Below are 62,010 nucleotides of genomic sequence, written 5' to 3' on the forward strand. Positions count from 1 at the left end.
AAGAATGTACAAATGGAAACATCAATAATTAATTTAGAAATCAGCACCACTAAGAAGCATCTCCTGTACAATCGGTTAGTTTTTTGGTATAGCCCCAGCTCCTGCTGCTATGGTAGATAGCCGAGGAACAAGTCCTACAGGGGCAAGCTGAAAAACAATGCTACACGCACAGTCTTGCCATCGCTGGAACTAATGATGAACATCTTTCAAACCTGAAAGAGGTGGTCTCGCAGAGGACCAATTGATGCATGCAGGCAGGTCCAGTCATCGTTAAAAATGTTACAAAGTTTGTTTATTGAGATCGCACAAAGGTTGAACAACAAACAAATCAGCCTCTATATACATACAACCAACACAAGGCAGTTTGAACGGATGGAGGTGGAATGGGGATGGGGAACCCCGCCCCTTTCTGCAGAGAATAATGTTAACGTAGAAGAAGTGTGTTCATCTATAATTACTATTGGCAGTAGCAGCAGTAGTGAGTTGCCCATAATACACCTATTTACACACTTTTCTTCTCCAAAATGCGATTTGTCTCTGTCCCAGAATATAAAAATTAGCTTACATTTTGCACAACATTACAGTGATTGCCGATCAGGCAGCATTACTCAAGATTTTGCTTACAAGGACAGACAGTGAGACAGGGAGAGAGGGAGAAATCATCATCTTTATTTCCTGATACATTACGATTAACATTTAGCAATTTTTCTGATACTTTTGACCAAATCGACACTTCACACTACGATTCATCATTCCGTTTCCAGACAAATTCTGCATTATGCTAACATGGTTCAAACGAAAAATACTCTCCATGAAAAGAAAACATAGGCTACATGTTGTTTTACTCATGATAAATAAAGAAGTAATAACGAGACGAATTACAGTTTTAAAAATCATCTAACTGCTTGGCAGAGTTTGAGCTGAAAAAAAAATTAACATCATCGTGCAATTTCTATTTCAGTGAAAGACTGGAATCACCTAATCCCCTAACACCCATAGCCTGAAGTCAAGAGTGTTCAAACTTCCGAATATGGGATCATACCCATTTTAGCTACAGCTCTGAATTTTTTTATTTTCATTTTTTTTTTCGGGAGAACGACATAAAATTAAACGTCTCTTCAAAACGATGATTACAGAATAGCCCAGGAGATGTCTTCATTTCAGTTTCATTAGTCTGTCATTTTAACGTGCACGCACGTGGAATTTCAGCTGCACGGACATTGCTCTTCTTTGACTGTGTTTGCCTCTCATTGGGACACACGTAAATGTTCCTTCTTCACTTTTGACAGAGCTTTGTTGAAAGCTCGCATGTTGGTCATCAGCACGTTTCGCACCATCTCCCATGCGCAAGAGCTCCAACCCTGTGAAAAGATGTTGTTTCTGGCTCAGCATCTGATTCTGATTTTTTTTTTTTTTTTTCAGAGTTAATGAATTGTTTTTGTGACTTAACTAGAGAAACGTCCGTTGAGATTGCAGGAACATATTTCGATGCCTTACCTCTCGAGTAAGGAAATCCTGCAGTACTTGGAAATAGTTTTCCACCTCCTTTCTGATCTTCAAGTTGTCCTCTGACATCCAAACCTAGTGCGAAGCATCGCGTTTGTATTTCATTTTGGAATAACTGTATTGTCATGACAGTTAAAGAAACTGACCAGCGCTCGTAACAAAGAGGGAAACAAACTTACACAGTTCTCGTAGAGTTTGCTTTGAGTGTGTATGTGGTTCTGAAGGTCTTCTTGCTCCTTTTCTCCCCATACGGTACGATTAAGATTCCTCAGAAGCTTATTGGCAAGTTTGAATGACAGTCCCAACACCAAGACTCTGTCCTTTTCCTGCTGATGTAAAAATGTCGAAAGAACTTAAGCATAGAAGCATGTATGTTACAGGTGTACTGTCACGTGGCTATCGCTATATTACTTCATCTCTCAATTTACCTGTCGACCGACTTGAAGGGGTGCTTTGCGTCCCATCCTCATTGCCTCACCAATGCACGACTGCATACTTCTGCCATCCTAGCACATAAATAAATGTACATGACGAATATCACAGCGAATATATATATATCTACACACACACACACATACATATATATATACACACACACACACACACACACACACACACACATATATATATATATATATATATATCTGATCGAAAAAAGAGCAGCGTATTCCTTCTGTGTACTTAGGATGAATATGATGAACTGTTTGAACTTCACCCACGTCCGAAAAATTATTTACAAGTTCGACAACGCCTTACCAGTCTCTGAAGACACCTTAGTGTTATCCGACTTGACCGTATTTGCTGCTCCGTCTTGCTCGTGCATATCGCAAGCACAGCTGGAAAAGCAAGAAGACACAGAAGATGAAACGCTCTAATCATTGCTTGTCTCTGCACGACAGTCCAACATCTAACTTATTGATCTACTTGAATGGACTACATTACCAAGGAGCATCTCTTATATAACGTTAGAACACAAAAGTTATGACTAAACTGTACATTTACCCAGTGGCACTAACATTGGGAAATCCGAACTGACAAAGTGAAACATTTTTGAATAATCCACGTTCCCTCCGGGTCTGGTGAAAAAACAAACAGGGTGACGCAATTTGTTGTGGATTGCCTTGGGCATGGATGTCAGGCAAACGTTTCTGTTTGGATTCATCTGCATCCAGTATTTGCACGAGCGACATATACAGTGTCGTAAATCCCAACGTCGTGAATTAATCTTCATGTCAACAGCAACCATTGCTTCCTTTTAGCATTTGTGGTTTGCAATATCACCAGTTGGGTGAGGGGTTGGACAGGGGTGTTGTACAAACGCACTGGATGTTACTGTTCTCGATTCATTTCAGTCGTTACATATCATTAGACTATTGTTCTCTACATTGCTACTTATTTCGCTAAGAGATGAGAACTGTATTTGTCTGAAAGCAGCAAGCAATGTCTACTTTACAGAGCTCAAAATATGAAGATTCTTTTAAATCACTGGCACATTCCCAATAAACAAAGTCATATAATCAAGGCTTAGGGCGGAGCTTTCAAGAAAGAGCTTTGCACAAGTGAAAGTCGAAAGTGGACCTGCTCGACTGCTTTCGGGATTATGAAGTAATGGATGATGTATGGTGGCATTTCCGCATTTAATTGTTTGTTTGAGTACCTCGATGTGTTCTTGGATTTTGCCAGAATCGGAGGTCTCTCCGGCGGTTAATTCATGCGGGTACAGAGGTCTGTTTTATTGTTGCGAACGATCGGTGCAATTTGCGTAAACGACCGTTGCAAAAACTGACAAAGTCGTGCGGGTTGTAATTTGTTCCTTTATAATTGTTTGAGCTTCCACCTAGAGCAGTCTATGCTTAGCAAGCTGACTGACTATATTTTACACCTGAATGTCTTGAGACTGCTTAATTTATGGCCGTTTTACCGTGGTAAATAGCATAATATAGGTTTTGTCAGAAATTGTCTATAGCTGAGAATTTGCTGTTTGCTTAGCGCATTGGCTATCTGCTGTGCAGTCACACTGCCTTTACCGAGACACATTGCAAGGTGAAACTTGCTTGATTTAAAAAAAAAATTCAAAAAGATTTTAAAAAATCATTCAAGTAAATTCGGGTTAACTCACAGCAGTGGTAATACATACTTACTTATGAATCTGTATCCTTCAATCCCCTCAAGGGCCCGCACCGGCTGTGAAAACTGCGAGGCATAAAAGGCATATCCTCTGGCAGTACATAAAAGGCATATCCTCTGGCAATATATAAAAGGCAATATATAATAGTCGTATTCTTCTGTTAGATCTGCTTGGTGCGTCTCCGGAAAAACGGCCCAGACACAATGCTTTGAAAACATTTCATTTCCATGTGACATTTGAATAAATATACGCATATCGGGTTTTAAGAAACCATTAATGTTAAATTTTAAAATTAAATTTAAATTTAATTAAATTGTAAACTCCTATCCGACAAAACGGACCGCAGACGACGAACTCGAAAATGAAATACGGGGTGGAGCCTGACGTTTGACAGGCCGGGCTATTTTTCTCTCCCTCTCAGAGAGTGACGTATTGCGCAGCACTGATGGAATTCCATTTCTATTTTCTGCTGCTTCAGCGACTACCATCTTTATTTCATCACCAACGAGGAAATATCGATAGACTAGCGGAAGTGAAAAGAACAATGCAATCAGGATGAGTTTAAACCGAAACACTTATGTCATGGTCTCTCCTTTAAATTACGGTTTAAATCACAATACTGTTTAAATTATAGTATTGGTTTGTGAGTAAATGGCAAACACACCGAGAGACCCAAGCTTTATATGTTTCTGTGTTCAGCAAATGAATAATGTGTGCCTGTGTGTGTGTGTGTGTGTGTAATATACCAGTTAAAAACTACTGAGAGTCTTCATCTACCAGTTAAGCGATTTTATTGAACAGCACAGATGCGTTTTCTTGTTACCATTCTAACAGTAGGCAATAATATTTGAATCACAGGCTATACATATTTTATCAGTGAACCTCATAAACAACTAATAAATTGTGATCCTACTGATAGGCAGGAGAACGAACATGCACTAATTTGACAAGGAAACAAACAAACAAACAAATAATCAAACAAATAAATACATAAATAAATATTTGAAGTATAGTTACAAAACTCAATAAATACATGTATCCCTAAAGGGTTTGAAATCTCCCGACCAACATCAATGTCATTATATATTAGACCTACAATTTTTCTGGTAATTACCCCCGAATCTAGTTAGGTCCTCAGTTTTTTTTTGTTAGTGAGATTTTTTTTATTTGTGCCAGCACAATTTGTAAACACGAATTGCAATCACTGAATTAATTTCGAGGCTCGTGTCTCGTTGTGGCGGCAGCCAAGTCCTTCAGCCGTTGCAGATGTTTTAGAACCACTGCAGTGACGTCATTCCAAGCGTTTGCACCGTAATCCTGAAATTTGAGAAGCACATGATGTGTCTATGATCCCCTCATCTTATGAAATGCTTTAAATCAAACACAAATGAGACTACATTGGAAAGTAATAGCACTTTGGTTTTGGGTTCTCTGTCATATAAACGAGCAACGTCCCAATATCTTTAGGCTACCTTGTTTTTCAAATGGCCTTTCAGGCTATGGAAGTGGCGCTTCATCTTCCTTGCTGGTCCTTTATAATTTAGTGAGGCGCTGGACTTGGACACCTGAAAAGTGAGAAATAAGTCTTTTTTTAAAAATACGGTGGACCGCTTTCATAAAAATAACTTTGTTTATGGAAATTTATCATCTGCATCCATTTAATTAATTGAGCCTCTTACACATTGCCGGAGTTCCGAAATCTGACGATCAGTGTCCAGTAGGAATATAATCAACTTCTTCTGGTCACACTCTGCTGTTTCGTATTTGCGACGGTACAGTTCCTTGACTTCAGTCAAAGATTCCAAAATAAATAGTATTTGATCCTCTGTCTGGAAATAAAACATTTTCATATTATAAAACATTGAAAAAATATATGGAGAATGTTGTCTACGTATTTTAAATGTGTATTTTACTTCATACTCACCCTTAATGCCATGACATCATCATAGACTTTGTTTGGGAAATCGCCGCACACACTGTTAGTAATTTTGTCTCTAGGACATGCAGCATCCTTAAACTAAAAAAAACAAAAAACAGACATCGGTTATTGGACTGTACAATGAATAACACCTTGAAAGATCTCTGAAAAATCTGACATCCCACTGGCCCATGAAATTCGTGCAAAAATATGGGCGAGATTGACCTTACTTCGATTGAAAGTAAAGTTAACTTACCGCTTGCTGTAGTACTGTGATTGAGATGTTGCTGACAAATTGAAAATTGCTCTGAAAAGCCTTGCTCTGTGTTTGCATCCACGGGCATACGCTGGCGTTACTGTATGCAAGGGTCACGCAAATGCACAGCCATACTGTAAGGATGCCCATTCTTGTTCCTGTTAGTTTCTGCAAAGCGTATTTCAGCGGTTTGACGGACGATTATCGCTCTTGGGTTTCTATAATAAAAGAGCTGTGGTGATGTATCTTTCACACCAAAAGGTTCGATTGGATCTGTGCATCCACCACTCAGCTTCAAACATTTATAAAGCGATTTGAATTCGAAAAATGAAGGGGAAGGTATTCCCCGCTTTCACATCCCACGCCTTGTTTTCGAGCACCTGAGATTCCAAGGAATGACCTTGTAATGAAGCTCTTTTCATTTCCATGAAGGGTATTTCCTACTGCCTTTTCTATTATTTCTCACGTTGTCAACTTTATATCATAGCCAGGACTTTAGTGGTACTATATTGTGTACCCGAACGGATATTATAGATTGTAGCCTGCAGTATTTGTAATTGAGTGAATAAGACAATAACTCCGCTCATTCTGTCTGTCTCCAAATGACATATACAATCAGATTTTTGTTTATTGTTTTCATTTGTAATGTGGATTTATTAATCAATATTATTTCGGTTGACCATCTCTGAATTACATACTACTATAAGAATATTCTGTCCGTCGTCTCTTTTCCCCCTTTTATTATAAATCGTTGAGTGAATCGAGAACCGCTATATGGACTTCGACGAATAAACAAATGTAAAGAATGTCTGTGTGGGCATTTGTGCACGACATGTCGCCAAAAAGATCTGTTGTCCACATCTTGAAATCGAGAAATTTCAAACATGAAGTCGTATATATTAACATAGACCAAATCTGTGGGTGTGTAGCATTTTAACAAGACTAATTTGTCACAAGAAACACAAAACAGACTTTTCTGAATATTAATATGCTTTTATGTATATTTCTCAACGCTGTATTGTAAAAAAAAAAAAAAAAAAACGCGCTTGGGCTCCCTGGTAATCCTAATTCCTCAGAGTTGATGAGAGGACGGTAAATGACCTTTTCTTTTGTATGATCTCACTCGACCACAAATTGTCACATGTAAACCAGTTGCCTCTTTCGCTTTCTTGTGGCTCTATTTTTCCTGACTTGAGCAGGCTAATCACAATATTTACCCGGGAAATAATTTTGTTACATATAGCATACCTTGCAATTAGTGAAAAAAAATGGTGGTAGGGTACTTATTTTTATATTCCTGCTATCCAGTTCCCTGTGTTGATGTTCTGTGGAAGCCTACCCACAGGAACTCCCCGAGTGAGACAGCAATCTGCACGTTTTTAACCAGTACGTTGTCATGTGTAAAGTAACGGCATTTGCTCAAATGCTTATGTCTGTGGCCATCATGAGCCCGCATCTTGATGTGACGTTGGATTTGGCTGGAATCCAATCCCCCCGGCTGTTCAGTTATGAGAGAAGAGAAGTCTGTTTCATTATTAAAAGCTATCGATGCATTTTGAGTAGACGACCATTACACAAATGAAATTTTAATAACCTGCAAAACCTAAAGGTTTAGGAAACAGAACAACAAATCTTGGTAATCGGAAATGCTTACCCCCTCACCCCCACTTACCCACTTATGCTCAAAGCTTGGAGTCGGTCCTTCTTAGACCAGTTCATAGTTAACGAGCCCTTTGAAACGAGCCCCGAACAACTGTGGGCCCAACAATCTAGAGGGCCCCCTGCTGATCTCGACTATTTTTTTTAAGGAACAAAACACATGGATAAAATGTCCATTCTAAACAATTCTGTCACAAAATATAATATAATGAGTAAAGACTTCGTTACGTCTGGTTGTGCCCCTCTGACAGACTATTTTTGCCGTCCCAGTCTCTGAGGGAGCTACCGACGGTGCATTTATTTGACTATTCCGATGAACAGTGCCAAAGCGGAGAGGGGTTTTAGCCGTCTGAAACTCACCAAAAGTTATTTGCGGACAAGTATGGATGAGTTGAGGCCGTCAAATTTAGGACCGCTGTGCATCAAGAAAGACCTTGAAATCGACAAGGACAATGTAGTTGCCAGATTTGCCAGAGAGAAGGAGAGGAAGATGAAGCTTTAAATAAACTGGCGTTTGTTATAGTTTAGTAATGCATTATTTGGACTGAAAGGCCCTTTAGAGGATAAGGGACCGTGATGCATTTTCTTTGCACCTGTTTGGTAAGTAACCCATGTTAATATAATATTGTTTTTTGCTTGTTCTAAAGGCACACAATAATAGCAGTTTGATTGTTTAGGTTGGATAAAGCCTAACAGGATGTAGCTGTCAATGTTTTTTTTTTTTTTTTAGTTCTTTCTTTTAAATATTGGTAGCAGTAACACTGCAATGACATGTGTTTGGGGCTATGTCTATGCAAATAGGCAGTCTTTGCTAACTGATGGGCCTGTATGAGACAATGCCTATTTCCTTTTTTGATGTTGTTGTTGTTGTGAACATTTGGCTTGACTCTGAATTGAATCTTTTGTTGTAAATGGAGGGTATTAAACTCACAACACTGACAGCATTTGTGTTTACTGTGTGGGTTATTATGTGTGTCTCTGATTTGAAAGATTGCTGAACACAAATATAGACATTGTTTTAGTTTGTAGCTCCTGGTATGCGGACGTTATATGGTTGTTAAATATGTAGCTGGTATTACACGTCAATTCATGTTATAAGTTGCATTTACTGCCACTAAAATTTTCTTATACAAAAAGATATTAATATAATGGGGCCCCTGAGCATTTCTTGCACCCCCCCCCCTCCCTAAGACAAAATCTGTCTCACCATATTTCGCAGCCGTGATAAAATCTCCTTGCTTATGAATCTCTATCAATCAGTCCCCTAAACTGGACTACACCGACTTTGAAAGCTGCAAAACGTAAGTAAAAGGTATATGGAGCCTGACAATTGACAGGCCGGACTGTATTACTTTCTTTTAGTAATTCAATTCCCACTTTCTTTTGATTGTGCATTTTTCGTTGTAATTTCATCATCACCAACAAGTCAATAGTATCGATTTGATCTGTTTGGTCCTGTAACGCTGCCAGGATGCTACTTTAATGCTTTTTCCAACAAGGGAATAAATGTGTGTGCTTTTGTGTATGGAGGCTATAATATGCATAGCTTGTATTACCAGTTAAGAACTCCCAACAGAATCTTCAAATCTCAAGCAAACGATTTTATTGATCAGGTCATTTTAATAGTCCTGTGATGTGTTTTCTTATAGCCACGTCAACAGTAAGCAGTAATCTTTGAATAACAAGCCACAAACAAACAAACAAATAAATAAACAGACAAATAAATATTCCTTTAGGGGTTCAATCTCTCTCGAATATCATAGTCATCATAATATGGAAATATATCTGCTAATTACTGCTAAATCTCCGGTCCGTCCTTCAGATTTTTTTTTTTCCAGTAAGATTCTTCTTCACATATGCGGACACACTGCGGAGACAAGGCGCTTATAATCTATATAAAGGCTTAATTGTGGGGCTCATTTTTCATTGTGGCGGCAGCCAAGTCCTTCAGTCGTTGCAGATGTTTCACCACTACTGCAGTTACGTCACTCCAAGCGCTCGCATCGTATTCCTGAAATTTGAGATGCACCCGATGTAACTGTGATGTATCTTCATCTCATACCATGTTATAACATCTTTTAAATCAACTTACAAATGAGGCTGCACTACAAATAACTGAAGTTCTCTTGGTCCAGGTTTTAATGTCAAAAAACAGTTATGTAAGATATTTAGGCTACCTTGTTTTTCAAATGGCCTTTCAAGCCGTGGAAGTGGCGTTTCATCTTCCTTGCTGGTCCTTTATAAGTTACTGAGGCGCTGGACTTGGACACCTGAAATGTGAGAAATAACCCTGTATTATAAATACGGTGCACCGCTTTTATAAAAATGCACTGAAGCTATTTAAGAAAATGTATTAGCTGCATTCATTTCATTAGTCGACTCTCTTACGCATTGCCGGAGTTCCGAAATCTGACGATCAGTGTCCAGTAGGAATATAACCAACTTCTTCTGGTCGCATTCTGCTGTGTCGTATTTGCGACGGTACAGTTCCTTGACCTCAGTCAAAGACTCCAGAATAAATAATGTTTGATCCTTTGTCTAGAAAGAGATGATACTGACATTACAAAATGTTATTAAACGTGCAAAATTAAATATTTGTGTGTATTTTGTTTTATACTCACCGTTAACTTCATAACGTCATCGTAGACATCGTTGGGGAAATCACCACACACATTAGAATTATTTTCCCGGGGGCAGGCAGTGCCATTAAACTAAAGAAAGATTTAAGTTACAAACTTGCGGTGGAATAACACCTTGACACATCTCCAAAGACATGACATGCATGCAAAAATCACAAGCTAGATTGACTTTTGCGTGAGAATAAAGTTCACCTACCGCTTGCTGGAGAACCGCGATGGAAATGTTGCTCACAAACTGAAAGTTGCTCTGAAAAGCCTTGCTTTGCGCTTGCATCCACGGGCATACGCTGGCGTAAGTGCATCCAAGCGTCAGGACAATACACAGCCAAGTTGTACGAATGCTCATTCTTGCTCCTCTTAGCGTCTGCGCAGCGTAGTTCAGGTGTGCAATGGACAGCTATTGCTCTTTAGTATTACAGCAAGGACAAATCTCGAACACTTGCTCAGTGTGACTTGTACCGGTGTTATTTTCTCACCAAAAGGTTCGATTTGATCTGTCCATAAATTGCTCCGCTTCAAGCATTTATAGCGACTACATTTCAAAAAACGAAATAGTTAAGGACTTCCCCGCTTTCGATTTCGCCGTGTGCCTCCTAAGCTTCCAAGGTATTAGGCTTCACGTTGTGAAGGAACGCTCTACGTTCCCATAAAAGCAATGTTATTTCACCAGTAAAACCACAAAGTTAACATTACACCGTTAACCACTGTTGTGTTAATTTATTAAGTAAAATGAAATCATAATGTTATTTGTTTTATCTGGAAATGTTATATAAAATCAGGTTTTGTTGGTTGTTTTCACCTGCAATCTTGAAATGGCTTTTCCATTATTTCAAGGCCTCACTGCCGCTCATCAGTTCGCTAATACTTCTATCTTGCATCTTTTTTCCCTTTATATCATTGCCGCATTGCCGTTTATGAAGAGCAGTTAGCCTGTCCTGGCAGAGGCACATAGACGATTACTAAATGCATATCAAACGTATCAGCAAGTAGCCTGCGTGTGTGTGTGTGTCTTTAGAAGTGTAGCACAAAAGTCTTAAATAAAAACTACCCAGATGTTTGCAGGCATATATATATCTATATATTTATATATATTTATATATATATATATATATATATATATATATATATATAAGAATTAATGAAATTATAGTGCCATTAAACTCGAGTGTGTCTACAGACTAGCATGCTTGCACGAGCTCGTTTTCGGTAGCAAGATATTTTTGAAACATGGTATTGTGGTACCTTGCCATTGATTACATTTATGGATGAGTAGCAATTTAACTGGACTTTTCTATCATAGAGAACATAAAATACACTTTTATGAACATAAAAATGCTTTCGAAGTGGATGATCCTTTTGACCTTTGGTAACCACAGAGTCAGCCGCATGTCAGTAGACTCATCTTAATTCCTCGGAGCTATGACCTTTTCTTTCGTCAGATCTCTCTCGACCACGTTACCGCATTTTATTTCACCTCAGCCGAATGACTCTTTCCCTTTTTTTTGTTCCATCCAGTCCAACTTGTGCAGGCTAATCACAATATTTATTTGATAGCCTGTTTACACTTACAATCAACATTACATCATTTGAACAGTGGTCGTAGTGGCCGTATTCGGAGTACTATCCTTTTACTTGTGTTTTTACTGAAATGTACAACCAAATTGTAGACTAGTTCCTTTTTTCTCCTGAGGGATGGATGGCGCTTTGTTTCAGTACAATATTAACGTGCAATTTAACATTGCTCCTACTATTTAATTGATTAAAAAAAAGAATTCATTTAAAGGGAAATTCTTCTAGCCTTGAACGTGTAAGTGTATTTTGACATTCACTGTGAAAAAAATGTTGGGAGGCATGCCAAAAAAAGAGAAGATAAAAAAAAACATTGGCAGCAAGCGTGTCAACCAAAAATCATAAAATTACAGTGAAATGCCACAGATTAAAGGAACACGCCAAAATCATAAAATGACAGTAGCCTAATTAACCGTAAGAGAGCGAGTAACCTTCAGATAGCGAGTTCATTAACAGAGACTGTCTGTTTTCTCAATATAACAGACTATTTTAAATGTAATGAAATGCTTAAAAACATCTAAAATAGCTACAGGTTAGAGACGTGTATTGAGGCATTTTGTAATTTCATGATTTTTGGTTGACACCATTGCTACCCCGATTTGTTTTGTTTTGTTTTGTTTTGTTTTGTTTTGTTTTGTTTTGGGGTTTTTTTGTATATATTACGCTGATCCCTATTCAGCCGCATTATTAAAGAGGTGGCTTACAAACACACGGAGAGAGCGAGAGAGAGAGAGCGAGGGAGAGGGGGGCGGCGAGAGGTTCCAATACCATGGTTTTAAAGGAGTATCATCTTTATTGTCTGGCATTTTACAGTACTGTTGTCCATTACACGATCAGCTCAGATAACAACACATTGTGCGTTAGGATAACATGTCCCACAAAACATAGAACACACAGCCCACAGAATAAAGACCTAACAATTGGTAAAATGATGGGGGAAACATCGGAATGGGCTCGGGACAGTTTAGGGCTCAGTTTGACGGAAACCAGTAGTGCTTTTACTGCATCTATCTCATAATAGGACACATTTAGCACATTTGGCTCTTCAGAGATTTGAAGAAACACCGCATGTTTGTCGACAACACGTTTCGCACTGTCTCCCATGCGCAAGAACTCCAATCCTGTGAAAAGATGTCGATGTTTATTGTTCAATATGTAGTGTTACAGTACTGTGACTCAATTTGGCCGTTAAGACAAGAGCAACAGATGGAGAAGACTAACCTCTCGCGTAAGAAAATCCTGTAGTGCTTGAAAATAAGTTTCCACCTCCTCTCTGATTTCTGAGTTGACCTTTGACATCGAGACCTAGTGTGAACATAAAGTTTCACGTCTGTATTTCATTTCAAAAGAGCTGCATTGTCATCTCATCTAGGTATCTAAACTAATGCTCTTTCGCACTTTAAAAACTCTTGCAACTTACGCAGCTCTCGTAGAGTATGCTTTGAGTGCGTATGTGGTTCTGAAGGTCTTCTTGCTCCTTTTCTCCCCATACGGTACGATTAAGATTCCTCAGGAGTTTATTGGCAAGTTGGAATGACAGTCCCAACACCAAGACTCTGTCCTTTTCCTGCTGATGTAAAAATGTCGAAAGAACTTAAGCACAGAAGCATGTATGTTACAGGTAACCTACACCGTCGCGGGCTGCTGCTATGTTAATTCCTCTCTCAATTTACCTGTCGACCGACTTGAAGAGGTGCTTTGCGTCCCATCCTCTCTGCCTCACCGATACACGACTGCATACTTCTGCCGTTCTGGCACATGAATAAATGTACATTAAAAAGAATATGGTGTGTCAATCAACGTGTCGGAACCGTATTACTGCGGTAATGAAAAAATGACATGTTTGAATTTCGTATTTGTCTGAAAAATGATTGACAGGTTTTACAACGACTTACCAGATTATTGAGGCATTTGAGTGTTACCAAGGTTGACTGTGTTTGCTTATGCTTGTTTGTGCATATTGCAAATACAGCTGGAAAAGAAATAAAACACAGAAGAAGAAACCCTCTTGTCATTGCGCGTCTCTGTGTAGAAGTTCAGCATCTGACTTACTGATTCTCTTTAACGGGTTACATTGCCGGGACGAATCTCTTATATACCGTAAGGACAACATACCTAACCAGACGGTACATTTAACCGATGACAATATACTCGGGAAATCCGAACTGACAGAGTGAAAGATTCTCCAAGTCTGATGAGAAAAACAAAATGTGACGTAATCTGTTGTTTAGTGCCCTGGGCACGGATGCCACACGAAGGTTTCTGTTTGGATTGTTTCCCATCTTTGCATGAGCGAGAGACAGGCCTAATATGTGATCAATTCTACTGCCGTCATTAAATCTGCAGGTCAGCAATGGACATTGCTTCCTTTCAGCTTTTTTTTTCTCTTGGATTTGGAGTTTGCAGTATCGCCACTTGGGAAAGGGCTGTAGAGAGGTGTTGTACAAAGTTAGACAAATATTGTCTAACTGAGATTTACAGCTGATGTTTTGCTGAGCGCAAAACGCTTTGACTCTCTATTGGGAAACCTATATGAGCTTCTGAAAGACACACAGAAGAAAATAACTGCCTTAAAATCGTGCACGTACTTTCAGGTTTACTGACCACATTCCGCAACAGGAATGAAGTCACCTTGCTTGTGAATCTGTATCCTTCGATACACTTAAATGGACCGCGCCGATTGTGGAAAACTGCAAAATATAAGTAAATGGTACAGCCACATATCCTTTTAGCAGTCATACTTCTCTGTCAAATCTCCCATGAGCCTCCCTCGAAAAAACTGTCGAAACACAATGTTTGGAAAACGTTTCAATTCTATGCGATCCTCCGTAAGTGTATGAATATCGGACTGAAAAATATTTAATTCTTCTCTCAAACTCCAGCGGACACAACGGGGATTTTCGCTATCAGACGTCCGACCTGAAAATGAAATATGTGGGGTGGAGCCTGACGTTTGACAGGTCGGGCTTTTTTACTTTCATTTCAAAGAGTGACGTTTCACACAGCCCTGATGTAATTCCTCTTCCATTCTCTTTGCCTCTACCTTCTTGATTTCATCATCAGCAACAAGGAAATGTGGTTAGACTAAGCAGAACAGTATGAAGAGAATGATGCACTTACGATGAATGTCAACAAAGTATTACACAGCCACCTCTTTAAGAAGCAGAATCCAGAAACCCACCGAACCAGTCTGGGCCCCCCAAAGCCACAAAATATGAATCTACTTTTTTTTTTTTTCTTAAATCGATTTTGTTCGTTAGACCATATGAAGTTACTCTAATGGTGTTTCATTTAGGCTACTAGCACGCAGGGGAAACAGACAGGTTCAGTTATATTACGGTCTTTGGCAGTCAGCTGTACATAGACATAAATTGTTTGACTTTTTTGTCAGTTTAAAAGACATTGACCATAACCGAGCTGTATATGTTTCGACGGTTCAACAAGTAAATAGAATGTGTGTGTGTGTGTGTGTGTGTGTGTGTGTGTGTGTGTGTGTGTGTGTGTATGTGTGTGTGTGTGGTTGTGTGTGTGTGTACGGAGAGTATTTTATGGATCTTTAATAGCAGTTAAGAACTACCAGCCCAAGAACTACCAGCAGAGATATCATCTACCAGACAAGAGATTTCATTGATCAGCACAGTTTGATTTGAATACAGATGTGTTTTTATTACCATTTTTAACAGCAAATAATATGTAAATTACACATATCACACATATTATAGCTGATATACTACACTGAACTGATAAATTGCAATCCCAGTGGTACGCAGTAGAATGAATATGCAAGAAGTTAGGAAGCTATATATGAATGAAGTCAGTCTTTCAGGATTTGTTTTTTTTTTCTGGTAACATTCTTCTCCACTTGTATCGGCACACTGAGGAAACACGGTTTGCAGTCTACAGAAATATAAAATATACTGCAAACTGTATATAAAGAATTAACTGTGGGACTAGTTTTCAGTTTGTGACGGCCGCCAAGTCCTTCAGTCATAAAGCACCACTGCAATGACGTCATTCGAAGCGCACGCACTGTATTGCTGAAATTATAGACGCCGTGATGCATCTATGATGTATATTCGTCTTGTAACATCTTATTACATGCTTTAAATCCAGCACAGATGACACTGTACAACGAAAAATTTAACTGGAGCTCCTCTGGGTTGGATTTTAGATGATACAGAGGTTTGGAAAAATGACGCCAAATCATGGCCTTTCAGGCTATTGAAGTGGTGATTCATTCTCTTTGTTGGTCCTTTACAAATCATTGAGGCGCTGGACTTTGACACCTGAAACGTGTGTCTTTCTTATTCCTTAAACATAGTCCGTCTCTCTCATAAATGAAAGTGTATGATCTACATTCTTTATGAAAGTGTATGATCTACATTCATTTAACTGATTAAGCCTCTTACACATTGTCGGAGTTCCGAAATCCTCACTTTCACAACCCACACTTTGTTTTCGAATGGGCTGTGCACTACTTCACATTCCAAGGAATGACCTCGTAATGGATCTCCATACGTTTCCATGAAGGGTATTTCCTACTGCGTTTTCTATTGTTTCGCAAGTTGTCAGTTTAGGTAGGACTTAATTAGTAGCCTATTATATAATTTACCCGAACTGATATACTATAGATTGTAGCCTGGCAGGGTATTTGTTATTAAGTTAATACGGTTATAATACTGCTTTTTCCGCCTGTGTGTGTGTGTTCAGAAGTGTAGACTACGCTATAATGCACAATAGTCCTAAATACAATTCTACCTGGCGGTTTCTTAACATAATTATGTACAAAAATATGATGAAATTCCATTGACCCAAACCATAGTGTATCTGCAGACCAACAGGAGAAAGCGAATTTAAAACGAAGTGTTTTATGTATTTCCATCTGTCAGCTCTATCGTATACACCATTATAACGAAACTACACGATCGTTAACTTATCGTTTTTTAACTTTCTAAATGCAGTGTGTCTTATATAAAAAAAAGCACATTTTTTGTCTGAGTCAGCAGTCTGTCCCGTAATCCCAATTCCTCGGAGCTGAACAGAGGACGGTCAATGACGTTTTCCTTTGCAAGATCTCTCTCGACCACAAATTGTTGCATGTAAACCAGTTACCTCTTTCGTTCTCTTGAAGCTCTATTTTTTTCTGAGTTGAGCAGGCTAATCACGAAATTTACCTGACAATCTCTTCACTTGTAAAATCGACAGAAAACAATTTGAACATGGGTGGGGTTTAGGTGGATAAGGGGTAGGGGACAGTCCTCATCTGTTTTTGCACTGGATAATGTCAGCGAAAAAGAGGCTTGTTCATCTTTAAGTATTCTTAGCAATGACAGTAGCATTAGTGTGTATCCTATTACAGACCCATTTATTTATTTATCTATTTATTTATTCAGTTATTGCTGCTCCAGAAAATAAAAAAAATGTTGATATGGCAAACAACATTAAAGTAACCCCTCATCAGTCACTGTGGTTCATTATTTTACTTGTAAGAGAGGGAGAGAGAGAGAGAGAGAGAGAGAGAGAGAGAAAGTGAGTGTAATATCAGCGTGCAAGGGTATCATCATATTTGCTTTCTGATATATTTTGATTTACATTTAGTCATTTGGTAGACAATTTTGTCCAAAGCGACACCTTATAGTTATACTCTCTATTCCATATTCAAATTGTAACACATTCTACATTAGGCTAACATGACTGATAAGACGTTGCTATTCATATGAAGACAAAACATACAGAATGAAGGAGTAACAGGTGAAATTACAGTTTTTAAATTTATCTTACTGCTTGGAAGAGATTAGAAATTAAAAATTAAAAAATTAAAAATTAAAGATAGTCCTGTCGTGTCTGTTTCAGTGGAAGACCATAGTCAGCTTATCCTAATGGAAGTGGAAGACCATAGTCAGCTTATTCTAATGATCTACAGCCTGACGTTGAGAAAAGCACTTATATTTAATTTTTTTTTGTCTCTTACCCATTTACACTACAACTTCTCCTTTTTCATTTACGCTACAACTTCTCCTTTTCTGGACAACTCACTCATTCACTCACTCTCACAGCTACTTATCCTAATTAGGGTCACGGGGGTGCTGGGGCCAGTCCATCACAGGGCAGACACACAGACAAACACACCTAGGGTCAATTTAGTGTCTCCTAGGGGCAATTTGGTGTCTCCAATTCACCTGGCCTGCATAACTTTGGACTGTGAGAGGAAACCCATGCAGACACGGGAGGAGAACATGCAAACTCCACACAGAAAGGACCCTGGTGGGAATTGAACCTGAGACCTACTTGCTGTGAGGCGACAGCGCTTCCCATTGTGCCACCGTAAGATTATGACGAGTGGCTTTGTCATCCTGACCTAGAGAGGGTTTTCACTGAAGTAAGACGAAGTGTTGATTCCTGTGCAAAAGAAAGGCTGTTCGTTGCCACTGGTACGGATATGCAAACTGCAAGAAGTGAAGGAGTAAGCCTTATGTACCCAAGATGGCTGACCTACCTCTATCTTGGCTCTGGCTGTTTAAGCCTCTTATTCCACTGGTATTGATTGCTTCAGGCCCACGCATAATCAGAGTTGGCAGAAAACATGAATAGGTGGAAGTTTTATTTCAGCCTATGAGAATTAGGGCACTATATGTGGATCTGTTATCTAACATTGATAGCAACTCATTTTCTCATTTTGTGACATTCTCAAGTTGTGAGCGGAGGTCCTTGGGGTATACTTAACTCCAAACCACTTGGGTACACCTCATCTGACATTACCAACACTGACCCAGTTACACCTAACATGTCACTCATGGTTCAGCTTGACCTATCCTTACCACACGTGGAGCACCCAAGATCAAAGTTGCTGAGTAGACGTACGTGACAATATTCGCGGTTCCTTACCTGGATTTCAAGCTCGACCGGAAATGGCAAGGCGAGACCGGCAATCTGCAGACTGGAGCCCCTGTGATAATTACTGACTCACAGCTGTCCCATGCTTTGCAGCCCATGGAGAGCCTCATGTTGCCTCTGGAGCTGATAGCAAGACCAGGACTGCAGAGGTCAGGGTAAGAGATCAGACCCACACTTGTCCTGTAAACATAAATTATTCACCTTCTGGCCCTCCTGGACTGATCGGTCGGTTTGCTTACTACATCAGGGACAGATAAGCTTCACCCTTTTTATTCAGAGATCTCTCCTGTGGCCTTAGTTTCAAATATCCTGCGTAAATGTTGGGCCGTCTGTAGAAAAGCCCCTGCAGTCTCACACATTTACAAATGGCTGTAATTTTCTGTCTGTTAACACAGGTTTTGTCTTTCTGTCATTGTATTGTGTGGAGTGTCTGCCAGTAATGGGATTCTGGTCTTCCACTGATGGCAAATGCTGCCTGGCTTCAGAGTGGGCCGAGATTCAGAAGCAAGCGGATGAAACTATGGCAGCAAACATTACTTAAGTCTTCCCTCATTTAGATGTAAGTTGTGATGTTTAGTCTGTCATTTTCTTATAGTTGGAGTGTGTGAATATTGTCTGTAAGTACTTTCTTGAATCCACAATGTTTACTGGTGCTTGACATGTTTTGTATTCCCATGCAGAAGAGCTCCAACACTGTGAAAACATTAATGTTCCTGATTCAGCATTGAATGTCTTTGTGACTCAACCTCAGGATAGTCCATCAAGACTAGTGTGTAACATATAGTAAGGTCAGAGAATTTCTAAATAGGAGAGAACTACCTGTTTTACAGGGGACACTCGCAAGACAGTCCTGAATGAATAGGGACCTATGGAGCAGTGCCCTGAAAAATGTAACTTTCATGGGGTAAAAAAAAAAATTTCTTGCAATTTCCGTTATGGTTTCGATATAAGGGGTCAAGATAATAGATATAGTTCCATTTTTAGATTTTTTACAGTTTTTCAATGGTAGTGAAATACTTTTCTGTAAATGTTTGTGACGTCATGCACCATGAGCCTTTTTACGGCATTCGCCATTTTGACATTTTATGGTACTCGCCACCATGAGTAGTTAGCATACTATTACATTAGCCAGATCTACATTTAGCTATCAGACACGAAGATCTACATGGTCCTCCTTTAGATTTTCATTCGACTTCATTTCAAAAAGTTCCAAAGACTACGGGTGCCACCAAGGGAGGATGTCCTGTCGCAAACAGTCATAAATCCTTAACCAACCAATCAGCATACATTAGCAGAATGTTAGCTTTTTATGGGCAAAATCACCTTCCCTGTAAGAAAAACAAAAGGCCATTAGTATTTTTTCATTTCAATTCTGATACATAATCGATACTACATTTGCAAAAACTAAATTGAATTTGGGCTTTTTAGTCTAGAAGCAGGTGTGAATAATTATTTTAGCTGTTTAGCTCCATTCACTCTCATTCATTGAGGATTCTCTCACAAGTGCCCTCTAGGTGAATTGCATCCAGTTAAGGTACAATGGCATAAATGGGAAGTGGACAGGCTCTATGTAGATGGGCTCTGGTAAGGTCTTACCTCTCATTTAAGGAAAACCTGTAGTATTAAGAAATAGGTTTCTACCACCTCTCTGACTTTGAGTTGTCCTCTCATGTCCAGACCTCTTATGCATATGAAGTATCGTGTTTGTATTCCCTTAGGTTTGCACTTGGGAGTGTATTTGCAAAGCTGATTGGCTGTCCCAATGCCAAGTCTCTGCTCTGTTCCTGCTGACATAAACATTTTAAGAGAACTTAAGCATAGCACCATGTATGTTCCAGGCATCGTCACATGGTTGTAGCTTTAATATTCCATCTTTCAGTTTACCTTTTGATTCATTTGAAGGGGTTACGCCACATCTTCACTGCCTCACCAACACACTTAGAACTTTGTCTTTCTGAAAAATTGTTTACAAGATTAACAATGACCGGTGTTAACCAGCTTGATTGTATTTGCTGTGTCTTATTAGTGCTAATCGCAAACAGAGCTTGAAAAGCAAGAAGACACAGCGGATGAAACTCTCTAATCGTTGCCTGTCTTTGTGTATTAGTCAAATTTCTGATTTAGCTGATATTCTAAAATGAACTACTTTGCTAGGGCGTACAATCATAAAGACACAAAAGTCCTAACCATACTGTACATTTACATAGATTACCCTATACATGGTACATCCAGAGGGGCAAAGTCAAAGATTGTTTTATTAGTTCCATTGCTGTCTGGGTTTGGCAGGAAAAACAGATAGTGACGTAATCTGTTGTGGATTGCCTAGGGCGTGGATGTCAGGTACAGGTTTCTGTTTGTGTCATTTTTGTATGAGCAATCTTTAAAATGTGTAAAAACTGAGTGTGTATGTATTAAGTAAGTCTTCGGGTCAACAGTAGCCAGTTCTTACTTTTAGCATCGTCTCTTTGATTTATAATGTGTAATATCACCAATTACGGAAAGGGCTAGAGAGAGCTAATGTATAAACATGTTTGGTATTTTCACCAGTTTGTTGATGCACTGAATTCAATTCATTTGTGACATGTCATTAGACTATTGTTCTTTACACTGTTAATTATTCATTTATTTACTGTTTGTTTGTTTGTTTGTTTATGTTACTACGAGGTCTGAGAACTCTTGAGAATAACATTCATAATGCCAGTGCACAGAATACTGTAATACTTCAACATGTCCCTAGAGGGCAGCATAACATAGCCTCTCACTGAACCCTCAACGGCATCTGAATGTCTTCAGTACATGAATTTATAATTCTGCTTTGGACGATAGGGTCATAACACAGTCTAATCACGGGCTTCTTAATCATTCCTTGAAAAGAAGAACTGGACATTGCATGGAATTGCATCAGGATACTGTATACACAAATTATGTGACAGAGTGTTACGCATATTAGAAAATATGTAGTAGATGAGCATTATATAATAGTATAGTATTTATGGATTTTATTTAATTTCCTGTGTGTGTGTGTGTGGGCGGGTGGGAAGGTGGATAGATGAGCTTGTCCAGTATGATGCAGTTTTTAATGTTGTTAATTTTTCTACCTTCATCGCTCTCTGCTTTGTAGAGTGTCTTTATTGCATTCCCTTTTTTTTGGTCTTCTTACAGATATTTATCAAAGGACATGCTTTTAGTGCTGGGAGAATTATTTAATGACTACTGAAGTCTTGTGATGATGAATGATGGCATCACCATGTACTGTGTTTAATACAACTTGTAAAAACACTCATACACACACACACACACACACACACACACACATGCGTACACACACTCAGTTTCCACACGCATGTGCACCTGAACTTTACTTTACTTTAACTTGAACCCTAGATACTTTTGAATGTCACTGACATTAGGCTTTAATGAAATGCATGCGGTAACTACATGATGCAGATTAATATACTATTGTTTTTTAAGAGATTTACACACAACTGTTATAGCACTTACACGTTCAGCACACCTCCCTAGTGGATAAGCAAAGCAAAAGAGAAATTACAGACGTACTCACCTCCCACCTACCAGTTTCTCCCACCATACCTCCCCCCCACCCCGCCTTCACTGTCCTCCACTGGGGAATGAGGATGTACAATCCCTCCACAGGAAATGAGATAGTTTGAGGAGGGGAAGCACTGTGTGCTTTCCCCTTGTTTGACAGGAAAGAGAAGAGGAGGAGGAAAGGGGGGGGGCCTGTCCATGCCATGGTAAAGAGGGAGCGATGTAAAGAGAGAGAAGGAAAGACAGAGAAACTAGACATTTCCATGTACCTGCTGTTAACTATCCTGTACCGTTTCAAAACATGTATTGGGCCACAATTCCCAAAGTTTGATAGTTATACAAGTTGGATGTTACCTGTTGCCAGTCTATTGTTCCATCTCTGACAGGGGAGAGAGAGAGTACAATAGACTGATTTTTCTTTTTCTTTGACACATGCGTCCTGTCTTGATACTTCTTTTTTCTAAGGACGTCAGCATTTTATTTTATTTCAGTGATTTAAAATATCCTTTTTATCAACATTAACGAACTGATGCTAAAACCAGTTTTCAAAATGAGAGGTCCACAAGAAAACAGTTAAGAAAGAGAAGCTGCTGACAAGGTCAAGGTGACATGATAGGCCTTGCCGTGACCTCCCTGTTCACCTACTTCCATTATTCGAAAGTCTAATGTTTGACTCAGGAAAGGAAAAAAAACCCCCTTAAAATCTGGATGACAATAAAATCAGTCGGCTTATCATGGGCCTTCGTCATAAAAAAACTGCATATATATCACACGAGACAATTTAGTCTTTAAAAATGCATATGCATCATCATATTTTGAAAAGCGAAACTCTGTGAGGATTCTGAATTGCCTTTGCAGGAAGTCTTTGATGTCTGAAGTCTCTCTTGTCTCAGCTTTAGATGTGTATTTGTGTATTTTTCTTACCAAACTCAAATTCAGTACAAAAATTTGCGGTCAAAGTCTTAAATCAGGAAACGACCCATCTCCCACATCACAAGTGATCGGATGATAATCTGTCTCGCTTCATCGCAACAACGTTCATAAAGTCACATGTTATCCACCTCTTATGAGAGTATAATGATTTACAGTCTGTTTCTTCCTTGAATTTCTTCCTTCTATCAGACTGTAAAGATCTGCATCAGATACCTCACTAATTCACTTTTCTTTCGTGTCTGGTTCGAGCAATATTTTTGTACCTCATATATATGCTTGGGCTGTTTGTTTGCTTTGACCTCATAATTTATTGTGTTTTTTAATTCATATTTTGTGACTCTCCTTGAGAGAAGCGGAAATGTGAAGATATAAGAAATCACAAAGTAAATGAAAATGATCACAAGCAGCATAAAACGCACTATTGTTTTGTAGTGTGACATTAGGAAAACCTGATTCATGAAACAAGAAAATGTGACATTGCTAACATTTTTCTAGTTTCTTTCTGGTAAAGTGGTGCTTGTTGTATATCTGAGCTAGATATCTCATGACCAGCTATTCTAAATAAGGCAGAATCCTCTTACATGCACACTGCTACACACAATCAAAAATCATACAGGGTAAGACCATTAGATCCATTTCCTACGTGCAAGATAATTACATATGTTATGGTGGCAGTTTGTAGCGTACATCATATGGTTACAGTCATTTTATAGCTCGTTATTTGTAAAGAGACTTTGAACCCTGTGTTCCCGTATATCTTTTATTTACTTTTTTTTTTAATGATAGACACACAGTGGGACTACGTGTCATCCAGTTCCGGAGTTGCTGTTGTCTGTTTTGGCATTTCATTTTCACAGAGAGGAGTTTGATGATTTGATGATACTGCTCCTTTCAGGTAAGTGGCAACGCTCATTGTGAAGAGTCCAGAGTCCATTGGGAGTGGGTAATTGTGACTTGCCCAACCCAGATTTCACTGGCTTGACACCGTAAAGAGGGGTGGGGCACATGATACTCACAGGCTTTAAAAGGTTTGGGTGGTAAACAGCCAAATCTGTCCCGCGGTTCTTGGTTCTGCCTTAGTTTCTGTAGGATTAATTCTTACTTCCCCAAACCTCTCATTTTCGAGTTTTCTTCCATGAGATTTCAGTCAGTGTCTGTGCATCCGCTAGAGTGGAAGAGAACCACTGCGGCCCAAAAAATGGTGTCAATCCGTCACTGTGAGGTTTATTATATAGATTTCGGGTGGCAACGTATAATAACTACAAATATTTTTAGCCCATTTTTTTCACAGCTTCATCTCTCTATCAGAAAGAACTGATGTTTGTGAAGTGCTTTTGCACAAAAACTATCTTTTAGGGACACTAAGCAATGATAATGAGATCGTTGACATCAGTTTACACGCACGTCGGTCACATTCTGAAATGCCGTTGCTGCTATTTAAGCTGCTGCGTAAGGTTGTTTGGTCAGTGTGAGTCACCGTTCTGTCAAATAGCCTTTCAGATAGAAGAGGCACAACATACCCAAAACTGGGTGGCAGTGCTCTAAATACCACATTGTGAGTTTAAAAATATCTGTTTTTGTGTATTCCAAAGATGAATGCGTTCACTGCTCTCCTTCCCTGCAAAAGCAATGTGTGTGTCGTTCCGCCAGCTAAATTCATCCACACAAATGCTAAAAACAGAGGGTGGATGATATTTGCAACAGGTATTGCTTTAGTTCTCTAAGTCTGCAAAGAAAGTTTTTTTTTGTAACTTTCAGTGGGTTGATATCTGGTCCAGCATACCTAAAAGTATATGACTCTATATTCTATAGACAGTTTTTTTATTTTTCATTCTCTCCGGTTTCCTCAAGGATCAACCTTGCCCCCCCCTCCTCCTCTCTCTCTCTCTCTCTCTCTCTCTCTCTCTCTCTCTCTCTCTTCCTGTTGCTCAGAGTCTGACTCCTCTGAAGCTGTGATGTGTGCGCTGGAACAGGAAACGAGCGTAGACAGAGGGAGGCAGGCAAGTTGAAACCGGCACAAAGCTCACACATGCTCACACGCTCACTCTGACATACACATACGCACACACACACGCGCGCGCGAGTGCACATACATACATACACACACACGCACACACGCACGCACGCACATAGACACACTCGAACAGCGTTACTTCTGCCTGCGCTGGAACTTTAAGCCCCAGGTGAAGACGACACAGCAGCAGAGGAAAGAGAGAGCAGAGACAGACGGAGAGAAGAGAAACCCGGGTGCAGGGGAGACGATCAGATTTAAGAGGAGAGAGAGGGGGCTTGTCGGTGAGACGGGGCACTCTTGTGGAGAGAGAGAGAGAGAGAGAGAGTCTGAAGCGAGGTTAGGATGGTGCTGCGACCCAACTTCCACCAGGTAATTAACACAAATAAATCAATGGGGAAAAAAAAATCTGTACGATTTTTTTGTTTTTTTGGACAACTTTTGCTGATATTTATGTTTTTATCTTGGTAGGTGTTCCTCAAAGTCACCTTTTTGTCTGCATCTCTCAGCAATGGCTATATGTTTTGTTTTGTTTTGTTTTTTGAGCTGTCTTTTCAAACCACAGCCTCTTGTTAAGTGCCCTTCCTCTTTCCTGTGCTTTGCATTTTTTTGTGGGGTAAGCAGATGTCTTCTTGCGAAAATACTTCTGTTAGAATTCTATAAGGAGTTCGTTTTTGTGTGTGTGTGTGTGTGTGTGTGTGTGTGTATGTGTGTGTTTTATTCTATGCTCTGGGACAAAATGGGTTAAAAAATCTCCAACGTATAACGGGAAGCTGATTTGGTTGCAAAGGTTGAAACTGAACGGGTTCAAATCACAATAAGGGACAACAGCTTATCAGCGTTGACATACTATACCTTCAGGCTTTGAGTGGCTTATCTTAACTTAACCAATTAAGTCAACTTGTTTACGTCAAACCGTTCTTGCTTTGCGTTTGGAGCTACCTCAACACCCGCTCGGCATATTCAACCGCGCTACTGTGGCGTTCTTTTACCCTTTCTCTGCCGTGCTCGTCTGGGTGGCTGATGACACTGTGCGTTGGTGTACCGAACGAGTGCTCTCTCTCTCTCTCTCTCTCTCTGCATTCCTGAGGCTGGCTGGTTGAGGTGGGTGTGGAGGAAAGCAGAGAACGCCACAGGCTTGGCCCTGTTCTCCAAAGCACAGAGTACATTCCTTATGCTCTCCCAACGATTCTCAGCTCACCGTGCACAGCCCCCCCCCCCCCCCCCCCCCCCCCCCCTCCGAGGCTCTGATCTCCTGAATTTAAGCAAATAGAAGATATCATTGCTGATCTGTATTGCCCAATGCCCGGTGAAGTAAGAAAGGCCCTTGCTCCATGTACGTTTGCCGTGCTTGAAGAGATGCTCTGAGCTTGTTGATTTGATCTCGCATGCTATTTCGTGGAATTTTATTCTTAGTTTCTTGGAATTTCCAGAGACAAACAAACAAAAAAAAACAAAAACAAAAAAAAAAAGGAGTTTCTCAAAGTTTTCTTCTGTTTGCGTTTGTCAAGTGCCACACATAGAAGCTTGCCCTCTTTGTGTGGCTGCGTCTGCAACTCAGAATAAGCACTATTGTAACCAACTCAGCCATTTAGCGAGAAAAATAAGAGTACTAAAGGTTAGTTCTTTGTTCTCCTTCAGCTGTTGTGCAACGTATTGCAAAGGTTAAGTCAAATGGACCTTATTTGGAAACGGTTAATCTTAGCCATAGATAACTCTTGGGGGTTCGATTAATTCGTGGTTGGTTTAAATGAGCCCACCCTTTTTTTCCAGCATGCACATCCTGCATCCTGAACCAGAGAGACACCACAGTGAGGTCAAACAGAGCCAAGCGAGAGGAAAACGCAAGGTTTCCGTATTTAAACAGCGTCTGAATGGGAACAGCCTCCTCCAATTGTTCTCTTAACCCTAGTCGTTTCAAGCTGAAGGGTGTTCCCCTCAGCTAGAACAGATACCATGAATCTTTTTTTTTCTTTTTTCCCTTCTGACTTGCTTGGACACGATGAATCACAGCTCAAGCCAGAATGGCTGTCATTTTTGTACTGTTGTTGTTATTCAACATCGTTATTTTTTTTTAGGGGAGAGTCACTGGAAAGATCGCATGTTGCCAAACAGGTTCTGACCGTGCCGTTCAAATGGGAGCAAATACGAATCTCGTCATAGTCTATGAAAGTTTTTTAAAAAAAAAAGGACACAAAACAAGTGATTGTGCATTACATGACTAATATCCTAATGCTTCAAGCATGTTCGCAATGTTGTCTCTGAAAAAAACCTGACACGACTAATGATGTTTGGTTAAGCGATGCTCAAATGCAATGATTAATTACACGTTTGAATGTGCAGTAAAGTAGCAGAAGTATTTCGGTAAATCCAGCCCCCCTTGTTTGTTGATTACAGTACATCAGTTGTGTGTGTTTAATATGGTTTCAAGGGGTGCTGCGCACAGAAACAGATCTCTGGGGCCACCTCCTTGCTCAGTTGACATGCTCCCTGTTCCCTGGTAGACCACGAGGCGGCCATTCCGCTCCTTCGGTTCCCTGGCTCTGGTTTGAAAGGAGGTTTACTCTCTTATCTCCTTCCCTTAATCAGAGAGAGTAGTTTTTTTCTCCTTCGTAAAGTTCTGTCCGTAGAGAGACGGTGATGCTTCGGTTGCGTATTTAGACATGTTGTAGCACGTTGAGATCAGCTCAGGATTCTCCTGGCTTTGTTTACAGCAGGTTTTTAGGAAGGATGTCTCAAAATGGGTGTTCTCCTAGGATTTCACTCGGGCAGTTCAGAAATGAGGATGGTTGAAAGCTGTTTTGTTCCTTGAAACAAAAAAAAATGACACTTTTGGGATTGTTTCACCCGGCCTCACAGAGTTTAATACACATTCAACAGTGTATTTCTCTCTCTCTCTCTCTCTCTCTCTCTCTCTCACTCTTTCTCTCTGTCTCTCACTGCCAACACCCATGTCAACACTGTTATTTTTGTCTTGTTGCGTTGTGTTCATTATCCAGAGCTTAAAAGGTTAGCTAATAACTTGAACTCTTTGTAACAAATAGCAGGTCTGACTAGAAATTCAAGAGAGACACAGTCTGTGTTAGAAATGCATGCTCTCCATACTCTCAAAGGTATGTGTACGTGATTTTCTTCAGCATACATCATGGTCTCGATGTCCCATACCAACAGAATCAACCAAACAAAATACTGCATCTGAATCAGTATGAGAACAAGGACCAGAGTACTTCTAATAAAATCTCACCCTCTCTAAATCCTCACAAATCAAATACCTTTTTCTAGACTAATTGAAGCAACCAAAGCAGAGAATAGATACTGACGTTATAGAGGGTTTTGTTTTTTTGGGGGTTTTTTTGGGAGGGCGGGATCCTGTTGGCTGTCAAAACAGTTCAGAAGCTCATGGTTCCATTAAGTTCTGTGGTTTTCATTCTGCAGCAGATTGTGTGTGGTTCAGTCCTGTGGTTAAGGATAAAAGAAATGAATGAAAGCTCCCACGAGACCGCTATGATTGCAGTTGGGAGGGAGCTTTCATTTCACTTGACTTCAAAGATCGACTATGTACTGGATGTTTTGAAGGGCTTGGTGCAAGTGGTTCGAGGGTTCAACGCACAGTCTGGTTTGACCGGGTGAAAACGCCCCAACCCCACCCCCCACCCCCCCTTGCTCACTTACAACGACCCCCTTTGCCCCTCCACGCTACCACCAAACACCACTTCTCCATCAGCCCCTGGCTGTAGAATGACGTCATCAAAACGGAACAGTGGGCGGGATCATAGCCTTTTAAAGTGATGCTGGGGGAGGGGCTTCCTGTTACGCTAGTGTTTGACCCCAGTATATTCTGGGTGATGATATGCTCCTATGTGTTGCTGAGAGCAGCACAACAGCTTCCTGCTGTTCTCTTTTTCGCAAGAGCCAGTAGCCCCAAAAGACCGAGAGGAAGTCTGTGAAGGCCTACCACAAAAACCATCACTCTCACAAATCATGTAGCCTGGGCGTTCATTAAGATATGAAAACAAGCTTTAGCAGAGAGTTTGTGGGGCGAATAGATAACAAAAGAAATGAGGTGCTTACTCTTGGTGTAGTTTAAAATGTGTTGGTAATGCTATCTAAGTAGCTTGGCGCAAACAGTTTTGTCAGCTTAAATAATGTTACCATTCTAAATAAAATGAAAGTTCCCTTAGCTACGTCACTAATAATTCTGTGTATTCCATAATAGAGATAAACTCTATCTCCTTCTCTAAATCTCTGTGATACACTTACAGCCTGGGTTGTAGATTTAGTGAGAAATAGACATAGTTTAGATTATCAACACACTGACATCTTTGACAGTTGATCAGTCAACCACCTTTTCCAGAATGGCTTGAGAGACTGTTAGATAACTAAAAGAAACCGGAAAATTGTATTCAAGATTAACAGAGGCTGAATGTGCTTGTTTTATCAAAGTGCTTGCCTGTCCAATATTCAGAGTACTCTGACCTTATTGACCTATTGGATTGACTTCTGGAAGAGAGAGAGAGCAGACAATGGCCATGGGCAGAAAAGCGATGAGCAAAGCTGCTTATATTACTCCCTGCTGACCTGCTTTTTTTCCTGAAGTACAGTCGGACCTCCTTATCCACGGGTTCTGCGTCCGCGGATTTAACCAAATATTCGGAAATATTCGGTAAAAAAAAAAATCCAGAAAGTTCCACGAAGCAAAATTTGAATTTGCGCGCGAGCACTACGCTGAATCCACGCGAATGAAGTGATGTGTAGGCATACCTTGCTGTAGCCTCCCGCAATTACACAGATCCTTAGTCTCTATCCAGCACTCGTTGTTTGAGCATTGTTTGCCTCGCGTCTCGTTCGTTCGCTACTTGTGTTTTAAAACATTTATGTTTTCTCTGTCTATATATTTTCTATATGTACTTGTATTTTAAATATTCTGTCTGTTATTATATGTATTTCTCTTTTAGGTCATTAAACAAAAGCATTCTGAAAGAAAACGTCACGTTGTTGCTGACGTGCATGTACTGTGTAGATAGGCTTCCGATGGTTGCGTCTGTACTGAACATGTACAGACTTTTTTTTTTTCATGTCATTATTCCCAAGACAATACAGTATAACAACCATTTAGATAGCATCTACATTTTATTAAGTATTATAAGTAATCTATAGATCATTTAAAGTATACGGGAGGATGTGTGTAGGATATGTGTAAATACTACGCTGTTTTATATAGGGGACCTAAGCATCCGCGGATTTTGGTATCCGCGGGAAGTTCTGGAACCACACCCTCCTTTAGGAAGCACTGTGATTATTTATTTATTTATTTATTTATTTATTTATTTATTTATTTATATAATGAGTTTTGGCTGAAAATCAATTACCTTACTTAAAGAAATGCAATGAATTTTACAGTTGTTGAATCGACAAATACACCAACTGATAGGAGGGACTCGCACTTTGTCGCTAATGCAGTTTAAAGTGCTTGTCGAGATAAACAAGTTGTTCTTGTAAAATTACAGAGAAGGCTTTAGCTGTCTTTCACGACCACAATAAGCCTCCAAAAATAATCAGACACGTAGATGACCGAAATGAGCCAAAATCCAACAATAAAGTAAAACACATTTTCATAAGAGGAAAACCACACGTTTTTTTTTTTTTTTTTTTTTGTTTTTTTCGAATCTGTTTTTAATACCCAACTCTGATATATGGCAGATATGGCATCATTATTTTCTGTGTTAACGTCTCCCTCAAAGCAACTAATTTGGTGAGAGAATCTGCTTACAATTTCGCTGCTAATTCTTCAGATCACTGATTGGAACTTGTGAGTAGAGGATTGCTCAGTCTCAGGTTTACTGAACTGTGCCTTTCCTGGGTCACAGATCAGGAGGTGGTGCTTAGCCTGAGCTGTCTGCCAATCAAAGGGCTGTTCAGCTGAGAAACCTGCCCGACATTCTTTCAGGTTAAATATTAGATACATGTGGAAGCCTGGACAATAAAGATAACTCAGGTGTTTACATTAAAAAAAAGCTCACTGAAACTATGGGAGGGACTGATGACGTAAGACAAATTTCAGAATAGTAACATGTGCACATAAACAGTGGGTGAGATCATACCGTGATATGAAATCTTTCACTGAACAGTCATAGTGAAGCCACTGTAGAAAATGAATCATTAAATATCATTACATGGGTGAGGTCATCTGAGGATGTTTGATGCATGTCGTTAAGATATGGGGGGGGGAAAAAAGTCAGTTTGTCAATAAGGCAGATGTGGGAGTTATTATTTTGACAGCTTCAAGTCTCTTGTTATGCAGAACAAAAGTTTTCAAGTCAATGGAGCTCTCTTTCTAGTCTGGTTGGCTATTAATCCCTTTTTCATATGGTAGAGACAAGCTCTCATCAACCAGAAACCAACGAATAAGGATAAGCAAAGCTTGTTACTACATGTGTAAGACACAGCAGTTAATGAATCGTAAGTGTAGAGGATACAGTATTATCTTTATGTCATTTTTGTTTGTTTGTTTGTTTGTTTGTTCCAGGAGGGCCATTGCTGAGGCTTGATCCCTACGGGTAGGAAAACGCTTTTTCCCCCTGGGGGTAAAAACACAATGGGTGAGGCCATTAAGATGCCAACCCAGTGCAGCTTGGGCCTGGTGCTGGTGGAGTTTGAATATGAATACACGGGAAGAGACGGTCACCTGGTGTCCATCAAACCAAATGAACGTTACATACTTCTGGCGAAAACGAATGACCACTGGTGGCACGTGCGGAAAGACATTCATGCTAAGCCTTTCTACATCCCTGCTAAGTATGTGAAGGAGTTGCCAGCGGACTTTCCTTCGCCCCTGGACTTTTCGTCACCACCCAGCCCTGAACCAAGGCCTACTGTAAATTTGTCCAAGGAGAACAAATCAGATGAAGTGACCATCCGTCTTCGCTCATCCAACAATTACCACAAAACGGAAAACCGCATGTCGACTTTTGGCGTCCCTTTAGACATTCATGATTCTCCTCCGTTTAACTATGGCGGCCGTAATGATTCTGTCATGTCCCTTCACTCTCACTCTGCGGCCCCACCACCTTCAGAAGTTTCCCAGCAAAAGAAACGGCCCAGTCTGACTCACAACACTTTGTTCGGCCCACGTAGCGCACCAGCAGAGGAGGCATCCAACAAATCCCGTGCGCCCAGTTTCAGCCCGGCAGATCCACTCCACAAGCCAACCCAGGCCAAACCCGTGGTGATACCCACTGTCAAGGATGTTAACAAGGCTAGTGGACCGCAAGGTAAACCATCAGAACCACCATTGCCCCTGGAACTACCGAAAGAACCAAATGCCAGCCGAGATCCAACACCATCACCTGAGTCGGAAAATATTTATGAATCCATAATAGACCTGAACCTGGATGAACCGTCACCGAATGAGACAGCTTTGAATTCAAATCCTTCTCCGGTTACGGAACCTTCGTCTACTTCTCTCTCCTCTTCTCCCTCACAATCAAAGGTAAGACCTGAAACACTAACGCAAATCTGAAAGGGTTAAAGGCGTTTGTTTTTCTTACACAACCACTTGACCTTTTAGGTTTTCATATCCTCTACAAAATGACTGCTTCCCTGGCCTGTTTACCAGTCTCAAACTGATCTTTTCACGGTTCCTCTCACAGTTTTTAGTATCTATAGCATAAGAAAACTGACTGTGCAAAAGGCTCAGAGCACTTGAATGCTGTGGCAATATGATCATGCTATCTGCAAAGACGGTGGTAATATTTCATGTTAATGACGTGATGACAGACAATACTTTATGAGGCTAAAATACCTAGAGAAAGTTCCCCATCCAGTTTGGAGAGCTGATTATAACATGTTATCCATAGAACATATTTGTATGAAATTGTTTGTCATTTTTGTGTGCTGCTGAGATTCTGATAGTCTTTGGTTGGGAAAGGATATTTGTCTTAGACCTTCTCAGGCTGTCTTAGACCATGTCAGACCGGACAGAACTTTACCCTTTGTGGTCAATATATACAACAAACAAGTGATCTTTGCTGATAATAAACCTTTCTTGTGGTGACTAAGTCAGCATCTTGACCAACCAATCGTTTTATAAAGAGCTGTCAGTAATCTAGAACGCAGAACACAGTGTGACTTCAAATTGTTTTCATTCATTTTAGCCACAGAGAGGCGCTGTTGCATGTATTGTAAGTCATTTTTTAAAAGGACTGATCAAACAAGGAAAAGACAGAATTTACATTTTCAAAATCTTTCTAATTACAAACAAACAACAACAATATATCACATCGTTATTTGTAACGAATACCACCAGAAACAGGTAGAACAGCATTTGGTTACTAGAGCGACCAGCACTGAGTCATTTCATATACAATACCAAACAACTGTGTCAGGCTCAGGGTTTGTTTTTATGACTCAGTCATACAGTTGTAACGACCTCGATTTCGACTCAGGAACACAGGAAACAAAGTTAAGTGACTCTTAGAAACAATAAGGAGAAGAGTTTCCATTTATTGCTGGTGCCACAAACACAGCATCAAGGCAGGATATTATAGCTTCTTGCCAAGCTAAGACAGGATATGGTGAGCTAAATCCTTGAGTGAAAAGATCACCCAACAACAATATGGTTTGATTTTTGTGGCAGTGAAACTTTGTAATGAAAGTATTTGGCTTCAAAATGAAATTCATTGATGAACTGCAAGTAGGATTTGAAAATACACTCTTAAATATTTTATGTCAGGTTTAGGTGTTCCTGTTGGATCAGTGCATGTCATTCCCTTCCTGGGGACTTATTGAGAGTGTATTGAAATTATTATAGAAATAAAAAGCGCAAGTAGCAAGTGGCTGCATCTCACAAATACATTTTCGATTGCTCCTGTTCCAGTAACCTTGGATTGGTCTGAGTGACTTGTTACCACAAGTCACAATCAAACAGGAGACAGGTTGAGCTTCTTTTAATGTAGTTGATCACGTGAGTGTGCACATACATTTTGGTCTGTTTCTATTTCATCAGCGTTACTGACTAAATTGTCTTCAGTGAGTGGTTATCCAAGCCCAGCAGGAAACTCATAAAGCTTCTGGTTAAAGATTTCATCAAGCAAATCTTTTTCACACAGTGCAGGAGTAATGCAGGTTGCTTTCAGCAGCCAATCTTCATGATCTTAACTTGTTCAGACTGCATCTTTGCGGCAATATAAGCTTTAACTGATTCCTAAAAAGCAAAACCTGGAAACATTTTCCTGAGAGGCACGTGACATTTAAAGCATGGGACGTAACACCTGTACAGAAATAATGTTTCTGGCAATTTTTTTTTTTTAAATTAATTTCAAGTTTTCAACTTTCATCTCTCAATTTCTGTTTTCATATGGACTATCTTTACCTTCAAGAGACATAAGATTCATTTCTGTTGATAAGCGATTTCCAAAGTTCAATTTACCGGTTCACAAAGACAGTCATTAAATTGTTTACAACAATAAAAATTTTACTCAATTGATGTCTTCAGTTAGAAAGAGCTGCATGGTTCAGCAGTCATTTTATTAGATGGATATTAGTGATCCTCTAAGCATCAGGTCACAGAGATCGATATCATAAAAGCTTTTGATAAGAGGACCAAGAAGTGAGGCTGCAGTATCCAGCCACTCGCATGCCACACACGATTAAACATGACTACAGTAATACTCATAATGGCTCTTGTTTTTGAACTTTGAAGGAATGTGTGACTTGCTCCAGTAAACGGCAGATTCAAAACAAGTTTGCACAAGTCTATCTCCTAAAACACTTACTCCAAGTTCTTCAAAAGAGTACTGAATATACTCAGCAGATTACACATACCCGCGTTGACTTAAAAATGATGTATTAATGTTGGTGAAAACAGTCAGTGCAGTTCCATGCAGGTAAACAATCCGATTTCAATCTAATTACAATCTTTATTTTGATTAAAAAATGTCATACAGATTGGGTGATCGGACTGAAATCCAATTTACATGAAATGCGAAAGAATAACCCGGGATATTCAATTTCTATCTGGTTAGAACTGGCATGTAACTGATACTCTGATTTCAGTTGGAGTTTACCATTTTGCGTGTGCGTGGTCTTTGATACTGCACGGACACTTAGTAAAATGTAAATAGTTTACGGTTACCCAATCTATGATAGGCTGCTATCTAACTAACATAGAGAGACACAACAGTCATTTTTGGACAAGAGACCATACTTATGATTAGAGTTTTGAAAGAATGAAACATATTAAAATATCTAGACGGCAGGAAGACCAGAAATGGTGAGCTGTTCAGAAAGGTCTACAGTGAACTTTCTGATGCCGGTTTCGTCAGGACTCTGGAACAGATCTGAGTCCGTTGGAAAACCCCAAGCAACGGTTATTGTTTAGTTTTCAAGTGTGTAGCCCTAGATGTAGTCTTTAGTATAACGGACCTTGCAGAACGTGCAAGCAAAATATAACCAAGAAATGTGACCTTCCAGTTTTTCAAAATATATGTCTAGGCTAATTGGGCAACCGATACCGATCCCTCCTTGAATGAAGATGATTCATTATGTGATTAGGATTGTAGTACTTCTCTTACTATGTCAAGTGGAATATTCCTTTATCTGATAATAATCCGATAGGTGCTTTAATCAGATTGTTCTGCACATGTAACCGCACTGAGTGAAGCTATCCCGTTTCCAAATAAGTAGCAGTTGATGTTATTTTCTGTGGAGATCTGTTTAGAGGTTGATTTATATGTGCTCAGTGCAACTGGAAATTCATTTTCATATCTTTTTCTTTGATTTTATCTCAGTATTTTTCATGTTTGTCATATTCTAGAGCAGACTAAAATAACTAATCTTGCTGAAGTTACATAGTCAGAGTAGAGTTCACACTGTGCCTGGTTAAGCCAGTGTCATTCTCTGGTAATTATTAGCAGGGCTAAATTTATGTTTAGTCTTCAGTTATCCACTGGATATGTTGCAGTACATAACTGCCCATTGACAAAACTCAGTTCATATACATTATGGAATTACATAGGAAATCTGATCCATTACTATGGCAGATCTAGCAAGCTTGCCAAAACTCTCAACTTGTTTGACCCATTTTGATAGATAACAGTGCTGAAAGCATGCCCAGAACAACATGAAAGCTAAGTATACTGTTCTGTATTAAGGAGTGCTCAATCTGGTATGGAAGCCGAGAGAGGCCAAGACTGTTAAAACGTTTTGTTTTTTTTTTCTCTCATCGTCACAACATAAACAATTGCTTTCACGTGAACTAAACGTAATTATCCCGTTATGACGATGGAACGATGAATTGTTTTCTTGAGATTTCAACTTAATTATCTCGTTATCACAATGTAACATCTAATTATTTTCATGAGAAAACAATTATTTCCAGGATTTTAACAGTCTGACTCAAGCGTTGGCAGTCTGAGGCATAACAAGCTACGGAAGGGAAACTGTGGAATAATCTCTGGGTGCAGTGTTTATTTGATGTAAGAAACACAGTTGATGTCTTGTGGATGTTCAGATTAAACTTCCACATCAGTATCATTCACAAGGCACCATTCCCAAACCACCTCCCCCCCCGCCTCTCAACATGAGGCCTACGTGCTCCTGTGCTCATACCTGGGCCTCCAGCAAGCTTCTATCCTAGGCTTCTGGTCAATCTGCAATGCTGACTCTCAACCTGACACAAACACCCAAATCAACCTGTCCTTTATACCCACATCCCAGTATGAACCATAGTGCTGCTAGCCGTCATACAGGCATCATACAGTTTGTCTTAAAGCTATGGATGTGAAAACTGTCTGGTTATAAAATTAATTTCCCATAACATGTAGAACTCAAAGAAACTTCAGTATCAGAGGTCTTTCATACTGTAAACACAATAAATAATGTATTGTGAATATTATTATAGGTAATTGAATCTGCTAACCCTGGATTCCTTATGTGCCAGCCAGAGGAGGATGGGCCTCCCCTTTAGAGTCTTGGTTCCTGTTAAGGTTTCCTATTTGCTTCATTTTACGGAGTCTTCCTTGCCACTGTTGCCTTGAGCTTTCTCACAGAGAGTTTAAGTGTTGAACTCTGTGAAGCCGCTTTGAGACAAATAAACTTGAACTGAAATTAACTGACCTGCCGAACATGGAAGAAGAAATTGATAATAGGCCTAGCATAAAATACTACTTCGAATAGGTATCAACACGGGCAGAGACTGCACTGCGTCTACATATAATAGACGCCATAAAGGCCTAAAAATGTCATTTTAGAGGATGATTTGCGCGTCTGGGACTTAATATGCGGACACATTTAATAATCCTGAGGATGTTGGTCCTGGACGGCTGTACGGATATTCAGATGTCTCCGAAGTCTTCGCCTTCCCCTTCCCTACACTTTCGCCCTATCTCTACGCTCTCGGTATCGATATGACGACGCCTTCACTGTCTCTTGTCCGACTGATTTGCATCTCTAGAACATCCGAGCAGCCGCCCAGGATCCTGTGGCTGCCTTACGATTAAATTAACAACATCGTCAGGATTGTTAAAATGTTTGCGCCTAAAAGGTCCCAGACGTGCCAGTCATCTTATTAGTCGTTGCATAGAATTTTTCACGTATTCTTCTAAGTGTAAACACAGTGCCTGCAATGCGTCAGACTACTTCGTTCCTGAAAAATGATTGTTAAATTGTGATAGCTGAATAATTACGTTGAGATCTCTAGAAAACAAACTGGAAATGCTTTGATAAAACGATAACTAAGTTGAAATCTCGAGAAAACAATTACCTTTTATATTGTGGTAACAAGATCATTAAACTGATATTACGAGAAAACAACTGGTTGTTGTGATAACGAGAAAAAAGGAAAAAGTTTTGCGGTCAGTCCCTCTCTCGACCTCCATAAGCTGGCTTTCACATCAGAAATTGTCCCATTGTCTTTCCTTTTTTTTCTTTTGGTTTTGTAGTTTTACGTAACCCGCTCAGTTTGGTTATCTGGTTCTCATACAGCCTCTCACAAATGTTGCCAACTGAAGCCGTTCTCAAATCTTCAACTCATTCTCAGATCAGTAACTCGAGTAAGATATGAAATGTGTATGGTTTTAACAATCCATCTACCCCTGAATCCCTTAGAAACCCTCAGCCGGTGTGTTTACAAAACATGGGAGGAGCTCTTCCTTAAAGAGTCCCCAATCCTAGCCCTGCAGCTTGTATCCCAAACAAGTGCAAACTAAAATCTATGTAGTCAGGACAGGCACACCCATACCTCCACACGGTAAGGCTAACTTCTTGATAATATTTGTAACCGATTTACAAATGTACTGACAGAACGGGCCCCTTAACCGTGTTAATTGTTAAGCTGTTTCGCACACTTAATGATCTTTGTCCAGGTTGTTTTTGGTGAATATGGTGCTGCACAGGTAGAAAGAGTTAACATGTGTTCCCAACCGCTCTCGCACAATTCACCGTCTTCCGCGACTCACCTGTAGCTTACCTGTACACTGCTTACTTGGCACAAGGGAGAGACAAGGAAGCGATACGGAACATGTTCACGTCAAGCAGCACATTACTTTGTCAATCAATAGGCTAATCATATAGAAGTATTGAGGCAGAGAGGAGTTTAATCCAAAAAGAACCCCAAAGGTAAGCCTGAATAATTGTTCTTTCCGATCTTTAAAATCAATGTTCGTAGATATCGGCCTTGTGGCGAAGAGGACACGCTGATTTTCGGATCCTTTGATATCATGGACATTATGACTGTAAAGAATCGCCAGATTTAATGCGTATAACTGTTTTAGTGGAAACGTCATATTTGGCTTCTTTTGTGATACGTTTTTTACGTCCTACTAACCAGACCTGATATGGTCTCCAGAGAGCCATCAGTTTGGCTATACTAATGTGTTTGTCAGGATGTTCGGCTGCGGTGAACTCATTTTAACTGCCGCAAACACAAAACCCATACGGTAAGCAGTTATTATGACGTTAATATAATGTCAAAGGGCTTTTTAAAACTTACTATACCTGTTCGTTATTTGACACGGGCATGCACCGTCTGTCTGAATTTGAGACGCTGCGGTGACCTCGGCTCAAAAACCATACGCCACCTCCCCCTCCCCCTCGGCCAGCCCACGGCTGCGTGCAGTTGCGAATAAGGGAACATGGGCATTTAACTTTCTCAGGATTACATCTGCACAGCTAGGGTAAAGATACTAACGTGTTACAAAGCTCTGAAAATCCATATATTCATTTACTGTAAGGTAAACTAAACCCCACGTGTTCTTTAACGAGTTGGGACAGTTACGAACATATCTGAATGGTCTTTTTCACATTCATCTATTAATGGCAAAATACATAGTAAGCAAAAATAGCTCATTACCTTGGTAAAATGCCTTAGAGGTTTTATTTATATACCTTGTGTATACTTGACACGTGAAAATTATTTGATTTACCTTGAAGGTATTTCTAATGTTTGCTTAGGTTGAAAACGCAAAGCCTGCAGATTTAAAAAAAAAAAAAAAAAAAGTAAAGCCAAGGTGTATAAATGCTGCTTCAGGTAAAGTACATGTGTGGTAAGAGGAGCGTATGACTTGAAACAGGATTGGAGGCTTGAGCAGGGAATGCAGGTTGGGTGTGGTTCACTGCAGGAGCTAGAGACTGACATGCTAACACAGCAGAACCACCTGTTCGTCTTTGACTATCATTGCAGCCCAGTAGCCGTATGCCTGACAGATTTACACAAGATATGTAATTAAACATTAGAACATAAAAGATATTTGTTCTATTCTTTCTGCAATCTGAGGCCTTGCTGTGGTAAAAGCCTCAAAACTTGCTTGCTGCTGAGCAACGGAGAAAAGTTTAAAAAACAAAACAAAACAAAACAAAAAATGTGGTACAGCACATAATGGATGATGAAAATATAATTCATGTATTTATATGATCTTTCTAACCAAAATCAAAATGTTTCTGAGAATGGATTTATGCTCACATCCATACATGATGTAAAACCCCTATAGCTGTCTATATTTCATGTTTGTGAATGAATGTTGGGGTGAAGTGTGCTTTTTAAAAAAAATATAATTCATGTATTTATATGATCTTTCTAACCAAAATCAAAATGTTTCTGTGTTTCTGAGAATGGATTTATGCTCACATCCATGCATGATGTAAAACCCCTATAGCTGTCTATATTTCATGTTTGTGAATGAGTGTTGGGGGTGAAGTGTGCTTTTTTAAATACGGCCCCCCCCCCTCCCCGTTGGACACACCGGTTTGGCTTTGAAATCCCTTTTGAATGAACAGGAAGCTTGGAGTAAAATGAATAGGCCTGTTAAGTTTCCCTGTCTATTTTGTGGTATGAATCTAGGTTTCCCCTCCAAAATTGGCAAAGGTATCCACTCATTACCTTCATTGGGTCAGCTTGTCTGTGGGAATTAATGTGATATATGAATTTGTGATATTGGATTCTCTCTTTGATTCAGACTTCTTTATTCATCAGTAGCTTGAGATAGTTTTGGCTGATGTAAAAATGAGTAGTTTCAAATAATATATTTTTTGTTTGTTTGTTTCATTTACACAAAATATATCTTTGGTGCAAAGTCTCTCTTGTTGTGTATAACGGACTCAAATACAGAGATTAAAGTTTATTGTCTCTTCCTTGTTCCTGTTTGTAAGTGTTTAGTTTTAGGAGAAGTCATGCAGTACTTGGCTGTGCTTATTAGGCTAAGAATGGGGTCAAAATACAAGACTGGAATGTCATATCACAGGACTATTCAATACTAGCACACATGAATCATTGACAAAATGTTATCAGTGAAACAGTTAAACTCTGATCTGAGTGACCTCCTCTGTCAGAGTCAACAAAGACATGTATTATGATTACACAAAATGTATTTCAGTTACAGTATTTGTGAGGCACAGAGGGTTTTGGTGGCCCAATTCATATGTATTTCTAGATGTTTTATGTTCTAATCTTTCGTGTTGCAACGGAGAAATCAGAGTCCATTGGTTAGAACGAGACACTAGTTGGAAGTGATTGACAGCCGGAGGAGGAGAAATGCGAGTGCGATATGAACTGGTTATTCCAGTGCTACAATCTGTCTGTTTGTCTTAGGTCTTAGGGTGACGGCTGTGTTGTCCTACCATCTGTATATTGTCGAGTTTCAAACCAACTGAGCTGTGAAAGAAACATGACACGTCAGCGTTTTAACCAAAACGTTACATTCTGAGTTTTTAAAGGAACATAAACGGTATGCCAAACACAGGACTGGAGACAAGGGGAAAACAGTTCAGCAGGGGCCATTTTTGTGTCATTTTAAACACAAAAAGGTGTCTCTTGGCAGTGTGTGTGTGTGTCTGTGTGTGTGTGTGTGTACTACTGTGTGTGTATGTGTTACTGTGTGTAACTGAATGTGTGTGTGCGCTACTGTGTGCGTATGCGTGTCCGTGTGTATGTGTGTGCATGTGTATGTGTGTGTGTGTGTGTATGTTTCTACAAACCAGACAAGAATTCTCATATCACCTTTTCGAGATTGGACTTTCTGTTTCTTTAGGACTCGGACAACAACCGTCTGTGTCTCTAACTCATGACTTAGGCTTTGTTGTTGTGCCCCCATGTACAGTCGACAGAATCGCTGTAGGTTTTTCCACATGCTGATCTAAGTGGTAGTGAAACTGAAGAGAGTACACCTTAGAAGCTCACAGGTACACTATATAGAATGTATCACAATTATTCAGTTTTGTCTCTATGTCCAGAAATCCTACTATATTCATTTGTGCCCTGAGACCTTTAGATGTTTTGTGGAAAAGAGATACATGGTGAATGTACCATGGTAAAAGTGGTCACCTCAAAAGGAAACCAACAGGGCTTTTTGAGAAAATAGTGAACGACTATTTAACACAAATACTGCCACTTAATGCAACACAATTAGATTATTCTTAAATGCAGCTTACAACATTACGAATCTTAGCTTTCTTCACCGGTATAAAGCAGACTAGATTTATGTACCAGTAACTGTGAATTATGATGCGTTAAATCCATTTGTCCCAGGTGATGACAGTGGCGTGTCTGAATTCCAATTTGAATAGCAAAGCAGGGGGCTTAAGGACTGCCTGCTTGGTCTTTTAAAGCGATTTTATTTTAGGATGGGAGCTCTTTCCCCACTTCATTTTTACACTTCATTTTAGTTTCAAGGAAAAGGGAATCAAGGTGAACTTCAATTTTTGGCCAATGCTGAGGCAGCTTCCAGTAGTGGGGGGGGGGGGGGGGGGGGGGGGGGGCGCTATCTTTTTCATTTTTTACCATGTGATTGAGGAGTATGCGAGTCTTTTCAAAAACATGGGTGAGCGTGGAAATTTCTTTTGTAGGCCATTCTAGTAATAACATTTTCACTGAGAAGTTAGTCTTAGACTTCCCGACAGGTTTGTTTATGTTCATATCCTCATTATCCCTGCTGCAGAGGAAATTACAGTTGAACAACATTCCCTCCACCCAGTAACACTCAGTGGGGTGTGTGTGAGTGTGTGTTTGTGTGTGTTTGTGTGTGTGCGTGTGTGTGTGTGTGTGTATGTGTGTGTGTGTGTGTGTCTGAAAATTCTTGTCCAAATGTGTACGTGTTTGTTTGTTTGTGTGAGTGTGTTTGTATGTGCACGTGTGTGTGTGCGTATGTGTGTGTGTGTGTGTGTGTGTGTATGTGTGTGTTTTCACAAGTGTACATACATGCGTTTGCGTCTGTGATACTCAGGGGAACCCCTGTGATTTCCTCCTTAAATACTATAAGTACCAATCAGCTCAAAACAAACGACTTTGGGAAGCACTGTTTCCCAGATTCAGTTTCACACACCGCATATGGAATTAAAACACCGGTTCAATTTCTTTTTCGACTTCATGTAAAGACTTCTGTTTTCTGTCTTCATAAGCAACAAACGGAAGTGGATCTAGACATTTTTCACACTTTCGTTTAACCAGCAACTCATGAGACACACTCGCCTCTTAGACATCGTTTTCGCCCTTTTTTTTTGCCCATGGATGGAAAGATTTGTAAGGTTTTTCACAGACTTGTGCCAAGACTGGCGAACCTGCTGAGGTTTCCCAAGGTAAGAACAAGGTTCCGTTGTGTGAGTGTTACAGGAGAATCTTTTTGAACGTTATTCTAGATAAGCAGATTGGTGGACCCAGCTCCTCTTTGTCCTGACGGTCGTTCTACTTTTTCTTGTAGTCTGACCAGTTGCTCCTGGTCCTTTTGTCTTGATATGGTTTTTACTCATACCCACTTTTCTCTATTCGAACCTCATGTCAGTTGATTGAAACTCTTTGTTGTAAATGCATTGTTTGGGGGGGGGGGTTAATCAGTCTATCTGTTTTGTTGTCTGAAAGCTCAATTGCATTTGGTCGTTGGTCAAAATAAACAGTAACTGAGGTACATAATGAGAGATTTACATCTGTTACATTATTCAATATGCCTGACTCTAACAATGAAAGCTTTGAGATGTTTTTGATGAAATCTGTTGTTTACTTACATCAGTGTTGGGTTTATTCTGGCCAAGTGAATGACCTAAATGACTGCTATAACATGAAATGTAAATTAATTTATATAAGTTGTACTGGAATAGTATATGTAAAATAATCAAACACACCCATCAATTATCTAAACATCATGCAAGTAAATAACCTCTTACAACTTTTTGGGTATACAGAGCTCATTATGTGATACTGATACATGATAGGTCAGGAACTATATGAACCTACAAGATGGTTCCATGTAATTTATTGATGTATGGCTGGCAAGATGAGAAAGGACACCATTATTCCAAAACAAAATAGGCCTGGCTAAGTTAAAATCAATAGGGATTTTGGTCTGCTCCCTTGTGTAAGCATGAACAGAATCAGCTGAAGACACTGTGACATGGATCTCACTCATCTCAAATTGAAAAACTCTAATTATTTTCTTGGCTCATTTTGGAGGGAGGCACACCCCTGGGCTGAGCAGTCTTGGCAAAACTGTTTCTACTCCTCCTTTGAGGACACTAAAGTGTTCCTCTAATCGTTAAACATTTGTTCAGGTGATGTAGCAACTGCTTGTATATTTCTCAAGGACCCTCTGATCTCAATTAAAATGATGTATCGTTCCCATGTACTGTATGCTAATTACAGTCTTACAAACCTGTATTGTCCTACACTGCCTTTCTATTTATTTTATGCAGAAACTGAGGCAAAATAGTCAGTCAATAACAAACTGTTACAACTCTATGTTAGCCAGTGTTTAGCAATTTTGTATTGTCAATGGTGTCATGGAAATTCAGGAGGGTTAGGATAGTGCTAGCCATGAGGGAAAACAATATACATGACCTCTTACCATGTTCTAATGTTATTTTGAGAGCCCTAAGGTGATACTGTCTTGTTATTCAGTTAAAGGTCTCTTGAAACAGTTCCCATCTGAGACCTGAGTTCAGTCATGTGAAACCTATTGACATACTTTTCTTTGTACAATCAAGCTTAATTCAAACGAGTAGAATTAGTAATCAGAATTTTACCACAGAACAAACAAAGTTTTACTTTTTTTTTTGGAGATGTTATGAAATCTTTTATTTCTTACCTTTTGTCAGCATATTATTCTACAATCTGGCATTGAAATGTCCCGCTAGAGTCAGTACATGCTTTGTACATGGGGGAAATATGGTTTTGTGTATTTGTACAAAATGGCTCACGGCCACCGGTTTCCCTTGAAATCTACTGGAGGTTGCGGAAACCTCTGCTCATCGTTTGTTTGTCGACTGTTTTGCTCTTCACTTCCTCTCCCCTGAGAAGTGTGCATTCTTTTGGAAAACACATTAACGGTTTGTCCATTTTTCCTCTTCTCATAAGGCCAGATGACTTGACTGTAATAGTCCTGTCTACCAATCACAGACCTCAGAACACTTCGGTTGAACTTGGGTGATTGATCAGGAGCCAATGAAAAACACTCTTGTAATTTATCTACAGTAGCCCAATAAAAGAGTGTGTTACATTTGTGTGTTACCTAATTGTTTTCAAAGAAACAATTCAACAAGCTTTGGTGCTATAGACATTTGAAGGAACATTTAGGTGTTACAAGTATTGTATTTGTCTCCTGTGATTACAGAGAGCCGGAAAATCCAAGCAACATTTTAGATTTATTGAGATGTTTGAAAACCTAACCAAGGGAAGGGACACTTAGCTTTTTGAGGCAGGGCCCAGAGCACCTGAGTAGTATGATAGTGCTGTGTAAAGAGCTGGACTGAGGCTTGGGAGTTGGTGTGATATTTGATCTATTTTCAAGTCTGTGCAGCCTTGGGGTAAAAGGAGGGGCAAAGAAAGAGTCTCTCTCTCACTCCCTTTTGCCCTTTTCTCTGCTCAAATTCCCAAGTTCTTTTGTGAAAGCGTCTCACGGGGCTCTACGGATACACTGTTTTCACCTCCATAAAGTCAGTGAAGAAAGTGAATCTCCACTCTCTTTCTCACATTTAAATCAGGAAAAAAAAAAAGGATTTATGTGTATTCGTAAACGTTGCTTTTCTGATATCAGTCTGTCTTCCAGAGTATCTCTACTGGGACTCTACCTCTGTTAGCTTTTGTTTCATTTCTTCTATTCAGATATTTTCTTAGCTCGTTTTTCTGCGCATATAAAAAAACTTCGTGAAATCAGGAAAATATGCAGAATAAAAGACAAACAGGCTTACGTCTTGCACTTTAAAATAGTTTAGAGTTCCAATATTGTCAGGACTCAAAAAAAACCAACTAAGAAATCTGCTTCCTTAACTGGCTTTACTTCCCACTGGAAGAAGGAAAGACTTTCCCACTGTAACACTGACACTTTATTCTTCCCCGTAACTGTACAGCAACTGTCTATTCTCTTCTCGGGTCATTGACTTCCCTCCTTTCTCTCCTCAGCTTGAGAATGCAAGTCCCAACACGGCAGTGTATGCCAACGTGACAGACCTGAAGAAGACCACTCCACGTCCTCCTATATCCTCCACCACCTCCTCCTGCTCCTCCACTGGCACTTCCCTCAGTCCTCTTCCTTTAGACACTGAGGGATGGGAGGTCCACACTGACCAGGACAGCGGTAAAGAGTTCTATTTCCAACGGAGCACAGGACAGACCACCTGGACTGATCCTCGAAGTCCACCTCCTTCAGCAGGCATGGAGTCAATGGCACCCATCCATCCAGAACCTTCTCCGGCTTCCACTCCGGACTCTGACTGGGAGCAGGTTTTGGACGAGACAAGTGGAAGGCACTACTACTACAACCCGACATCAGGTCAGACGTCCTGGTCTGCACCAGATCAGGCAACCTCTCCTAACTCTTCTCATCCGGAGGAGAACCAGAACCAGAGCAAGAAGGAGGAGGATGGGCCGGTAATTATCGGTTACATGCATATATCATAAACAAGCACCGACATATGTATGCCACAGAGAATCAGAATATGTATCCTATCTAAGGAAAAGATTACGTTTGCAGATGTCAAATCATATCGAAATCCAATAACATGTCCTGGAGCTATTCAGATTATTGTACAGAAAATTTTCTCCTCTCTCTCTCTCTCTCTCTCTCTCTCTCATATCTTAGCCTCCTCTCCCAGAGGAAGACTATCCCATGGATGATCTCGACCGGCACCCAAACTCCCCCATCTTGCCCAAAGATTTTCAGCTGCCGCCAATCAAGACTGCCCTTATCCCGAGGGCCAACTTGGACCCGGCTGTCCCAGTGGGCTGGACCCGCTCTCTTGAGCCAGATGGAAAAACAATATTCACCAGTGAGCGCACGCACGAGCAGGTAAAAGTGGAAGTTTCTAAAGGCAGTAACATAAAAAAGCTTTAGAAAAGCATGCAGAGAAACTCTCAGCATGATCTGGTATAATACTTCTCAATTTCTGAGTCCTCCAAAGTTTAAACATGTCATGCTGAAGTTGTCTTATGTAGACATTTTCTCATTTTTCATTCTGATTACCTTTCTTATATCAATATTTATATTTCAAACACCTGCCATTTGATCCACCTAAAAGAGCATGCTGAAATGATTACACATCTATTATTTTAGCGTATTATGTGTTGTGTTGCAACAGTATTCACCTATAACAGAGTAGTTTGGAAAAAGGAAGTAACACCTGCCAAATGTTACTGAGTTGTTTTCTTGAAGAAGAGTCACTTTGCCCAGGCCTACAATAATCATTATGTCCTGAGCAGCAATTCAAGGCCTTATCTAAAAGCAATAATCTATCATTCTCCTTATGTGTGGCACAATTTAGTGACAAAAGAACTGTGTCTGTTTTCAGTGGATCCAATCTGTGGATGAGAAGGGGAAACCATACTACTATCTTCGCGATGGATCCAAATCTCAATGGAACCTCCCAGAGGTATGTGTGTGTGTGTGTGTGTGTGTGTATGTATGTATGTAAAATTTTTGACCCTCCTTATGTAGTCTCTTATATTTTTGCATTGTGTTTACATGGTAAATATATGTGTGATATATTTTGTAAGCTGTGGTTGTGCAGAGTAATCATCCATCTTCAGGAAAGTGACCCTAATATTATTATATCTCCTTTAAACAAAGAGCTCTATACATATAAATGTCAGGTTAAACTTTACTTAAGATTAAGGATTAAGATTAGGACTAGGATTAAGACTTATTTTCAGATGTGCTTGACTCATTCCTCATCTCTAAACCAAAAGGCCCCTGCCCAGCCCAGTCAGCCTCCTCTGGGGAATGGTGTGGACCAGGACAAAGGAATTGTCCTGAAGAACTGGAGGCACACCATGAGCTCCTCACAGTTTAACGCCTCACAGGAAGACATGGTAAGAAAACGACCAAATCCTGACCTAGGATCAGTTCACCCAGAACATGTAATACAACAGTTACAGCTAAAGTTAGAGCAAGTCAGTGACATGTCAAGACAACGGCTATCAGGTTGAGGTTATCTCAATTGCAGTTCACAGCTAAGATCTTATTCCCACACTGCCAGTTTTAGAGCAACTGAAATACTGTGTACTTGAACAGCTTTTACAGTATAATCATAATTTGTCTCACCAGATTTTAAAATTATGTTTATAGAAAGACATCTCAGGTATGCTTGTCCAGAGATTACAACTGACTACAGTTACAGTCTGCTGTCTCTGACTACAAAATACACCCTGAAGTACATTAGTAGTTACTTCTAGGGGTAACCAAACTTTTCCTCTAAGAGATGTTATAGAAACATACGGGAAATTTAACATCCAAATTAAAAAAAAACACGAAGAACTAAAACTTCACGTTTTGGCATTATGTAAGTTGTATTTGTGTCCCAGTAGTCGGCAGTCGGTGTTCGCGCTTGACAATTGTAATGACTTTTACCATAATACCACTCTTAGTACAAAAGGCTTATGTTAAGAGTTTGCCTTATGTACATAGAGTTGATTGAGAAAGAAGCTGAGCTGACTCAAATAAGAACCCTATCTAAAATAACATTAGAGTTTTAATGATTGATTTGTAAACTTTTCTGTAAAATTTTCTACCACGGAGTAGATCCGCATCTCTGATATTTAAAATGTCTTCTCTAGCTTGTAAATTTGAACCCAGTGTAACTTTGCTCATTGTTAAATAGCAAAAGGTAAAAGCAGGAAAATGACAAAATCAATGCCCACCACAGGTTTTCAAAGAATCTTGTTGCTTTCAAATCCAAGGGATCCAAGACACTTTTCAAAGAAGAAACTGATCAAATTTCAAACTGCCTGATAAAATTTCAAGTTTCAGTTTCAATTCTTGTCTTAGTTCTCAGATTCATACACAAATTTGGGGGTGTAATGCTTTGCCCTCAAAGCCCGGTAGTTGAATGGAATATGACTAATGATAATGACTACAAACCACAGTAGAGGAAGGAAACATCTGGCTTTCCCGTTTATGCGTGAGTCGTCAACATAAAGAGAGCGAGAGAACACAAGGAGACAGATTGTGACCCGACATTATGTCATTTCCACTGCAGGCTACGGGTGTGAATCAGTGTTTGGAGCCCTGAGAACTGTTTTTTGTCCTCCGCTTGGGTTGCACGAGTGAGAATTGTGGCTTATATCAGATCTCAGTGAGAGGAAAAGCAGAGCTGATATAGTTGTGTGTGGTTTCATATCAGTCATGTAACTTTTTTTACAGACTATTCTCACTGTTTGTGCAGATCAGTGCAGACAAAGCAGTTCGTGAAGCGTACATCTTTAGATTGCATGTATTTTTTTTATAACATACACACATAAAACACTTTCATAACGTCCGAAAGATGACAAAAACATAACGCAGTGAGAATGGTAGGTGAATGGAGACCCCACTTAGATAAAGAGAGCATGAATGCAGAGGGTTGGGTTTTTTTTAAGATCTTTCATTATTGATTCTGTTTACTGGCTCATTCTTTGGCAGAAGTTCCACCCAACCCACAGAAGAAATGTGTCTGACTACACAAGTGACGTGTCCAGCTCAGGAAACTCTCCTGAAATGCATCATCCTGTATGTTTCCCCCTCATAACTTCAATGCTTTATACTCGCTCCTTAACCCTGTACTGTGGTTCGTTGTTTTATGGCTGTGCTTTTATTCGTAAAGACAGGGGATATCCCTCTAAATTTAAACATATATCACTCAACTGGTCAATATTGTTCATTTTCTCTCCTCAAGATTGACCGAGTGAACCTAAAGAGGAACCTGTCCAATCGCAGCTCAGATTCACACCATGTGGGTCCTAAGGGTCCTTGATGGGCCCTGATAATGTTAAATGTGGTGTTTCTTGGTTGATGGGAATTAACATCTCTGTGTTCTGAGTGTAAAATACTAACATACTGGGTTTTAAAGGGAAAACTAAACGTGTCATCTTTGGGTTTGGAAAATGTGTTATTAATGTACTCTGATGCTAAATTGATGCTTAAGTGTCTAGTGTACTTTAATGATTAATGTACTCTAATGCTTATGAGCTACAATGGAATGGTTTCCTAGACAACCGTTAAGACTTGCTTTAGACTAAACTGCATTGCAAATTGAGAATATTCATTCCAAATGCAGTTTAATCCAGATATGGATATCTGAACTGTTGTCTTAAAAGATATTAACACAGTTACGATAACTGAAAATTAAATAAGGCAACGGAGAAAGAAACTTCAGGGATTTCTGGGTTAAATGCTAATTCTTAAGGCTGTCTAAAATTTTTTGTTGTTGTTGTTGGGAAGAGGTTTACTTTTGGTGCCATAACACAATGGGAAGTAGAAATTCATGATTCAGCCACCCATTTTCACAATTCAGAGACAAGATGCATGTCACCTACGATCAAAATATACATAAAAACGTAGGTCAATACTTTCACATCCTGTTAGTCACGGATGTCCTAGTCCAGTCCTTAATGACGTCCTGTGGCCTTTCTTCTCAACCCTGCATAGTTTTAGAGCTTTCGATTTTTACCTGATAAATGTCTGTTGTACTCTTCAGCCAACCAGAGACCACAGTGGTTGGTTTGTCTGAAAAGCAGCAAAACTTTGATCCTACTGACCTGGATGTCGTCACCCCTGCAATGCATAATCACGAGATGGAACATTTTGAATATGGGAAAATGGAACTGGTTGAACTTTGAATTCCTCGAGAAGTTTTGTAACCCCAGTTATGACAATGACGTGACAAATTTCATTCATTCATCTCTTTTGTTTTTTTTTTTTCCTCTGTTGTAGGGTGGGCTACTGGAAAAGGCTGGAATTCTCAACAAAACCAAAGTGGCTGAGCATGGCAAGAAACTGAGGTACTTTTTCTGCTACCCATTACCCTTCTTCTGTCAACTACTTGAGATTACATCTAGACAGAAAAACACATGCATATTGGTCAGTAGGCTAGATGTTAATCAGATGCATTTGTGTCATTTCTCAACCTCTGGAAAAATTTTGGTGAGGTGCGAAACCATTCCGGAAGAGACCTGGACGATCAGTATTCACTGGTGCCGGTGAAAAGAACCCTAACGCGTTCTTGTCGGGACCTCTGCCGGTTAACTTAACGTCTTTGTTACCTCGCGTTACAGTCTGACTCCTCCATCTGTCCCCTCAGGAAAAACTGGACCCAGTCGTGGACTGTGCTTCACGGTGGAGTCCTAACGTTTCACAAAGATCCCAAATCTACACCTGCTGGGACAGCAGTAAGCCCCTTTTTCTCAGCCCATAAAAAATGACTTGAATAATTGCTGAATAATCTGAGAGTCTAATGACAGAGAATGAGAGTATAAGTGAACAGCTGGGATATAAGACATGTTCATTTAGTCTTTTTTTTTTGTCTTTCAAAGCACAATTTCTGTCTTTTAAGTGAACGTTCTAAATCACATAATGCTCGTGAGTTCTCAATGGATTGGATGATCAATGCTTGCTCAGTAAATGACATGCTACTGGTTGGGTCCCACAGAGCAAGACCAATCAGATTGTTCCAGAATATACTGTGGAACTGAGAGGTGCCACCATCACTTGGGCCACTAAGGACAAGTCCAGCAAGAAACATGTTTTAGAGGTCAGTTCTGAACTGCAAAAAAATGGTTTGTTTTGATACTGTGGCAAATATCAGAGTCACTTCTAAATCCTTGGAAAGACAGCCAGAACACTTGGAAATTGTCCATGCACACTTAAAGGCAGTTTTATACAACACACTCACAATCATCAGATACCAGCGCTGTCATATTATCTTATCTTAGCTAATATTATCTCATCTGAACTTATCTCATCTTGTCTTGTGTAAACCCAAAGGGTTAATGGGTTAAATTGTGTTGAAGAGTTTATTTTTATATTGTTTTGGTTTGTGTGTGTGTGTGTGTGTGTGTGTGTGTGTGTGTGTGCAGCTGAAGACCCGGCATGGGTCAGAGTATCTGATCCAGTATGACACTGAAAGCATCATCAATGACTGGTACAAGATCATAGTAGACACCATCAAACAACTGGTGAGCGCTCACAAGTGCCCCCTTCTGGACATGATAGTCATCAACACTTTGGGAGGGGGGCGTGTCTAAGCAGATTCTGTATTTCTTTGCAGTGTAACTAATTATTTATTTATACATATTTTAAATTGAGTACAAATATATTTTCCACATTTTTAATTTTTTTTTTTTTTTGCACTTATTCCTGTTACACTTCTCGAGTTACTGTTTTGTTTTGACAAAGTTTTGTGCATGTAAGATCAGGGCATAGAAAAACTGTACAATAGCTTACTGGACCATGGCTGCCCTAGTGTTGGACAGTGATCTTCATAAAGAAAATGTATCTTTTTTTGGTCGGGATTGGGGGTGTTAGGATTTTGATCATTACTCAGAAGAGGAAGAAGATGAAGTTTTGACGGACAAACAGCCGTTTGAGAGAGAAGACAAAGATAAAAAGAGGAGCTGTGAGTTTGATAAATAACACACACACACACACACACACACACACACACACACAGAGTTTTTAGTTGCTTATGGCTATCTGGCATGAGATGAAAATGACATCATTGTTCCTGTGTGTTGAAAGATGGTAGTTTGATAAGTAACACATGCATGGAAAGTTGGACACACACACACACACACCAACTTTTGCATTAGTCGCTCTCCTTCTGCTTTCTCTCTGACATTAGTTTCTGTTCTTCTGCAGCCACTAGACAAAGCGCGCCGGGAGCCACTGACTCAGAACAGGGTCGTGTTCGCACAAAACTGCGCAAGTTTCTCCAGCGGAGACCCACCTACCAGGCTGTCAAAGAGAAGGGCTACATCAAAGGTTATCCTCAGCTATTTCTGAACCCTCCTTTCCTTCTATAGCGCCCCAGTGCATTAGAACTGTGTTTAGTTAATCCATTTTCTGTGTTATACTTCTCCCTTTCACCGTAGATAATGTCTTTGGCTGTCATCTGGATGTTCTTTGTCATCGAGAGAACACCACTGTGCCCAGATTTGTGGAGAAGTGTATCAAAGCTGTAGAGAAGAGAGGTGAGCCGCAGTTTCAGGACATTAAAGAACTTCTCCATTTTCCTGTCCACCTGAAACCATCTCAGCAGACACATCGCGGCTCAGCCATGCTTCAAAGCGTCAGAAATAGTACTTAGGCAGCAAAACTATCTCTGACAACTTACGCCAGAGAACGTAGTATGCGAAATGTATTTTACCGCGGAAGCTGCTTTTTGAATTATTTGATCATTTGGGTCATAGCATATGATAACTCGAGGATAGATTTATAAAGGTTTATTCTATAAAGGTTTATAGAATTATGGCATATTTAAATCATGACTGGCTTACGTTATAATATTAATGCAGGCTGAATACTTTACTTAAGTCGTATTTTAGACCACGTTTATAAGTCATCTATCTAGGTTTTATTGCAAAGTAAACTCATTAGAAATAGAGAGTATGTAATACACTTGTTTCACTTGTTTGCTTGACAACAACAAATGAAGTGTGATCAAAAAAATTTTTTCTTCTTTAAATTTCATCTCCAGGCCTGGATATCGATGGTATTTACAGGGTGAGCGGAAACCTTGCTGTGATCCAGAAACTGCGTCATAAAGCTGATCATGGTAAAAAATCGATCAATCAATCAATAAATAAATAAAAAAACATGCTATGTTAAGAGTTATGTTAAAAGCCTGATATTGAACTGGGTTAAATGGAATAAGATTCAGAACTATACAAGACATTAAGGATGCATTTTTTTGTCATGAATCAGTAGTTTCATTACCATCATGATTTTTCTTTTTTTTTTTTTTTTTTTAATCATAAGACAATGCTAGCTGTACAGTGTAGCATCAGCCAGTGAAGGCGCACTAGCGGCCAATCCAGACAGCGATACTCAGTGACTGAAGCATACCCACACATACCAGACATTGGCACTTCACTCATTCAGTTTTATTGAACGGCTCTCTGAAACACTATCAACGTCCCTCGCCGATCTATGACGCTGTTAACCTGTAACTCAAGTCTTAATCATGTCCTCATTCTCCATCTGCTCCTTTCTCCTCTGTCACAGAGGAAAACTTGGATCTGGATGACGGACAGTGGGAGGAGATCCACGTGATTACGGGAGCGCTGAAGCTGTTTCTACGGGAGCTCCCGGAACCCCTTTTCCCCTACAGCTTCTTCGACAAGTTCATCGCCGCCATCCGTACGTGAAACCCACTCCCGTCCCGTGTCACCGGTGACGTGCCGCCACTCTTTTATGTTCTATGTCTTGGTTTGTTTCAGTTTTGTATTAATTGAATTTAATTTCCTTTGTGCTGCAGAAGTTAGTGATTACAACCAAAGAGTATCTTACATGTTTGATCTTGTGAGGTCCCTCCCCTTGCCGAACCACAACACCATGGAAGTTCTCTTCAGACATTTACGCAAGTAAGTTTTGCCTCTTTGGCCCCTTTTGACCTCTTGCATTAAAGCGACGCAAGTTTTTTTTTCAGATTGATCCATGTATCCATGTTTTACCACGGTATTTTCCAAAACCTCTAAATTTGTTGGGTTTGCTCTACGATTTTTGTGAGCGTAGATTCCATCTGAAAGCACTTTGATCGTGCGGTAATTCGTCAGTTCATTTGGTCAGTTCAAACTCTGGGGACTCGTTTCCATTTGCATGAATTCATTTCCAGACACTTTTATCCAAAAGCAATTTCCAAAACAGGCAAATTATTAAAAACCAAGCAAGGAACCGTCGAGGAAGTGATTGTTGTATAAGTGCCGCCGTGTCTCGATTGCTTGATTCGTTTGGAGAAAAAAGCGTTTCGTTAAACTCTCATATGGGTTTCTCCCTAAGGGTGATCAGCCACGGCGAGTCAAACCGCATGTCTGTCCAGAGCACGGCCATTGTTTTCGGCCCCACGCTGCTTCGTCCTCAAGAGGAGTCGAACAACATCGCCGTCTATATGGTCTTCCAGAACCAGATTGTCGAGCTCATTCTTAACGAGTTCGAGAAGATCTTCCTGTCTAGATCAGCCTAAGTCGGAGGACGTCAAGATCACCCCTGACTTACCTGTTTTGGGTTTTTTTTGGGGGGGGAGGGGAGGGACCAGGGTGATCCTCTTTCGCTACTCAGTGGAATGCCAAGAAATTGACTATTGTAAAAGACTGTCTACTTACGAATACATGTGACAGATAAAGACTGTCATCAGGTTTGACCTGAGAGGTTTTAGATTTGTTCGGCGTAAAAACGGCTCCTGATCTCATTCATCCACGGCCCTAACACCACCGTGTTCAGTCCTCAACATGTTTTTGGTACTTCAACAGTCATAAAGCTTCACACAAAAAGGGATTCAGCCAAAAGAGATAAAAAAAAAAAAAGATTTTGGTTTTTGTTTGTTTGTTTTAAATTGTCAAGAAGATCAAATCCTTCACCTCAGGACCAAGAACTTTTTTTTTTTTTTCGTGACTTTACTGTTCAACTTTAAATGTCATTTTATTCTGGCTTTAATGAAAGTCTGACTTTTACTCTGACTTCTCTGGGTGTGGTGCGTGAGTGACTTATCTGGTGCAGAGGGATCAGAGTTGGTTGAATTTACATTGAATTTGTGAAAGAACCCCTAAGTAGCATTAAAGCTAATGTGTGTGCAAATGGGTACTATAAATGACCCAAAACAAGTTTGGTGCCACTTGGTGCCAGTGTTAGGCTAAACACGGAATGATTTATTTGTTTACTGTCAAAGCCTTATCTTGTCTTATTGTTTAAGGGGAAGGGGCGTATTTACCAAGCAAAACAGTTTTAATACTTAAAATAAGAAAGTGAGCAGTGCACTTCATATGGCACTGGCAGCCACTGTAGTTTTACATATAACTGAATATACTGTCATTGTAAAATATGGAAATATGAACATAGGATATATCTGTACAGACTGTCTGATAGTATTGATGTTTATATGAGAAGGGAGGTCGAGAACAAACTGGCCAAACCTCACTTTTATATGAAAATCCTCTGTAAATAGAGAAATCAGTACATCTCTAAGACAAATATTCTTTTATCAGAATAACTTAATTTTATGCCAGAGTATTGAGTATGAAGTTTTTTTTTTTTTTACACTGGTAACCTCTCAAAACGGCAAAGAAATATTTCACCTGCTTTCTGTTGGCTTTAGGAACAAATAAACGCTCAGACTGAAAATGAATTCTGTTCGGTTTGGTGATACTGTTCAATTCATTTCAACATACAAGTGTGTCTGATCTGAAAAGTCTTATGTATATAGTCAAAGTGTCAAGGTCAAGAGATGGTGATTTTTAAAGTTCATTAAGAAAATTCCAGTATTTATTTAATAATATGCAAACCATGCACCTCCTTTTTAAACGGCAAACAGGCTGCACTATGCTAAAGATGTCAATCAATCCAATGTGACCACCCAGTAATAAATGTGTCATTGTCATGACTCTAATGAGCCTACTCCCTATTTCATTAGCACAGTTATCGGCAAGATCAATAATGCACCATCATAAGGTGATCACACAACTGAATTTCCAACTGAACGAAAAAGAAAAAAAAAGTTCTCTCAAGGACTCTTTTTTTTTTTTCTTCTCAAATGGCCAGGATCTACAAGTATGTGCACAGTTTGTGTCAGAAAAAGAAATGAGCACAATCTAATTTGATTTCTAAACTGTAGTCTCCAGACGTGTTGAAATGTTTAGGTGATAGCGCATTTGCCCCTTTGCCACTCAGTTGGTATAAATCAACACAGCCGTTGACATTTTTCTGAAGCGGCTTAACAAATCAAAGAGTTAAAGAACTAAGAGAAAGAGCAAGAGAAACCACAGCAAGAGAAAGATATCCCAAAGACTTTGAGAAGAGGGGGATGTCCTTGCACTGACTGCAGATGCAAGGCGACAAAGAAGAGTCGACTTTCAAGGATGGCAACACCCTCATATACAGGGCATGTGTGCTCACAGGGTGAATTGATAATCACATGCTATATGCGCCAAGTGAAACCGAGTTGGCAGAATTTAACATTTCGGGTATGTGTGTTTGTGTGTGTGTGTGTGTAGAGAGAGAGAGAGAGAGAGAGAGAGAGAAGGGGGGTGAAGTAAAGTGAACGAAAAGGGTTGTTTGTATTCAACAGATTAATGAGATCAATTAAGTAACACAATCAAAAATGTCATATTCATCAATAATCACAGTAATTACAAACATAAATCTCTACTCAGTGCGTTAACAGTTCCAGTTCAAAATACGTCTTGACTATAAAAACCCATTCTCGGGCTTATAAATAACATTACATCTACACGAACATTAATATTTCAAAACATGTGCTCCTTCTCCTTCCAAGGTAAGCATACGGCAATGTTGAAATTACTAATAGGCATCCGAGTGCCTAAGAGAAACTAATGTCCTTTTTTTTTTAATGAAAAATACAATAGAAGAAAGTATTTTAGTAGTAATTTTGTTCCAGTGTTTATGCAGTTTTCAGAGCTCTTCCGTTAAGCGTTCGTAGATAAAGCCATTCAAAGCTGACAGTAGCATCTTCTCCCTTGCTTACTGCTAATTTCTGCTGGTATTGCATAATCACCACAATATAAACGTATGTATGTACATCTCTTAAAACGTATTGCAGTATTTTACTCTTAGACACAACAAGTAAACATGTACAAAGAACACTGTTATAATGTCCACAGTTATAATATTACTGCTGTTGTACTGGACAATGTAAATAACTAACACATTCTGGACACAATATCCCTAAAATAATGAGTTTAATCATTACACCGGGTCACTTGTTTAAAAACTGTAGTTGGTGTTTCGAATCGATGTTTGACACTTACCTATGGTGCTTCAAAGCGGAATTTATAAAGGGGATATCTATTTCTCTGAACAGTTATGAGCATTCAACATGTACTAGTTGGAAAAAGTCTGCAAGAGGACAGTGAATGTGGTTAATTACAAACGTTTCGGACTGTCTGTCATTTTGAGGCCAATTGCGTCACCTACCGGTCACGTCATATTTTTAATTTCACACTGTTGTAGGCGAAGACTGGTCACGTGTTTATATAATGTTACGTCACATGGAACACAAACATGGCTGACAAGGGTACTGAAGTGTCGGGGGCATCTGCTGCAAAACCTCTAACCGCTGCACAGAAGCAGTTAATTAAGAGACGAAAAGAACTGGAGCAGTGGAAGAACAACCCGCAAAAACTTCGGGGGCGCAATCTCATCACGGGTTTGGCAATCGGAACCTTCGTTCTTGGCATGTGTATCCTTCCTGATATTTCGTAACATGAGAGCATTGCTATTCGCGTTCAGTTAAACAAACATTTGCTCAGAACAGCCAAGCCTTCTGTTAGAGGGAAAATTTCGTAATGTAATGTATAGATTGCTTTCTTAAATCTTCTCGTTGTCATATTCAACTGCTGGCTCCGTTCGCGGGCTGTATTCACACGGTAATTCACACAACAACAAGAGACGGCGCCGGTTGTTGAACGTGAAGTGTATTTGAGGATAAATTAAAGTTGCAGTGAAAACAGTCTGAGCGAATCAGAAACCTAATCCTAACTCTAGCCCTCTTTTACGCAGCTCAGGTCTGCTCTCAAAAAGCCAAAAAAAAAAAAAAATCTACAGAATTTCTGACAATAAGCGATAAAATAGCTGTTTGATTTTGATAAAAATGGGTTGTTGGCCTTAACTGCCCTACAGTTACATACACCATTCTGTCAGTGAAGCAAGAGAGGATCATGGATGAAATTGATGAGGAGGCAAAGATCTTCGTCATGAGAGGACCTAGAACAGGGGCCAACTCGTAGGATTTGGTCTTTGTCTCCGCTCTCCTGCTTTGACTTTCAGAAGCAAGCCACAGAGTCTGACAAGACGGACCCTTTTCTGAATTTCATGTGGACAAAAGGGGCACCTTACATTCACTCTTGTTCTTATGGTGATTGATGGAACCTCTGCTATTAATCACCTGTTGTAATGTACTGTATTCTTTAGGGACAGATGTATAACTCTAATGATAACGGGAAAAAAAGAAAAGTAAAACAATAACTTATTGATATTCTTTGCATTTTGAACCAACCAAATAAAGATTAGAGATTCAAGTTTTTGTCAGTTTTGAAATTGTTTAATTTTTTCCTTAATAATGTGAACGTTTTCCTAAAGAAAGAATGTCGTCAATTTGAAAGAGTTACCAAAAGTTACAGAAAACGGTACACTGTTTAAAAAGCACCGACGAAACAAATTCTTGCAAAACATTTTAATCCATCTTCTATACAGACATAAAGGTAACATACGCCTCCTGCTGTATTTCTTCATCGCTAATCGGGAGATACTGACACACAGAGAACTCTTCACATAGCCCTTTAACAGATTCGGATTTGGCGAGCACAAAGATCTCCAAAAGTAGAGATGTGTACCTGCCTGTGGATCATGTGGACGGTTCCCTCTATCAGAGACAGTATTAGCACTGACTGCATGAACTGAATGTGCCACGCCTCCTTTTGTTTGTCTAACCTCTATAAAAATGTTTTCTTTGCCATGCTATGACCTGTGAACACCCAAACCGCGCCCTGCGGAGCACGGCATTCCTGCTGGCTTGAGTTGAAATAAACAATCAGCGAAGCTTTTCCGGAAGAATCATTTGGTGGTCTCCTGTGTGTCCCATAAGAGAAATGGGGCTCTTTCTTATTGAGTGTGAGTCAAACAGGAAGTTCAAAGCTCAAACCGTCTCAGTCTGTTTTTGTTCTTTCCACCATGTTACTCCTTATTTTGTTTCTTTAATAACTTTTTCATAATCGTAATAAACCGTGACTTTCTTGTAATGTATTATCGTGCGAAAGTGGATAACTTAACCATGTTATACAGCAAGAACTTAATGAGGATTTTATGTGACACAAAAGCAGTGTTGCTCATTTGCATGAGAGATTTAATGTGAAATTATTTATCTGTCCAAAAAAATATGTTAAAGGGCTGAACTGGCGAACAATGACCCCTGAGTTGAAATGAAGAATCAAAACACTAAGATAATTGAATAAACTTAATATTATACTTGTTAGGAATTCATTAAACTCCAGTTACATTCTTTATTGTAAGGCAAGAATAGTGAATACTTGATGCTGTATATTTATTCCCTCTCTTGTTGACTGTGCTCCTTGGTTAAGGTAACAAACAAAATAGTATATTTCATTAGGTCTTAACAACCTAAAGAGTGTTTTTTTTATCACCAAGCATAGATTCTTTAAGTTTTTTTTTTCTTAACTCATTTGTGACTATTTAGAAATTGTCAGCTGTGGACATGAATTTTGGGGTTGATAACATTTGGTTTGTTTTAAGTATATACTTGGGAAAGTACTAGAAGGTTTTCTTTTGCTTTGCTTAAACCCTTTCCTGATGAAAGAGTGAGCCATTTCTGATATGATCTATCTTAAATAGTGCTTCCATGACAAAAGGAGACAAAACAAACAAACAAACAAACCATCCATGACCTCGCATCACCCACCACGCATTTTCTGTCATCAACACAACGTACTTCATGTTTCCCACCACTAGATGGCAGAATTAGAACAACTGTAGGAATGGTTAGTTAGTAAACTAACTATTGTTTACATAACATGACACGAACATATCTTGATGAATGCTAAGAACACGCTGTGCTTATCTTTGCTTGTCTTTTAAAAAAGATTAGAACCGTGAAGGTTTCAATGTGAAAGAAGGAGAGCACAAAAGCGCACGCTTTCGAACTTATGCAACCTTTAACACACTTGCCAGCCTCATCAAGAAACATCTCAGGTTTTCAAAGTGAACGTGACGGAAAAGTTAGATAACATGTTTAAAACATACTTGTCGTGGTCGTAAACAGCCGCACCGCAGTTTATTTATTCACCACTTTTTTTTTTTTTTGTCATTTGCAGCCTTTTAGCTTGATTGCATTTTGCATGCATTGGACTGTTTATCTGACCAGGGCTCCATCAAAATAAACCAGTGTTTCTGCATGGGTCTGTTCCACCGCATGCACTTCAGCAAACGTGAAACCCCAAACCTCAGTAAATTCAGAAAGGTTGATAGTTCTTTGTTGTTGTTGTTGCTGTTGTTGTTGTTGTTAGCAGTTGAAGACTTTTCTCTTGACCTCGGTGGGAAAAAAAAAAACCCTACCTGCCTCTCCAAGTTTGTCTGCACATGAAAAGAGAAGCACGTGTTCTTCTGTCTGTCAGAGGAGAGATAAACAGACAGACCCTGTTGAGCTCCATGGGGCACAGGCTACACAGGATTGAGACAGCTGGTATAACTTTCACTGGAAACGCAAAGACCACAGTGATTAGCAGCTACTCTTCTAGAATGGCCCCCTCATCTCTTTCCGTGGAAAGACGATTGGTCAGAAAGCTTTCAACAGAGAAGATGTTGTTAGACAACAGCGTCGCATGCTCGTAGTCAGGGTCCAACAGCTTGAGGAGAAGATCAACATGTTCACACTGATAAGCTTTCATAACACACGCACGCAAGCGCACTCAGACACACACACACACACACACACGCACGCTGCAAGTCCCTTAACAGTGCTAATGATAAAGGTGGGGCCGATTCCCTGTGTCACGGGATCAAAGCTATCTCCTCTATACAAGCCCCGTTAGCAGAAAGTGCCCATTTTCAGTGTTTGTCATCTAAACTACGTTTGATTGCTTACGACTGTAGACTGTGACTGTAAAGTCACTTAGGCTGTTGTTGTCAAAACTAGTGATTAACATTCAGATGAGTCGCTGTTACTAGTCCAAACCATGGTAACTGGAATGTTTATTTTATTGAATCTATGGTGAATGTGTGGTGAAATACATGGTTTGTAAGATCAAGGTTTTGGCAGCCAAACCTGTGTTGTATGTTGAGACACATATAGACTCCTAAACAGTGTTATGAAACTTCAGGTCAAGTAATGCAAACTGGAATCATTTGTTTGCATTGTTATGATATCTGGGCACATTTCACACCTATTACATTTTTTTTTGTTGTGTGTTAACGCATGGGTCTTAATTCAGAAACTTTGTCATCACAAAAGAAGTGTTTCTGTTACTCAACCAATGGATCTAGA

General features: G+C 39.7%; 2 protein-coding genes across 2 annotated transcripts; both read left to right on the forward strand.

Annotated features, from left to right (window-relative positions):
- Window positions 1-31,592: 31,592 nt before the first annotated feature.
- Window positions 31,593-55,231, forward strand: arhgap27l (Rho GTPase activating protein 27, like). The gene is made up of 18 exons (XM_030793484.1): window positions 31,593-32,551; window positions 45,938-46,405; window positions 46,617-46,823; window positions 47,323-47,403; window positions 47,720-47,842; window positions 49,431-49,517; window positions 49,684-49,740; window positions 50,721-50,788; window positions 51,088-51,175; window positions 51,436-51,537; window positions 51,863-51,961; window positions 52,311-52,401; window positions 52,644-52,766; window positions 52,877-52,975; window positions 53,482-53,559; window positions 54,009-54,143; window positions 54,262-54,367; window positions 54,783-55,231. Exons 1-18 carry the CDS (start codon window positions 31,658-31,660, stop codon window positions 54,964-54,966), a joined length of 3,090 nt encoding a protein of 1,029 aa, XP_030649344.1. The 5' UTR covers window positions 31,593-31,657; the 3' UTR covers window positions 54,967-55,231.
- Window positions 55,232-58,016: 2,785 nt separating this feature from the next.
- On the forward strand, window positions 58,017-59,050 carry coa3b (cytochrome C oxidase assembly factor 3b). The gene is made up of 2 exons (XM_030793828.1): window positions 58,017-58,194; window positions 58,635-59,050. Exons 1-2 carry the CDS (start codon window positions 58,017-58,019, stop codon window positions 58,739-58,741), a joined length of 285 nt encoding a protein of 94 aa, XP_030649688.1. The 3' UTR covers window positions 58,742-59,050.
- Window positions 59,051-62,010: the final 2,960 nt, after the last annotated feature.

This window comes from Chanos chanos, chromosome 16 (genome assembly GCF_902362185.1).
Source record: "Chanos chanos chromosome 16, fChaCha1.1, whole genome shotgun sequence".
NCBI lineage: Eukaryota > Metazoa > Chordata > Actinopteri > Gonorynchiformes > Chanidae > Chanos > Chanos chanos.

Coding starts and splice junctions, on each gene's coding strand:
- arhgap27l (XM_030793484.1), top strand. CDS start 31,658: ATGGGTGAGGCCATTAAGATGCCAACCCAGTGCAGCTTGGGCCTGGTG. Junction 51,176..51,435: donor CTACACCTGCTGGGACAGCA/GTAAGCCCCTTT, acceptor TGGGTCCCACAG/AGCAAGACCAATCAGATTGT. Junction 51,962..52,310: donor TAGACACCATCAAACAACTG/GTGAGCGCTCAC, acceptor TGGGGGTGTTAG/GATTTTGATCATTACTCAGA.
- coa3b (XM_030793828.1), top strand. CDS start 58,017: ATGGCTGACAAGGGTACTGAAGTGTCGGGGGCATCTGCTGCAAAACCT. Junction 58,195..58,634: donor AACCTTCGTTCTTGGCATGT/GTATCCTTCCTG, acceptor ACTGCCCTACAG/TTACATACACCATTCTGTCA.